The 72,089-nt window shown below is 40.1% G+C and overlaps 1 protein-coding gene, 1 long non-coding RNA gene and 4 pseudogenes across 4 annotated transcripts in view; 2 read left to right on the forward strand and 4 right to left on the reverse strand.

Annotated features, from left to right (window-relative positions):
• Positions 1-7,432: 7,432 nt before the first annotated feature.
• LOC145658582 (von Willebrand factor A domain-containing protein 7-like) lies at positions 7,433-15,350 on the forward strand. The gene is made up of 16 exons (XM_081716049.1): positions 7,433-7,701; positions 8,125-8,358; positions 8,643-8,739; positions 8,880-9,011; positions 9,391-9,586; positions 9,910-10,085; positions 10,479-10,591; positions 11,094-11,210; positions 11,340-11,546; positions 11,806-11,932; positions 12,109-12,261; positions 12,550-12,642; positions 12,984-13,261; positions 13,426-13,562; positions 13,746-13,905; positions 14,241-15,350. The coding sequence occupies exons 1-16, from the start codon at positions 7,477-7,479 to the stop codon at positions 14,820-14,822; spliced, it is 3,027 nt and encodes a 1,008-aa protein (XP_081572175.1). The 5' UTR covers positions 7,433-7,476; the 3' UTR covers positions 14,823-15,350.
• A 1,643-nt stretch (positions 15,351-16,993) lies between these two features.
• LOC145658572 (uncharacterized) lies at positions 16,994-18,466 on the reverse strand. The gene is made up of 2 exons (XR_014124180.1): positions 18,400-18,466; positions 16,994-18,115 (listed from the first exon to the last, which is right to left on the reverse strand). It is a non-coding gene; the product is annotated as an uncharacterized LOC145658572 (long non-coding RNA).
• Positions 18,467-24,963: 6,497 nt separating this feature from the next.
• Positions 24,964-53,520, forward strand: LOC113577434 (ATP-sensitive inward rectifier potassium channel 1 pseudogene; annotated as a pseudogene).
• Positions 53,521-56,598: 3,078 nt separating this feature from the next.
• Positions 56,599-58,967, reverse strand: LOC145658510 (ATP-sensitive inward rectifier potassium channel 1 pseudogene; annotated as a pseudogene). Its single transcript, XR_014124089.1, has 2 exons — positions 58,766-58,967; positions 56,599-58,085 (listed from the first exon to the last, which is right to left on the reverse strand). The product of XR_014124089.1 is annotated as an ATP-sensitive inward rectifier potassium channel 1 pseudogene (transcript).
• Positions 58,968-67,372: 8,405 nt separating this feature from the next.
• Positions 67,373-68,542, reverse strand: LOC145658483 (ATP-sensitive inward rectifier potassium channel 1 pseudogene; annotated as a pseudogene).
• A 2,958-nt stretch (positions 68,543-71,500) lies between these two features.
• LOC113577438 (ATP-sensitive inward rectifier potassium channel 1 pseudogene) overlaps positions 71,501-72,089 on the reverse strand; it is a 2,052-nt pseudogene continuing 1,463 nt past the window's right edge. The window contains exon 2 of the transcript XR_014124188.1: positions 71,501-72,089. This exon is cut by the window's right edge and continues 1,042 nt beyond it. The product of XR_014124188.1 is annotated as an ATP-sensitive inward rectifier potassium channel 1 pseudogene (transcript).

Here is a 72,089-nt window from a genome sequence, read left to right on the forward strand (position 1 = left end):
AACAATGTTACAGCAGCAAATGTTACAATTGGTTACCAACAACTGTGACTGGCACTGTTGGCCAGCAGCAGCTATAGGTCACAAGAGAAGGCATGTCTGAAGCAGAGAGAGAGGTGGAGGTGGAGGGTGGAGGTAAGAGATGGAGGGCAGAAGGGGCACCCTAAGAGAGATCAGAGTAAAACAAAACTAGGCACCATTGGATGGCAATTTGTAGGATGCCTTCAGAGACAAAGAAGAGGAAAGGAAGGGACAAGGCTCAAATGGAAGCTGAGGAAGTAAAACTGCTGTGTGGAGTTCAGGAAGGAGATAAGACCGGCAGTGAGTGGTAGAGAAGAATTGCTGATTGACTGAGCTACTGCAGAATGGTGAAGGGGAAAGTATTTGATGTGTCATATGGACAGAGGGATTAAAACAGAGAGACTTGGTGGTGGAATGATGAAGTACAGGAAAGCATACAGAGGAAGAGGCTGGAAAAGAAGAAGTGGGATAACCAGAGAGATGAGGAAAGTATAAAGGAATACAGGGAGACTGTAAGGTGCAAAGGGACATGGTGAAGGGTAAGGAAAACGTGCATGAAGAGTTTTATGAGAGCTTGGACACCAAAAAAAGTACCGATTGGCTAGGCAGAGGGACAGAGCTGAAAAGCATGTGCAGCAGGTTAGGTGATGAATCTACACAGTTAGCCAAGGTAGGAAGCTGTTTGTCAGTAGTATGGAGATTGTGAGTGAGAAATTTCTCAAAAAAGTCTCTAAGTCTCTAATTTGCATGGTTAAACTGCTTATATGGATAAGAACTGATCACATCTTATGAAACCAAAATCAACAACTCTCACATCCAAATCAGAAGCATGACAAAACATTTCTCAAAATAAGACATCAGTAATTCTCAGTAAGTCATCAGTAAATTCTCAAAATACATCATCAGTGAATTTGTTCTTATTAATTTATTTATTCATTTTAAATTTTTGTTACTTTTATTACAATTTTGTTACTTGACAATAAACATGACAATCATCATGTTTATTTCAAAATGATTTGCTTTGGCAAAATTGTACATGGTATAGTCATGCCAATAAAGCTACCTTGAATTGATCAGAATTTAAATTGTATGAAGCTTACAGTAAAATAATAGTGATGCCAACATAACTACCACACTAAAGTTCTACTCTCAATACTTGATTTGATGCCATGACGAAACAATAAATCCCACTAAAATGCATTCCCGAGGTTTGATTTGGCGTGCTGAGGTAAATTAAAGCACCTGTTAGCTTTTAAAATTCACATAGATCTTTTTTTTAATGCAAATATCAAAATATCTTGCAGTATTTTGACAACATTAACAACAAATAAGTGAACAGCGATTTTCAGATGTAGCTGGGTCTTGTGCTGGATTTTGGCCCTCTATGTCCCTAGATGCACCCTGCGCTATAAAAAATAAATCTACGGAATCTAAATGCATATATATGTTTTTTAACACCTATACCATTTCCAATACCAAGTAAATACCATGCTCCTGCTCCTGCTCCCATCTCAGACACTGACCCTGCTCCTGGACCTGTCTCATACTTATGTTTGTTCTTCCAAGGTCTTGTTTCCTGCTATACTCCTGTTGGTACCCCAGGCCGACTGCATACTGCCTCGATGCCTGGGATCCCCCGAACACGTATTGAGAGCCACATGTTGGGGGGTGGTAGGCGGGGGATGTTCTGTCATGGTTTCCTCCTTCAGCATTGCAGTTCCCATGGAGCTAAATGTCATGAGGTTTTGTTTTAGTTCTGTTTCTGCCTCCACCAGACCCTTTTGTTATCTGTATCCCCATATGTGTGTATATATTTCTAGTTTGTCTGTCTATAGTTGTTTGTAACCATCTCTGAGATTTGCCTTGTTGTTTGTAAATCTCTTGTTAAATCTATGCTTGGTGTTCATATCTCTTGTTATATTTTCGTTTCACTTTGGTTTTGTTTGTCTCCCAGCTACCCATCTGTATAATGAGTTTGGATTTGCATCTAATTAATGCCACTCAGCTCACCAACTGTGTCCTGCCTCTCCTCACTCCATGTTACAGCTATATGCAAACATACTTTAGGGAACTCTCTGAATTTGAATATCTTGAATAATTTGTTATGTTCTCTTTATGATAGCTTGCGGTCTGCTTTGCTTATACTCATATCTTTTGAACGCTATCATTTTAGACAATAAAGTAGAACAGTTTGAACAAACTAAAAAGTTTTTACTTTTTTTTACTCAGTACTTGATCATTTTAACCAAATGTTTTATTTTTATTGTTTTTACATACACCCTTTACTCCAGCTTGAGTCCTTGTATCCCTGAAGAATGACAATAATTGCCATGAATAATAATATTCGGTTGAATGTCGTTTTAAGACACTCTACCCAAACAAATGCAGACAGGCTGTTATAGGTTAATTCTACCCCTGGGCATAATCTGGTGATGGCTCACTCTTACTAAATAATGTTAAATATTAAATATGCACTGTATGTGCTTGTATTAAACTTAAGTGAGCCTAGTACTGTAATTGAAGAATAATAGTTGTCATGCCCTGGGTGCAACCCAGTAAGAGGGTTTCCAATCACCTAATTTTTTTATTCACTGCCATCACCTGTCCCTTATCCTCTTCAATCATTACCATCCCCACACTATTTTATCCTCTTCAATCATTACCATCGCCACACTATTTTATCCTCTTCAATCATTACCATCGCCACACTATTTTATCCTCTTCAATCATTACCATCGCCACACTATTTTATCCTCTTCAGTCATTACCATCGCCGCACTATTTTATCCTCTTCAGTCATTACCATCGCCACACTATTTTATCCTCTTCAGTCATTACCATCGCCACACTATTTTATCCTCTTCAGTCATTACCATCCCCACACTATTTTATCCTCTTCAATCATTACCATCCCCACACTATTTTATCCTCTTCAATCATTACCATCCCCACACTATTTTATCCTCTTCAGTCATTACCATCCCCACACTATTTTATCCTCTTCAGTCATTACCATCGCCACACTATTTTATCCTCTTCAGTCATTACCATCCCCACACTATTTTATCCTCTTCAGTCATTACCATCGCCACACTATTTTATCCTCTTCAGTCATTACCATCCCCACACTATTTTATCCTCTTCAGTCATTACCATCGCCACACTATTTTATCCTCTTCAGTCATTACCATCGCCACACTATTTTATCCTCTTCAGTCATTACCATCGCCACACTATTTTATCCTCACAGGTGCTGAGCTCCAGTTCTTTGCATTTAGTTTGTTACAGCCTAATGGTTCAAAACCTGCCTATGGCCTTCAGAACGTTCCACTATACAAACCGGCTCTGACTCCAAGCAAGTTATACTTAAAACTGTACATATTCAAATACACAGAAGTTATTTATTGGCTTTTAATTTTTTTTTTTGTATATTGATGATATATCTTAAATTGTCTTTAAATTGAGTCTAATCTTAAACTCAGCAGTCTTTCAAAATGTTCTGATTTTTTTTTCTAGACTTCAGAGCAGTATGAGTGAACTGAGCTGACAGGCACCTTGCAACACAACCACCATCTTTGGAGGACTTCAACTACCATGCTCAGATTTGGAAGAACTGAGATCAGTAAATATTTAATATCACCTAAACATCTAAAATACATTTGTAGTAAAATTGCAAGATTGTAGAAATGATTCAGTGCTTCAGATTTAAAGTTTGAAAGCATAATTTTAAAACGAATCGGAAGTTAATTCCACAAATATTGAGTTGATGGTAAAATTAAGTTGAAATTGTAATTTTACTTATTTAACTTACTCGGGTATGTTGTAAGGGGCTTAAATATGTTGACTTTAATAAAATGCACAAAAGTAAACTTGGAAAGAGCCATGGAAACAGTTGCCTAATCTTAAAAAAAAGAATTCTAACCATTGTGTGCAGATTTTTGCACAGCCTTTTCCTTTCTATGCTTTTATAAGCATTTCCTTATTTTCTAAATAAAGATGTTCTTCCTTGTGTGTCTCTCTCCTGTGTATTTCATTGTGAATTTGCTAGACCCAAAAAGTAAAAGCAGTTAATCATGTCTTTTCTCCTCACTAAACTAATATAAAATTTTAAAGCCATGTTTTTCATTTTACTGAACTTCTTGAATGAATTGCAGAATGTTTTAGATATCAAGACCAGTGAACTACTTATGCAGGATGTGGTTTGTCTATATCCAAATCTCTTCACTGACTGTTTTTATAGTTCTAGAGAAAGTGGAGTTCTGTTGCTAAATGAGCGTTTGCATGAGCTATCCTGCAGATCTGATCACCCTCTGTCTGAGTCCCAGTCTCATTCTAGTGCCTGCTTTCTTCTCCAGTCTTACCGGCCTTATTGTGTCTGTTCTATTCAGCCCCATTCACTCAAAGCTTGCAGTGAAAACCCCATACATCGACTCTCATTCTCTGCACTCTACTCACTCAACTCAGTGCGACCCCCACCCTTAAGCATGCGCACACACATTCACAATTACTTTTCATAAAGCCTAAAAAAAAAAAGCACAAAACCCCAGCAATGGTAGATAAAGCCAGTAGCCAAACAGTTATTCAGCAGAATAGGCTGAATAAGGGTTAATGTATGTTTAACCCCTTCGTAAATCTCCCCTTTTTTAATCAAGCTTTTTGTATCATACAGCAGCAAGTCCAACTTCTCATGTCAGCACAAAAGCCACTAGAGAACTGTGTGTGTCTCTCTTTCCAGGGAAGGAACACTGATCCTTAATGTATTCATCCTATTGTACAGAGCAAAGGCACCATGCTATAATGGGGTGAGAGACTGAGAGAGTTTTTTTGGGGGGGGGGAGTTGTGTGTGTGAACCCCAGTCTTCCAACCAGATGCAACCTACTGCTCCCTACAACCATCTCGGTGCCTTCACTTTCACAACCGTGGCCCTATCTGCTGCCGTCTCTAAATCAAAAAGGTTGAATCGGGCTGTTTCAGGCACATCAAAGCAGTGTTGAATCTGCCGAGACAGTCAGCACGCCTTCTATGTATGGGTATGAGGCAAAAAGACAGAGGGCTTTGTACTCATGCTGGAGAGTTTCCTGAGAGTCTTGTGATTGAACAAAGCTGGTCACTGATTGGAGCAGGGAGGGTGGAGAGAGGTATAGCGCTGAAGTCTGAAATACAGGTAAGAGAAAATAATGAATTCTAACATGTTTATTGACGTGCAAATGGGATTGCAAGTGACTGTTTTGTTAATGTATGTGTGTGTGTACCTTCACTTAAGGAATTCTTTCCTGTGAATCTGCTGCAGTGAATCTGCTGTGTATTTACTGTTTGTGCCTGATTCGATTAATTAATTCAGTCAAACCAAACCACATCCATACAAATACATTTCACATATAACATTCAGTTGTTAGACACACTTAAATCAAATCAATTACTGTTTATTTTTACTAAATGAGCCTTTAGATGCATTAATTAATATTCTAAATGAAACACATTCATGAATGAGGTGTGTGTGAAAAGTGTGTTCCTATATACCTTTGCTCCTCTTTTAACATTCAGTGACCTGTAGTCACCCAAAGCTGAGCAGAGGACCCCAGGATTCCCAAACCTACAAGGATATGCAAAGCCTTCAGTTAGCAAAACATCACAAAAGTCATTTTGACTAAAAAGCCCAAAACAAACAAACCGTATTAGATACATTTTACATCTATTATTGGAATGCAAAACAGTGCACAAATGATGTTACTTCAATAATGTTGCACCATTGTTTCTAAAACAGAACAGTGAATATTATAAACATCCATGTCCTATATAGAATTTTTTAAAAAGAAACCAGTGAATTTATGACTCATTTTCATTGTCTTGTAGCCAGCTACAAAACTTTAAATGCATCTTTCTGTTTTGTCATTTATGTTGTCTTTCTTTTTGTTGTCCAAAGTAAATCAAAGCTCAATTTGTAAATTTTATTGTGTGCATATTTTAATGATGTCTTACCCTGATTTAGTCTCCTAATTATTTCAGAGGTGCTGTATACAAATTCTTGCACATACCAGTACAGTTGTTTGCAGCTGCACTGTTTCTATGTTCTGTAGTGCAGAGATTTTGCAAATTGACATTTTTGTACAAAACAAGTCCTTAGCCAGTCACCAATATTTGCAAGCAGAGGTTTATTTACATTTATGCATTTGGCAGATTCCTCTACCAAGAGAGCTAAAGAGGTAGATGAATCTAGTGTTAGGAGTCTTGCCCAAGGACTTTAATTGGTATAGCATGGATCCCCAGTCCCCCGGGGGAAGCAGGTCTGTTACCCACTACACTACACCAACCTTCTTTATATCATTCACAAGTGCACACACTGTGAATTGCATTGACACGGAGCTCTGGTGCAACTGAGCTGGCAGAGTGGTGTAAGATAAAAGTCAAACGTCCAGGGGATCCTCCTTGCTCCGTCTCCCCTCTTGCACAGACCCTGACATGCCACATCCTGTGAAGCTGAACTGGTACACAGCACGTATGCCCAAACCACAGGTTAGCACTTCAACCACAACTGCAGGTAGATTGAGACAAGCAAAACATTAGAAAAACAAAAGATCATTTACTAAATTTCAGCAGGTGATTTGGGTCACAATAATATATTTGTGTACTAGGCCACTTTTAGCACAAGATAAACAAATTAACTTTTAAAAACTAAGTTAATTAAGTTTACAGTAATAATGAATAATAATGAAGATACAGCATTGTTTCATAGGTATCAGGTGTGGTATTCCTCTTTGTGGTTAAAGTGAGAGTAACAAATGGTTTATGGAGCTATTTCCAGGGAAGGTAGTGATGTCAGATTTTTAAATTTAGTGTAAATTCACTGAATGTCAGTGGGTTCCCAACGACCTTTCTTTCTTATGACACCCTATATACACATATGTCAGTTCAGATCAATCATTTTTTCCATAATTTACTGTGTTAAGGCTGCCATATATTTTTTGTACCACTTTGATGTGTAACTTTGATGTGTAACTTCATAAATAATACACACATTATATTTACAGTACATAGATCTATTTTAAAGAGTATCAAGACAAGGCAGGATGCATGTGCAGATATGAGTGACGTTTATTATGGGCAAATCCATAATAATCTTTAAAATGGTCCATGGTCAAGTAGCTGAGGGAGAAAAACTAAAACCTGAATATGGACCTAAAGCAAGAAATAGTAGGAATCGATTACCACTGTAATTATAGCAATGCCTGGCAGAGAAAGGCGGAGATATGCAAAAAAAGGGGAGAGGGCGGAGCCTAAATGGAAAGCAAAATCAAAAACAGATGCACATGACGCTTGGCGCTATGGGAACAATGATGCCAGATAATTGTAGGCAGTGTTATGATCACTAGGAACATCACTCAGAGGTGTATGCATATCTCACCTCTCTTTTTGTTGCATATTTGAAGAGCTGGCTGGACACTCCTGAGTGTGGAATCATGGGAGGCGGTTGTGTAAGGTGGGGCACATCGCTCTGCCTGTGCTTGCTATTGGCCCACTGCACGTCTGTCTGCTATGCCTTCCTGCCTGACTTCTGGTCTCGAGTGCTGACACTGTCCTGGAACTCCTATACACACCAGTACATGACCGAGCAGGCTCTGCTTAATGTAACCATGGAGACACTGAGGATGGTGCCTGGACAGGACTTTGGCAGTCCGGCACAGGTAGGTGGAGATGGATATTGTAAATTAAATGTGCTCCCTTGTGTCAATTAAAGACAACTATGATTGCTTATGGTTTAGCTTTGGGGAGGGATAATAAAATTTAATCTCATGAATTCTGAAAATTTTCACTATTTTTGCTTTATAGACTGTGAAGGTAAATCTTTTTTTCAGGTCATATTTCACAACCTAATTTTGCTGATGTTGTAACCACAGCTGCAGATATGACAATTCCATTCAGTTCCTCTTTTAGAATTTAGCAGCATTTCAGCTGCTCTCTTCTCACTTTGCTTTGTGTTTGACATATGGAGACATGCTTTTGAGTTCATTCGTAGATCTGCATAGATAACCTCTAACACGAAGCTTGGAGAGGAGTACACCTGCACTCCATTGGCTGCCCAACCCACAAGTGTGGTCTGCTCTCAGGCAGGCCTGGGCCGGGGGTTCTGGCGGTCTGTGGCTGACGTGGTCAGAGCCAACGCCGACGTGGACTTCGGGAGCACTACGCGTGCTGACCCAGCGTACCACTTTGACTCGGAGAGAGTGGACGAATCCACGCAGGTGCTGCGCGAATTCTGGAAGCAGACGCTTCTCCTGGCCCAGGAGAAAGAGCACCAGCAGGCCAGACGCAGCCTGGGACGACTCTTACACACCTTACAGGTGTGGCTTCTTAAAGGGATGTAGCACAATGAATAGAGACTAGGAGGGTGCAGGTAGTGACATGCTGATTATGCTTCCTGAGAGGAAATTGTAACACTGATGGCATGGGTGGCAGAGTGCCAAAGAGGGTAAGGTTTGCAGAATCATAGGAAAGAAGTGATTTATTTACTTAATGTTCACCATGTCACAACAGATGGTCCTCTAACAGTAGGCATTAAAGCAACTCATGGCACCCCATAACCTACAATAAACTGTTGATTTTGTGTGTGTGTGTCTGTGTGCAGGACTTTTATAGCCACAGCAACTGGGTGGAAATGGGACAACGTTCTGAGTACCTTCACCTTCTCCACCCCACAGAACCTGCAGTACCTGTGGCCTCAGGTGATCAGTATGTAGATAACAAGACACTCGCAGTGTGACGTAGTACAGTGAAAACTCCTAACAGGGTCAGTTTAAATACCCATTCAGCAGGTGCTTGTGTACATGCAAGTTGCTATGAGTTCCTGACCTGCTGGTTTCAGAGGACACACCCACCTGTGCTGCGTGCCACCGATTCAGCTGTTATAACAATCTACTTGACAAGCTGGTGAGCGGTTCTCGTGAGCCACTGCTGACCACTGGCTATGTGAACACATACCCTGCCAAACCCACAGGTACCTCTCACTCACACCTGGCCAGCTTTAACACTGTGGACACACACACAGCTCCATTAAGCCACAGATCTATATAAAATCGAAAGATATTTACCCACTGCTGAACTAAGAGACATATAGCTAATATGTCACGCCATACCAGTGATTATGGATTCCAGTGCTAGAGGCTTCACTCATGGAGAGCAAAACTCAGTGGTGAATGATGCACTTAAACTGCAACTGAATTAGCTCATGTGTTAAAGATCATATTTAGTCATTTTTATTTGATCAGGGAAGTCACCCCCCCCCCCCACCCCCCGACCCCCAACAAACTTGTTTTAAACGCTTCTAGAAGAATCTATGTAGGTAGATACTCAGACAAGATGCCGGTGTGTCATAGGGAAGTGCAGCCATGGTGGTCTTCTGGACGGCAGCCGTCACCAGGGAGCGGAAGGTGGAATTAACAAGGACAGCACCTCCCCTCTCTTCTCCCCGCATCACTATCTCCACAAAGAGGCTTCGGAACTCGCTACCACGGCAACCCTCAGTGTGCTCCGAGACCTCCGTGACGAGGTTGGGCCCAAGAGCTTCCTCAGGTCAGAGGTCAACATAAATCAACAGCATGAAGACTTTACAGTGCTCGAGAAAGGGGGTTACCATTTTGACTTGACTATAGTTTGGAGCACACAATAACGGAGGTGAGGTTATGTGTCTGTTGACAGGGACGCCTTTGGTCATTCTAAACAGGAACGCTGTTGTATGAAGAAAAACGACAATTACGTTGAACTGAACTAAATCAAAATGAGTTTAATTAAATTTGACTGGATGTAACTGGATTCAATGGACCACAATTGAGTCGAGATGACTTGTCCTGAGCTACCCTCAGCTGCACAGTGTTGAGCTGTCTGTTCCACTCCAGGCTGTTCAGCGTCCAGGAGCTTCCGCCCTTGGTGATTGTTATGGACACTACGGGCAGCATGTTCGAGGAGATCACAGCTGCCCGCCTACGTGCCATGTCCATCATTCAGGCCAGAGCTAGGAGCCATGCACCCAGCCTGTCTGGCTCCTTCCTGCTGGTACCTTTCCATGATCCAGGTAAGAGCAGGATGGAAAAACAAGGACTCTGTTCTGGAATGTTCTGGAGCACACATCTGACTTTAGAATTAAAACTGTTTATGTTTCACAAGCTTTCCCAAACTCTTTCTGACACACTTTTTTATAATTTATTATTAGTATTGTATAATGTATTATCACTTGATATGAAAAGTGGTGGGACATAACAGCTCCCACAGAGTTCTAAAGCAAGTCACTAAAAGGTCATTAGCATCCAAACAACAAAATGACAGTCAGGACATATTGGTCATATAGCATTTGTCTGTGCGTGTGTGTTGTGTGTGTATGTGTATGAGTATGATTTTTCAGCAGTATGCCCAATGTGTGTGTGTGTGTGTGTGTGATGCTAAATGTGTCCTAAATACATTATTTTAGGTGTAGGTCCAGTGCAGAGGACTGATGACCCTGAAGAATTCCAGCAGTTCTTGGAAGAATTAATGGCTCTGGGTGGAGGGGATGAACCAGAGATGTGCCTCTCTGCCATTCAGGTAGCCATAGAAACAGAGAACAAAAATATACAGGATATAAACTATATGTAAACAGAATGTAAAAGAACAACAAAATAATTCTCTCCAGGATGGTAAGGTTTATGAATTGTATTTTTTATTTATTTATTTTTGTAATGATTATTTTCTGAAGCACCCTTGTAAACTGTAGATATTTAAATGAAACGCATGCTTTTAGGTAAACATAAACATCATATGTTTGTTTTTCCCTATATGCATGTGTGGTGTGTGTGGTGTGTGAAATGGTCTGTATAATAAATCTCAGTTAGCTGTATTTAGTCAAGAGGTCCCTGTCTGTTTGTCCTTTTGCATACCAACTATAATCCTATTCAGATATGTTTAATAATACTAACTTTACAGTCTGGCAGCTCATTCAGTGTGTTTGTGCATCTTCCAAATTCTAAAATTGTTTGCTTGAGCTGCATAGCAAAAGGGTATGTGTGTGTGTGGGGGGGATGTTTGTGTGTTTGTGTGCCCATTTCAGCTGGCTCTCATCCATAGCCCACCGCAGTCTGAGATTTTTGTGTTCACTGATGCTTCCCCCAAAGACAGACATCTGTACAACACAGTAAAAGCGCTCATCTTAGAAAAACAGAGCAAGGTAACACACACACACACACACACACACACACACACACACACACACACACACACACAGTTACACTATGAGATTCAAACTCACGGAGCACAAAAATACTTTACAAGTACTCAGCTTCCTCTCCTTCATCAGGTGACCTTCCTGTTGACTGAAGACCTCAGTAATAAAGCAAGTGGGAGGGGTATCCTAAAGAGGAAGAGGAGAGAGATCCTGTCTCCTGATAGGTTCTCTCTCTACTCCTCCCTGGCCTCAGTGTCTGGCGGTATGACCATTTTCACCACAAACAAAGACATCCACAAAGCCTCAGCCATTGTGGAAGACAGCACTACTTCTCACAAGGTACAACTGGACACACCAACATGGACTTTGGGGAAAAAAAAAAAAAAAGCTACAGCAAAATCATTTTCTAAAACCTCAACTGAAAATCATTATATTACTACAGATCTGCAGTCAGTAAGTTCTGCTTCATGGGGCTGCCTTATGATAGATGTGCGTTCCTATGGTCAGGGTGAACAGCCCAGATGTGTTCCTATGGTCAGGGGAACAGCACAAATGTGTGTTCTGGGGACTCATGGTTTTAACTGCCTCTCTTCTTCAGGTGACTCTGTTTCACGCAGAAAGTGAGACAGATTCTGCCTACACATTCACTGTTGACCAAGCGGTGAAAACTGTCACACTCCATGTTGCTGGAAGCATCATGCAGTGTGGCCTCATCAGCCCTACAGGTAAATTAGATAGATAGATAGATAGATAGATAGATAGATAGATAGATAGATAGATAGATAGATAGATAGATAGATAGATAGATAGATAGATAGATAGATAGATAGATAGATAGATAGATAGATAGATAGATAGAGACAAATTAATTGCTTGATTAATTGATTGATTTCTCATAAAGGTGTTCATCAGGCTCTTCTCAGTACAGCTGGGCCTCTGGCCGAGCTGGAGCAGTCAGGGGGTCTGTACAGAATCTGTCTGCTCCCGCCTATAGAGCCTGGCCAATGGCAGCTCACTGTTACGGCTCATGGATCAGTCACATTCAGTGTCTTAGGTAAGAGGCTCAGCCCATTGTTCTGTAAACAAAGATCATAGCATTGCTGAGTCACCCTAAAACATTGGATTTTCCTGCTATAGACCCCTAATCTACATTTATATGACAGACCTCTATACTTTTGGAAACCTGCAGACTCGGTCTTTGTTGTCTACTTGTTTTTAACTTGATTGTGCTTTGGAACATATTGAAATGACAAAAAAAGCTCTGAAAGACCTGACATTACAAAAATACCTAACATTACATGCATTCAGGTTAGTGTTGGGACTGTCTGTGTTCCGTCCCTAGGTGAAAGTACGTTGGAATTCCTTTATTACTTTGCACTCGAAGTGAGTGACACTCACCCAGGACTGAGGAGAGTGGAAGGCAGCCCTATTGCAGGTGGGGCCAAACCTGGGGATTTTTCTAGAAACATACACCTGTCCAACTAATGTGGCATTCACCTGTAGAGTGAGATAGAATAATCCTATAGCTCTAGATGAGTTCTTGAATTCGCAAAAAAACCAACCCTATTTTATTCTGTTTTTATATTTGATATAATCATTTAGATTTTTTAATATTTAGTTTTCAAATAATTGACAGATTTTTGAGATGCCTGGTTGGGGGGTCTCTGGGAAATTGAGTCAGTTTTTTTTGTTTAATTATAAAAGAAACATTTCCTACAATTAAAAAATTCAAAATTTATTTCCCTTGAACATTAGTATCTATTTGCTCTCCAATAGGTGTACCAACATTTTTAGTAGTGGCTGTAATTGGCCTGTCCAGCACTGATGATGCCACATTTAGTCATGTGACCTTGCTGGGGACCAGTGGTCAGAGCTTGCAGAAGGTTTTGCTGAATTCATCGAGTTCCACTTGGTCCGGAGAAGAACTGGTGGGCAGAATAGACTCAGTTCCCAGATTGCCCTTCAGTGTCTGTCTGTCTGGCAAGGATGGGAAGGGAAATAAACTTGAGAGGGTTTCCGCGGAGACAGTCCAGCCCACGCATGTACAGATACTGGTATGACTTCAGAGGAACAAAACAAACGACACACAGTGCAGCATCATAATCAATGTCATATGAAATCAATATGAGTCGGTATGAATCCAGAACCTCCCTCTCTCTCTCTCTCTCTCTCTCTCTCTCTCTCTCTCTCTCTCTCTATCTATCTCTCTCTCTGTCAGATACATTCAGCTCCTCCTCTTCGGGCAGGTCGCCGCACCACCGTCGTCTTTGAGGTGTTTAACCATGGTCCTGCCCGCCACTTCACACTGACTGCAGAAGATGACCGCCGTTACCTCTCCCATAGCAAACGGCACAGGTGAGGCCAAAGCGGCCTGCTAGTGAAGTGAAACCAAGCGCAAGACTAAAAACTTGAAATTTGATATGTTTGCATTAAACCCTGAGTGATCAATTTAATGATTGAAATGTGACTCAGTAATATTCATTAAATCACAGTTTGAATGAAGACTACTCTCTGATGCAACAGTACTCTTCATGGCAGGTTATCTGTAGGTGAGAGAGGCTCTGTGACAGGGGAGGTGGAGGTTAACCCTCCCCGCTCCGCCACGGCAGGCCAGACAGTCACACTGACCTTCACGGTCCAGGCACAGGACTCATCTGACTCAAACTACGCTGTGGTCCCTCTGACTGTTCTGCCAGAGGTGAGAACTCGACACACACATGAAAAATAACACTATGCTGGTAACAAATGACTTTACTTGTTGGTAACACATTTCAGTATGGCATGCATCGTGCCAAACACATATAAGCAATTATAAATGATAAGAGCAGTTTTATATGGCATTTAAGTCCTTTTAATACAGTACATGTAACTGGGCTATACTACTATACCTATATTATTGTGAAAGACACAAATACTGAAAGATTGCATTTAACAAATGTACCAACATAAGCTTCGCTAGATTCAACATATATTGGAAGTCACACTTTTGCACATATGTCACACTTTTCCACTTTTCCTTTTTTATTTCTCCAGGAGCAGGATATGTTTCCTCCGGTGTGTACTGTAATGCATGTGGAGCTGGCCTGCTCTTCTCACTGCTCTCTGGGCAGCTGGAGTGTCTCCCTGGCAGTGAGGGACAGGGGTCACTCTGGCCTGGGCTCCATACAGCTGGCTGTAGGACAGGGCACCCTCACGCTGCTTCACGAGGAGACCACAGGGAGAATCAAGAGCCCTCTTGTGCAGCTCCATGAGGAGACCACTCAAGGGCATGAAGAGGTCACAAACCACCAACACAACAAATCACGAACAAGACTTGAGCATGGAGCTCACAGGCTGGAAATGGCCAGATTATTGCAAGGTGACCCTCCACTGAACATCACTGATTGGTCTGGGGGGAAACCCGTGATGCTGCACTATACTGCAGGCTGCTGTGTGCCTCGTGCAGAAGTGGTAGTGGGGGACCTAACAGGCAATATGAGGACCTGCCATCTTACAGCCAGACACCAGAGGGCGCTAAGAGAGAAAAGTAATGCACCAAATGGGACTACGCACACATTTCTAACTCTTGTATTGTGGATTCTGGCGGAATTAGAAACAATGTATTATGTTACCTAATGCCAAAATGCTTTAGAGAAGGGCTCTAAAGTCAGTAATAAGGAAATAAATAAAATGATTAAAAAATGTACTTAAATGGTGTTTAAATATTCACTGGCAAATATGATCACAGTGTTGTCTATAATACAGTACTTAATCCCATCAAGGGCATGGCATAATGAAAATATAATGTTCATGGCAATCGAGGATGTACCAAATGATCAAGGTCATTGTAGGTGTGAACTTTGTGGTGAAACTGCAATACATATGCTTCAACATGATTTCCTTCAAGTGTGGTCTTCAAATAGCTTAAATCATTGGTTCATTGGAGAGCTTCAGCAAGAACCAAAATGCAGGTCTTTAGCAATTTTGGAGTATAAATGTAAATTCCTTTAATTGTTCTACTCACTTATTATACTATTATGCATGATGTAGTCACCACAAACAGTAAATTATGTTACTATATTCTAGCATTGTAGGACTTTAATATGTCACTTAAGATGTTCTCTTCTTCATTCTTAAAACATTAAAAGTTTATAATGTACAAATCTTGCTACATACAAGATATTTCTTTAAATTATTATATAATATAATGTTTTTATATATATATATATTATATAATATAATTATTATATAATATAATTTTATAATGTTTTAGCCATTTTAAGTGAAGATTTGAATGTTTTGTGATTTTGACCTCGTTATCATCTGATTGTTCAGTAGGGAGTTCTGTTCCCCTATTTCTTCTCAAGAAGCAGAGAGTACAAGAGTTCTTCAGCGCATGTATTCTGTTGTAAATCTCAAGGGTAGGACAAGGGGGCCACTTCAAACATTCGGTCTAAACATTACTAGTAGATATGATTATTTTTTGTTGAATCAGTTCTTTCTGAAATCAATCTTGCAAAGGTCTTGTTCTTTCTGACATATGAACATGATGTGAATTGCTTATAACTGCTACAGAAAGTGGAAGACCATGTTAATTAAGTCCTCAGTTACTCAATTTTACTGAAGGAAAAACTAAAAGATGAATTGACACTTATAAAAAAGACCAACTAATTTCTAACATTTTTTGATTATTCTCAGAATAGTCAAAAACTGGAAAGACATGTAGTCAACATCTTTGTGATGGAGTTGAGTTAGACCTCAGTTAGGGTTCCAGGCAAAATTATAGTTTGCATATTAAATGCCTTCATATCCCAGATTTATTTGTCCATATATACAGTCAACACACAAAAAATTAAGACAATCTAACATTGTTTACTGGTGGCACAATATGCCTAAAGTATTTTAAAAAAGCGCTAAAAATTAATTGTGTCTAAATGTGTTTAGGACCAACAGTGTATACTAAATACTAATTCAGATATGGCATATTATAGACATTGTTTTTCAACAATGATTGACTTCTTGGACACAGCAAACTGCTGGCAGTGATGTGCAATGACCTGAAGTAGGTGCTGTTTTTGATCCTCTGGCTTCATGATAAAAGAACAGAATTTTTGTACGAGTGACACGCCGTGTTTAGCAGCATCATTGATGACCATTGATGATGTAATGTTGACTACTGTCCCAGCTACTAGGATCCGGCTGCAAGAAGTGTGTTTCAGTCAGTATGGAAACAAAAAAACTTCTTGGTGTTTAGTGATTCAAAATGTAATAATGTCAACTGAGATACAATACTTTCATCAAGTGGTTTGACTCGAGGTGCAGGACTATCTTTGCCAGGATTGGACAAAGCTACTGCCATCTGAACACTCTCAGTGGCAGAAATTTCAGAATCAATGAAAGCTAGAAAGTGTTTTGCTGGTGACAATATAATTTGATTAGGCTTTCCTTTTGCGGTCTGTTGCGGCTGCAACAGATCGTTGCTGCTTTCAGGATTGGATCCATCTATGTGATTCGAAGTTTGTGAGAAGTGTTTGAAAGGGTTGAGAGTAGGACCATTTGAACAGACCATTAAACAATTGAAGACATTTGCTACATGTTCATGTATGTGATGTCTGCATGCTAAACTGATAAGTGGCTTCTCTAGTTTCTGTTGTAGTATGATGCATGCTCCAGCTTTACCGCCAGTGTTGCTGGCTATGGTGTCAAAATACATAAACTGAATTCTATCATTGAGGTGCCAGTCATCAATGAGCTGAAAACCAGCAGTTGCCTGTTGTAACAGTGATTGATAAGGAGGCAGATGCATGTGTGGAGAAGAGCGAGATTTATTCAGGGCAAATCCAGAATCAGAGTCGGTATAACGGTTCAGGATCAAATGACCAATGCGAAGAGTACAGGGTTACATGATTAACAAACATAAACACACGAAGGCACAGAGTACAAACTTAACAAACACAATGATTCAAATATACATGCATGCTCAGATTCAATAAACAACTACAATGAACAACAAAAACTAAGGGAACAAGGCAAGGCTTAAATACAATCAACTAAACAAGGGAAAGGTGTTGAATATCAAACGAGGGAGAAAAGGAAACTATGGAACAGAACAAAAAAAATGCAAGACAAGAAAAACATGGAACATGGAAGCTGGGAGGGACTGATCATGACACCTGTGTGTCATCAGTTCAACTTGGGACCTTCGAAACGGCAAGTAAATTCATGACACCACTGCTGAAACTATCACAGCAAACCGGTCAATATTCTAATTACCGGTAGGTAATATTTTGCTATCCAAATGTACTGTCAATGGACCTGGTGGGCTGTCAATATCGAATGATTCCTTTATCTTGTGAGTTGCTGTTTTTCAATGTTGCCTTCTTGACTGTCGTACTGACTCTTTGTTCATGGCAAGTTGGTATGGATCATGGTCCAGTGCCTTGCGAACAGACACTAAGACCAAGGACGCATTACGGTCACTGACCCTTGTCCAATCCAGGGATGATGCGACCTCAGAGGTGGCAATGTTGACTGGTATCTTTGCTTCAGGCTTCTTTGGAGCACGACTTTCATAGACAAGAGCTTTCTGAACTGTGATTGATCTCTATCATAGAGTGCAACCAGTAAATTTTAAGACATTTGCTTTTTTTTTTTTTTTTTTTTTACTTTTCACTGGTGTCAAATGGAAAACATTTGGGGGATGAGAGCATTTTAATTTTTCCCATTCATCTCGTTCGCACCCTAACCTCAATCCACCCTAGAGTTCAAGATTCTCTGCATGGCAGTCTCATCTAGTCTCAGACACACTGTCTTCTCAGGCCTTCTCCCTCTCCACCACAACATGACCAGGAGCCAGAGCAGCACAGTCACCACACACATGGATGCAGCAAGGCAGCCCATCCTCCTCCAGACAAATCGCCCTGTGTGCTCTACAACATATGGAAATAAAGATTCTGAAGTCTTCCACAAATGTACCTTCTTCTTTCCAAAGACTTATGAGACTTTTGAACAGTAATATGTCTAAGGAGTGCAACAGGTGAATATATGTCTGTTATGCCTGTGTGAATTTTGCAAGTTTTTTATAGAAATGTTAAAAGCTAAATTTTTACTCACATAAGCTAAGGAAGTATAAGTGAGTAAAATGTATACATTCAGTGCTATTTTATGCACTATGTGCACAATGGCCTACAAGAAAACAAAATGCTTTTCGTACCCCAGGTCACAGTGATCTTTTCAGTCACACTGCTGTCCAGCACCACACAACTGTAGGATGACTAAGGTTCCTCTGGTAACTGTAGGCTACTCCTCAGCTGATATGAGCCATCCTCATTGGAGAGCAACTCTCCATTGCTCACTCCATCCACCAATGGGAGGCTGTCTGGCCCATGCCAAAGCACGTGCACGTCCTTTGAATAGAACCCAGTCACATGACAGCAGAGCATTTCTCTGGGGATAAAGTGGACTCTGTGTTTGAAGACGTGAACCTGAGGGACTGGGGAGAAAGAAACAGTGCATTATTGAACATTTACCTGAAAATCCTCAATATTTCAAACTCTTTTCTAACTATTGCACATACCCTCTTGAAATATCTAGCTTAAGTTCATTCACTAAAAATATTGTGCATAGTAGATTTAAATTGGGGGTTTGGCCAGTGATTGTTGTGTTGTATAGCATCTCTTGGTTACTCTTCTCATAGGCAGTAACTACCCAGGGTGTGAATAACTTGAAATTCTGCCTTGGCAAGTCAGGTCCCCATCAGCCAGGCCTGCCTGGTACTGCTGGCTGGGGAGGCTGACCCACCCACCCATTAAACTGATGTTTGATGTGTTCCAGGACATGAGCAGAAAGAATGATGGCCAAGTGGAGCACTACTGGAAGCTTCAGGCAGCTGCCTGTGTACCCTCACAGGCACCCTGACAGTGCCCAGGATGCTTCAGTGGCTGAGGATGTCTGTGACCTCACATTGCCCGTGTGTTGTTTGCAGGTTGGAGGACTCCCTCCATGGGCTTTTCACTATTTGTCCTGCTGTTTGGCAGAACACGTGGCCTATTGGATAAGTACAAGGAAGCCTGGGACCAGAATCCATTTTCTCCTCCACCATCTGACATGTTGTGCACATGTAACAGCCATGGTCACTGGTGTACTGAAGCCTCTTTCAAATATTTTTGGACAACTTTTGCTAGGAAGATCATCTCTCGCAATTGAGAGCCCCTCCACATTGTTGAACTACTGAGGGATTTAGGAATCATTCATGGAGACCAGTGACTGCCTGTTACAGCATAAAATGATTCAGGCATTCAGACTACAAGTGGTGATGTAGCGAGACAGACCCAGACCCTCTGAGCTAGTATGGTGAACATGAAGGAAGTAGCTTACCTCTCCTGATTCAACAAAATAATGGTCATTCTTTCTACTTGTGAATGATATCACTGAACTTTCAATAAAACAGAAGCCATGTTGTGTTCTCTAGAGCTGGTTTTACTGTTAGGTAAATCAGCGAAAGCAGACACAACAGCCCAGCAAAACTCACCTGCAAAGGTGAAGTGAAGTGACCAGATAAGACCACATACAGAGATGAGTTTCATGTGTCCAGTGTATCCCAGGCTGTGAGCATTCTTTCATATTTAACATAATGGATCGGAGGGCAGATGTTTGTGGCTGGCCTGTTCTTAAGTACTCTGTGAATTTTGGTTTTGAAACGTTTCCTGCCTAACTGGCCCTGGCATACATCATTCAATTACAGGTTTTTTTTGTTTGTTTGTTTTTTTTTAAATCTCAGCTGAGTTAAAGTAAATACTTAAGCAAAATGTATCTAAATATCAAACTGTATAAAATACAATAGCGGAGTACTCTATTCCCCAATGAACAAGATTACATAAAAAGGACAAAAATGGCTACATATATATTTACCTTTAACACACACACACGTATGCATGCACACACACACACACACACGTATGCATGCACACACACACACACACACGTATGAATGCACAGACACACACACACATGCATGCACACACACACACACACACACACACACACACGTATGAATGCACACACACACACACACGTATGAATGCACACACACACACACATGCATGCACACACACACACACACGTATGCACACACACACACACACACACGTATGCATGCACACACACACACACACACGTATGCATGCACACACACACACACGTATGCATGCACACACACACACACACGTATGCATGCACACACACACACACGTATGCATGCACACACACACACACACGTATGCATGCACACACACACACACACACACGTATGAATGCACACACACACACACACACATGCATGCACACACACACACACACGTATGCATGCACACACACACACACACGTATGCATGCACACACACACACACACGTATGAATGCACACACACACACATGCATGCACACACACACACACGTATGCATGCACACACACACACGTATGCATGCACACACACACACACGTATGCATGCACACACACACACACACACGTATGAATGCACACACACACACACACATGCATGCACACACACACACACACACATATGCATGCACACACACACACACACGTATGCATGCACACACACACACACACGTATGCATGCACACACACACACACACACACGTATGAATGCACACACACACACATGCATGCACACACACACACACACGTATGCATGCACACACACACACACACGTATGCATGCACACACACACACACACACGTATGCATGCACACACACACGTATGAATGCACACACACACACACACACATGCATGCACACACACACACACACGTATGCATGCACACACACACACACGTATGCATGCACACACACACACACGTATGCATGCACACACACACACACACGTATGCATGCACACACACACACACACATGCATGCACACACACACACACGTATGCATGCACACACACACACACACACGTATGCATGCACACACACACACACGTATGCATGCACACACACACACACACACGTATGAATGCACAGACACACACACACATGCATGCAGGCACACACATATACACACAAACTGTTTGGCATTCAGATTTTGATGAACTTGATGAGGAAAATATTTCTAAAAGGTACTATCTTCATTCTTGCATTTCAGGTATGCATACATGAACAAGCATGTACACACAAATAATTATATATATATATTAAAAATTTTAAATTGTTGTAAAGCACACAAAGATACATTACAGACAGATGTTGCAAGCAAAGTGCTTCTGAATTAGCAATAGGATGAGGCAGTTTATATAACTGTTACGTTTATCCAACAACCTTATGACACCCTATATACACATATGTCAGTTCAGATCAATACTTTACAATGTTAAGGCTGCCATATATTTTTTGTACCACTTTGATGCATAACTTCATAAATAAATAATACATACATTGTATTTACAGTACATAAATTTATTGTAAAGAGTATCAAGACAAGGCAGGATGCATGTGCAGATATGAGTGACGTTTATTATGGGCAAATCCATAATAATCCTTAAAATGGCCCATGGTCAAGTAGCTGAGGGAGAAAAACTAAAACCTGAATATGGACCTAAAGCAAGAAATAGTAGGAATCGATTACCACTGTAATTACAGCAATGCCTGGCAGAGAAAGGCGGAGATATGCAAAAAAAGGGGAGAGGGCGGAGCCTAAATGGAAAGCAAAATCAAAAACAGATGCACATGGCGCTTGGCGCTATGGGAACAATGATGCCAGATAATTGTAGGCAGTGTTATGATCACTAGGAACATCACTCAGAGGTGTATACATATCTCACCTCTCTTTTTGTTGCATATTTGAAGAGCTGGCTAAGTGTGGAATCATGGGAGGCGGTTGTGTAAGGCGGGGCACATCGCTCTGCCTGTGCTTGCGATTGGCCCACTGCACATCTGTCTGCTTCTGCACTCCATTGGCTGCCCAACCCACAAGTGTGGTCTGCAGGCCTGGGCCGGGGGTTCTGGTGGTCTGTGGCCGACGTGGACTTCGGGAGCACCACGCGTGCTGACCCAGCGTACCACTTTGACTCGGAGAGAGTGGACGAATCCACGCAGGTGCTGCGCGAATTCTGGAAGCAGATGCTTCTCCTGGCCCAGGAGAAAGAGCACCAGCAGGCCAAACGACTCTTACACACCTTACAGGTGTGGCTTCTTAAAGGGATGTAGCACAATGAATAGAGACTAGGAGGGTGCAGGTAGTGACATGCTGATTATGCTTCCTGAGAGGAAATTGTAACACTGATGGCATGGGTGGCAGAGTGCCAAAGAGGGTAAGGTTTGCAGAATCATAGGAAAGAAGTGTTTTATTTACTTAATGTTCACCATGTCACAACAGATGGTCCTCTAACAGTAGGCATTAAAGCAACTCATGGCACCCCATAACCTACAATAAACTGTTGATTTTGTGTGTGTGTGTGTGTGTGTGTGTGTGTGTTTGTACGTGACACATAAACTTTGAACGAAGTCATACATGGTATAACTGGCAGTGAAATGCTTTTTGTAACTGCTCTGTCTGTGGCTGAGGAGAGATATGGTGAAATGAAATGTGGTTTAATGAATACATAAATATGTTATGATGAATGAAGAGGGGATGTATACTAGGCATATATACAATGTACAATTTACAGTTTTTACAATTTACAATTTTTTTTATGATTTTATTGTGGACATCATACACAGAGTAGTCCCATCAGTTGCCCTGATTCAGGGCCCGAATGACCTGTGTGAAGAAGCTCCTCTTCAGTCTCTCTGTGTTGGTCCTCAGGGAGTGAAAGAGGTCCCTGACCTCAAGCGAGAAGAGCCTATTGTTGGAATGGGTGGAATCCTTCACAATCCTCCGGGCCTTGGTCTGGCACCGCTTGTAGTAGATGGTCTGCAGGTCAGGAAGTTCCATGAGTGATGCACTCTGCTAAACGCACCACGCTCTGGAGTGCTTGTCTGTTCTGCTTGGTGCAGTTCCCAAACCAGACTGTGATGCTTCTGTGAGGATGCTCTCAATAGTGCAGGTGTAGAAGTTCCACAGCACCTTGGAGGGCAGTCTGAAGTCTCTTAGGCATCTGAGGTGGTAAGGACGCTGACGAGCCTTTTTTGCCAGGAGTTGGTGTGGCGGGACCAGGACAGGTGATGTGAACTCCAAGGTACCCATTTATTCTCTCCACCGTGGTTCCATTAATCCTAACAGGTTGGTAGTGCCACTCCTGCTTCTTGCTGCAGTCCACAATCAGCTCCTTTGTCTTGCTGTCTTGCTTTAGGACGAGATTATTTTCCTGGCATCAGTTCTCTAGGTGTTTAATCTCCTCCAGGTAGGCCCTTTCTTTGTTGTCCAAGATCAGGCCCATGACGGTGGCATTGTCAGCAAACTTGACAATGGTGGTAGAGCTGGAAGTGGCCACACAGTTGTAGTTGTACAGTAAGTAGATCCCTGCTCTAGGAGCAGGGGGCTTAGGACACAACCCTAGGGAGCTCCAGTGCTGAGGGTGAGGGTAGATGAGACACAGTTGCCTACCTGTACTGATTGTGATCTGCCTGTTGGAGATCCAGTCACACAAGGCATGGATGCACTCCTAGATCCTCCAACTTGGTAGTAAGTCAGGAGGGGATGATAGTGTTAAATGCTGAACTGTAGTCGACAAACAGCATTTTAACATAATTACCCCTCCCTTTGTCCAGGTGGGTCAGTGTGATGTGGAGCAGATGTGCAATTGCGTCATCAGTGGCGCAGTTGTGGCGGTATGCAAACTGCAGTGGGTCGATGGAGGCTGGCAGTGAAGGGGTGATAATCTCTGACCATCTTTTTAAAGCACTTCATCACGACCGATGTGCAACAGAGCGGTAGTCGTTGACAGGAAGGTCGAGGTTTCTTTGGGACAGGACGCTGGTGGACCGTTTGAAGCAGGATGGGACGATACCATGCGTCAGGGAGAGGTTAAAGATGTCAGTGAATACCGGGGCAAGCTGGTCTCCGCAGGCTTTGAGGACTCTCCCGCAGATGCCGTCTGGTACCGCCGCCTTCCTGGTATTCACTCTTTTGAACACTCTTTTCACGTCCCTCTACGTGATGATGAGAGGGCGCTGTCCTTTGGTGGGCTCTGCGCATGCGTTGTTGGCTGCGCCAATAGCACCATTTGCTATTGTTAGCGCTAGTGCTGTTGTTAGCGCTAGCGCTGTTAGCATTAGCACTGCTAGATGCAGCCTCGAAGCGAGCGAAGAGACTCATCTGCACTCATCAGTTCGGGGGGTGGGCTCCTGTAGTCCGTGATCGTCCATAGTCCCTGCCACGGGGATCTAGAGCCACTCTGCTGGAACTGTGACTCTTGTTTCCTCCTGCAGCGCCGCTTCGCCTCTCTCACCGCCCTGAGCCTTCCGTATGCCGCAGACTTGTACTCGTCCATGTTCCCACTGATGATCCCCGCGTTGTAGGCATCAGTGCGAGAGTTCAGAGCCTCGCGAATTTTGTCCACCCATGGCGTCTGGTTGGGAAACATCTTGATGGTGGCTCTTGGGATCGTATCATCCACCAGTTTCCCAATGAACCCCACTACTGCGTCCGTTAACTCGCTGACATCATGCCGGAACATGTCCCAGTTCACGTCATCCAGAGCGGCCACCGATTGGTCTGTCCAGCGCCCGACCTCCCTTTGAACCCGACTTCCCCGTTTCAGCCTCTGTTTATATTTTGGTATGAAGGAGATGGCGGCGTGGTGCGACTTACCAAACGGTGGATGAGCTAGTGCTTTGTAGCTGTCCTTGTATGGGGTGTAGCAGTGATCTAGTGCCCTCTTTCCCCTGGTGGGGTAGGTTATGTGCTGGTAAAAGTTGGGCACTGCACGCTTGAGGTTAGCGCTGTTAAAATCCCCAACCACGATAAGTGCAGCATCCCGGTGCTGCAGTATTAGTATGGAGCAGCGAATCACGTGCAAACGCACCTTAGTCCGGGTGATCTGCAGTTAGTGTGATCAGATTTGATATTGGTCTTCGCGTTCTCGAGGTGGGTGAAATAGCAAAGTTGGTGAGTAAAACGTTTCTGGTAGGCGTTTTTAAGCGATTAGTTATTTTTAGTAATCGCTGAACTTAAATACGGGTTGCCTGTTGGTAAGCCAAAAGTAGTTTTTCTCTGTTGTAGGCTTCGGACCACTAAGTGAATCCATGTCAGTAATCTGATATGCTGGGAAGACGGTTAAAGTGATTGAATATATTTTTGATGTATGCAGTTGTTTTTATAACTGAATTTGTAGTAGTTAATGAATATGCTTTACTTTAGACTACTGCTTATTCCGAGTGGAAGGAGCTGTTTAATGCGGTTGTTGAAAATAACTGTATATATGTATGTATAATGTTTGTACTTCAATTCTTGTAGTTATTAGTTGTTATATGTTGGATATGGTTATTTCACAGTGGTGTGAACTACGGGTAGCAGGTGGGAGTCCAGAATTTGCGGGGTGTATCGTAACAGACCAAAGGTCAATGATCCATTCTTTATGCAAAGGTTTTTGTTTGGGCTCTAAATGCAACGAATAATTAATCTCATTCTAAGCATCTTAGAATGAGATTAGAAGAAAAGCAGCTTTAGTCTCTGTTTCCATGTTTAGTTTTTCTCTTTGTTAGGTTAGCTATTGTTTATTTTCTTTGGTTTTATTTATTATTGTATGTCATGTTTTTTGGTTTGTATTTAGTCAGTACTCCTGTTTAATGTATGAGTTGTTTTTAATAGAACCGGTGCAGTGTATGTTGTGTACTCTATTTTAAAAGTGAAATTGTTAATCACTATAGATTGTGTTGGTTTAATATCTACTGTGGGATATTGGATGTGACGACTAGTATTGTGTAAAAAATAATTTTAAAGATTTAAGCACTTGAGTATATTGTGTGAATTTGTACTTACTTGGCAACCTTTTAATTACACTTTTAATTTATACATCTTTTGTTTCGCTTCTTACTTGCCAAGGTTAGTTCAGTGAACTGGATTAATATTCTGAGGTGTTTTCATATGGTTGCCACGTGTGTTATCCTTTAGTGGGTAAGAGCAATAACAAGGTTCCCTCGTTTGCCATAGAAATGATACCCTCATGCGGTTTTAGTACTCACGGCACATGCGGGGTTAAACAATAACGACTGCCTGAATGCCCCGGGCAGGCAAAACGCTACGTCAGTTCATCATCACGAAAAATCACTTGCCCGGTTGGACCAGTTCGTTTTGGGGTGGGGGACGCAATCTGTTAACTACGTAACTGATGCAAAACTCGGTACACTTGAATATTTAACCCCTCGTACTGCAAAATTAATAAATGAAAAAGCCATTCGCGCGCACAGTCAACGAACCAACGATAGGTGTTGACAAACAACGTCAGCGCGAGGTGTGCAGGAAATGACGAAACGCGCTTCCACAGCTCCGCTCCCTCATGTGAAAAATGTCCCAAGACCGATAATGGTGACTTTTTTGGGTCGAACTACAAATTTTTAGAAGTCGCTCGATAAATCTGTCACAAAGCTTATAGCATTGTAAAAAAAGCCGTTATATCGCGTCTGGACCACTGGATATATACATAAAACAGATGAACAAAGCAGCCCGTTCCAAGTTGACCAAATTAGTTACAACAGCATATCACGGGGTTCAAAAAGAGAATTTATGAAAACTTAACTTACAACAAAAAAAGAGAAGTTAACAATAAAGTTCAGTAGGTTATTTATCCAGCTTGTATTTGATCCATTGGGTAAACTTAAATTCTCCTTAGCTTCTAAATGCATTCATAAATATATTATTGGAAAAGCCTGTCAAGACTGAATGCACCAATAACGTTATGTAGCGCACGGCTTGAGATGCAGTGGTGGTCCAGGTTTTGGCCTCTATCAAAAATAATATATCTTTAGCTTTGGATGACTGAGGAAGGGACTGTACAGAGGAAATAACAATGGTTACTGGCATAGAAAACTTGAGGGGGGAAAAACCTAGGTGCAAATACTTCCAGTGATTTAGGTCAAACAAGTGGGGCTTCATTGTTTCCCAGTTAAACCTATTTGTACTCAAGGATGCAACAGTAGGGCGACTAGCATTCATCACTCTTGTGACCACAGTTACAAGTAGATGGTATTCTTAATTATTAGTTAAAAATAATTTTAAATAATACATTTTTTATTATTAATAATATTATTTATTTATTGTAATTAGTAGTTTAACATATACAGAATAATATGCCTTAAAATCAAGAACTTAAAGAATAAACGAATAAGCCATGAGTTCAAGCTATTGTTTTTGACCATCAGTTTGTGGGAAATGTCAAGAATGAAGGCTGCTGTGTCCCTCACATGGTGCTGCTAAGTAGCACAGAGCAGGAAACATGAGGTGTTGCTACCTTACAACCTGCCAGCAGAGGGCGCAAAGATCTTGTGAAAAGACAATCTCTCGTTTCCATACTGAAGCTCTAAAGCGATGTTGATTGATTATAACCTCAGTCCACAACACATACACAAAAAATGAATGAGCTATCATTTAAATGCATAGTATCAACAATAAAAAATAATTTACTTTAAATTGCAATTCCTTATTATCTAACTATACAAGGCAAATCTTGTATCTATTTTACATAAACAGCACTGTCTTTAAAATGAGTGAAAATTAGATTCTTCCAATACAGTTTAGTTTATGGAATTGGCCAACAGATTAATCGGTACCTGTGCAAAAGGGAATGTGCTTATTCACTTCTGACTTGTTCCTACAGTAGGAACAGTACTCTGAAGTGTTACCAAAAAAACCCAAAAAAACCCAAAAACCACAACTTACGAAAGCCACCACAGCGGATTCGGCACTGCTTTTTGTTTTGTTTAACATTCAGAAGTTTGCTTGACACAACTATCGAGGACATCATTGTTAATTCTAATGCCCTCTATTAACCAGTAGGTTGCCTCTGTTGTATGCATCTCTTAGAGTAATATATGGTTATTTCATGTAATTGTTGTTCAGTGTGTCTTTGTCTGTTTGGAATTTGTCAAATTATTTTGTAAGTTTTTCTAAGGGAATAGAAAAACGTCTAAGTTTCTCTAAGATGAGCCGTGTGTTTATTAGCAATGGCATTAGAGTATTGCTTGTTACTGTATGGTATTGTATCGTAAAGAGTGTTGTTTACTATAATAATAGGTATTATACTAATTTGGTAACGTTCATTCATTTGTTTTATAAGCCGCTTTTCCAATATACGGTCGCGGTGGCCGGATTCTATATCGGCGCACAGGGCACTAGGTAAGAACCAACTCGTGCCAATCCACTGCAGGGCAGACAAAGTCTTACAGTGTGCTAGACTACTGCTTAGTTTTAGGATTAATTTGGTTTATTTTAGCAATCTGGTTTTACAGTGTTTTTAATAGCCGGGGTCATCACCTGTAGTCCCGGTGAACCAATGCCCTAAACATGCCCCGCTCCAATACATCTGATTCAGTGAATCGTGGGTGGGTGTTGTGACAACAGCTGATGTGAAAAGCTTTATACAACACAGCTTTACAAAAATCATGTATAGAGAGAATCTGGGAACAGGCCCCCAGCAAACAAGCCAAAGGCAACAGTGACGGCAAAACTCCCTGAGAGCATGAGGAAGAAACCTCAAGAAAAACCAAGTCTCGGAAGGGCCTCAGGCTGACATCAGAAGGCAAACTAACAGCACAAAATGAATGATGTTGCTCTTTAAGTTCTAAGAATAGTGAGTTAAGATATAGCTGGTGAAATGTACAGCAATGGATAAAGAATCTAAGTGAGTGTAATTATTGGGCCTAGTATTCAGATTAATTCGTGAGAACCAATGAGTAATTTTAGTCAGAGTCCAAACAGGAAACATTTAAACCCAGATTATCAGAAGGGCAGAAATACGGGGTGATGGCCTGCTCACTAAAGTGTCCATGACAAGAATCCAAAGTCTCTTCAGAAGAGTCAGTGGCATAGGGTCATCTGCAGATCAGGCACAGCTGGAAGTCTACACTGATATGGGGGGCAGATGCACAGCAGCTATGCTTCTGAGTTGAGCTTGCAGCAGTATCGAAACAGACAGGAGAGGCATTTATATGATCATTTTTAAACATAGTTTGGTGATGAACTTTTAGGTCTTCGTTGTGTCGGTAATGCCAAGGATGATGTATTATCTTTAAATAGTTACCTAAGTCTTAGGAGAAATGTGATGGGGTTTATGTAAAAATATATTAAAGAGGAAAATAGATACTTCAGTTAAAAATAACTTGGAAACACAATGGCACATATTACTCTGAGATAGGAGCCCTTTTGTATCTATTTTAAGTGTTTTAAACTAATCCTAAGCCATTATCCCAGTCGAATTCTTGGACCTAGTGTTTTGTCCCCTCAGCTGAATGTTTTGGTAAGGCAGCACCATGTGCCACAGAGTGAGGTACAGCTGCATGACCACCACTCCTGGAATGGAGTGTGCCTACTCGTCCTCTCCCCGCGTTTCAGTCTCTGACTGTCGGCTGGATCTTCAGTCTTTCACATACCAGATCCAGCCTTAGCTCTACGTTGCGTGCATGAACACAGGAAGGCAGACTATTTTTTAATTTACTTTTTTGTGTGCGAGATCATTTCAGTGTATCTATACATGGCCTACTTCATTTGGCACTAAATGGAATTTAATCTATTATTCGTTCTTTTCCTCCTCGTTCCTTCGCTACTCTTGCAGCTCTCTCCCTGTTGCGAGGTCACAGCATCTTGCGTCCACCCGCTCACACGTTCAGCCCAGGTGGGCACGCATGCTGGGCTGCCTCCTGGCTCTCTCCTTCATCCTGCTGGTTGCTGGGAGATGTGGACAGCAAGAACGAGCTTCACACAGGTGAGCATGGACATAACTTGGTCAATACAGAGTAAAGGTTCTCTATGTGAGAAAGGTGGATGACCAGCCCAGTCTACCACACAGTGGATTGCAGGAAAACGAATTACTCATTACTCATAAACTAAATATGAGTCTCCTAACATACCAAGTCTAGTGACTCAACCTCAATCCTAATTATCATTTTATTTGTTAGTGAAGACAAGATTTTGTCCTCTGACAGCTGTCATTTCCTTTTGATTCCAGTGTGCTCAAGTACTGAGCACAACAAACCTTGTTTTCCTATCACCTGTGGACTCCATTGTACTGATAACCCCCCCCCCCCCCACACACACACACTGCTGGCTTGTTTGGTTGCCCTTTATCTTTAATATAAAGCTTAATAAAGGTTATTGCACCAAGATGAACCCATTCTGAGCAGTATCTGAAATGGCCAATTAATGGTAGTATATCCAAATCTGAATAATTTGTCTAGCTGCATGGTTTCCATTCCAGTTTGCAGACACAGTTGATGTGCAGTTTTATGCTTTCTTGATTCAATCAGCTGACTGAACTCATAGAAAGATTGATAATTAGCTGATGAGTTGAACTGGATCCAGCAGAGCAGTAAAGCTAAAACGCACTGTGGAGGAGTTCCATATAAGCACCTTTTGGTGAATTTAACAATCACACCTAACAAAAATGTCAAATAATAAAAAAAAGTGTTAAATATCACAGCTGGCCCTGTAGGTGGGGAAAAGTGTTCTCTGTCAATTGTAAAACATAATTAAAACTGAAAGTTGAGCAGAAATCAGTCTCAGTCTTTCGCAGGTAATTTGCTTATTTCCAGTGTAATCTTTGTAATATGCGTGGGGCTCATCTGGTGCATCTTTCCCAGCTAACACACCTCATTGTTTGCCATTTGCCATTGACACTCAACAGATGATTGCCTGTCACGCTGGTCTAGTCACAACAACACTTCCGTTTATTTTTTAAATTTCTGTAAGGCTTTGTTTGGTTATCTACGCCTATAAATAGATGACAAACAAACATGACTGTGGGTGTGAAGCATCATCTCAAGAAGCATCTGACTGCTACGGCCTGCCCCAGCAAATGAATGAGATGAGTCATCAAATTCCATGTGTCTTATATGGGCGTATGTAATATTCTGAAGGTTTAAGACCCTCTGTGAACAGTTTTGTGGGGTTTATGTTGTTGTTTTAACCTTTCTTAAAACAGATAAAATCTTTAAATCTTGAATTATTAAAATAACAGGAAAAATAAGAAGAGGGGAATTGGATCATGTTTTCTCTTTATTTAAACATAATTTCTCCAAAACAGACAGGCACACTTGTCATTAGATGGGGGGGGGGGGGGTGTCCTGACCAAGCACATATTGAACTCAAACAGAATATACCTCTCTTTCTATTACTCTGCAGCATGGACATAATTGTTCATTACTATTATTTATTTGTTTGTCCTGCACTAAATGCTTTAAGACTGAACAAACTGTATGGCATAAAGTACATTACCTATTGTCTATGTGTGATTCCTCATTGAGATGTTCCATTACACCTTCTTACTGAAGTGAGTCTGTGAGATTATAGATGTGATGAATGCCAGAATATCTAATATTATTTAGAAACTGTTATTACATTTCCATGGTGGTTAAATAAAGAATGTGTACACTGGAACTATTTCATATGGGTCGCTGTGGGTATTTGGGATTCTCAGCTTTATAGAACTGAGCAGAAATCAATGTCTCAGTCTCCTCTGTACTTTTTTCCCCCTCAGTAGCACCTTCCAGTATTATCTTTTAATATAGAGAAGTGTGGGGCTCATCTGGTGCATCTTACCCAGCTAACGTACCTCACACAGGAAGTGTGTGCCATTGACACTCTGCAGATTATGTTGGCCTACGCCACGCTGGTCCCGTCAACGCCTCTCTTCCATTTTTACGTTATTTTCATCTCTATAAGGCTTTGCTTGGTGACCGACACCTACAACTAGACTACACAAACATGACTGGGTGAGAAGCATCTTGTCAGAAAATGTGTGAACAAGGAGTGAAATTCCATGTGTTTTATGTGTATATGTGGTTTTGATGTGATAATGTTACAAAACACTGGTGAGAGTTGCTGAGCTTAAGCAGTTACTTAAGGTGGTGTCAGGAACACTGATGGTGTTGTAGACAAGCAGATGTTGGGTTGTTGAGAGGAATTGTAAGTGATGTATTGCCTTGATGTCTGACATTCAGCTGGATCATAGAAGACGAAACTGTCATTCCCAGAGCTCCTTTTCGTTCTCCGCACTGAGCAGGGATTTGCAGTGTGCACACTAAGCAGTGTGTCATAACCCATCTGTAAAACATCTGCATCTGGATGTGTCCAACTGAGAGACATTTTGAATTTTAATGAATCAAAACTGCGGTACATGTTACGCCCTCTGCTAGACCCTCCTGTGTGCTCTTCCAATCAGCATTGCTGGCATAATAACCACCAACCAAGTCCCCTCATCACATACATGTGGAACTTTACCTGCATTCTCCTGCACAAAGTCTCTTGTGTGTATGCTAAGCCACCAAGCCACATGTTGTTCATTTCTGTTGGGGGAAAAGATGATTTTGTCCTCTCAAATAAGGGGTACTGGGTGCAAAAGAGAGCCAAAGAACTCCAAAGTATGAGAAACATCCCCAAGCCATTATGCTTTCACCTCCATGCTTTACAGTCTTTACAGTGTACTGTGGCTTGAATTCAGTGTTTATGGGTCATCTCACAAACTGTCTGTGGCCTTTAGACCCAATAAGAACAATCTTGCTCTCATCTGTCCATAGAGTGTTGCACCACTTCTCTTTAGGCCAGTCAATGTGTTCTTTGGCAAACTGTAACCTTTTCAACATGCGTCTTTTTTCCAGCAAAGGTACTTTATGAGGGTTTCTTGCAAATAGTTTGGCTTCACATAGGCATCTTCTGATTGTTGCAGTACTCACAGGTAACTGAAGATCATCTTTGATTTCCCTGGAGCTGATCATTGGATGCTTCTTAGCTATTCTTGTTATTCTATGATCTACGTGGATGGTAGTATTTCTTTTCCTACCACGTGTTTTGGATTTTGTTTGCCATTTTAAAGCATTTAAGATTACTTTATCTGAGCAGCCAATTATCTTCTGCATTTCTTTATGTTTCCCCTCTCCAATCAACTTCTCAAATCAGAGTTCTGAGAGCCCCAATTCAAATTATGGATTAAAAACTATAATTAAAGCCCACTAGAGCCCTAAATCTTTAATGCAACCTAATTTCCATGCGAAGCCTTCCTCAGGGGCTGACCAATTGTGACACATCATTGAAGATCTGATTGTTTCGTACATCATCATCATCATCATCATCATCATTTGTTGTGCAGGAGCCACTTTACAGCTCTTGAGATTCTACTTCTTTGCCATTTATCTTTCATATAAAGTTTACCAAGATTAACCCATTTTGAGCAGTAGCTGAAATGGCCAATTGATGACAGTACAAATCAATCTGAATTATTTTCCAGCTGCAAGGTTTCCATTCCAAGTCTGTAGACACAGTTGATATGCAGTTTTATGCTTTCTTGACTCAATCAGCTGACTGAACTCGAACTCGTACAAAACGTGATAATTAGCTGATGAGTTGAACTAGGTCTTGTAGAGCAGTAAAGCTAAAAAGTACTGTGGAGGAGTTCCACAACACTGGGGCGCCACAGAGGGATTCAAGATTAAGAAGTAAAAGAGGGGAAAATTCTACCCTTTTGAGCCGTTTCTAAGCACCTTTGTTAATTTGGTGAATTTAACAATCACGATTAACAAAAAATGTCAAAAAGTGTTAAATATTACAGCTGGCCCTATATGTGGGGGAGTTGTAAAACAATTGACAGAGGTAAAACCAAATTAAAACTGAAAGATGAGCAGAAATCAGTCTTAGTTTTTCATGGGTAATTTCTTTGTTTCCAGTGTAATCTTTGTAATATGGGTGGGGCTCATCTGGTGCGTCTTTCCCAGCTACGATCGGAAGTGTTTGCCGTTGACACTCCACAGATGATGGCCCATGTCACGCTGGTCTTGTCATGACAACACTTCACTTCTCTTCTGTTTGTTATTTTTGTTATTTCTGTAATTGTTTGATGGTCGACGCCTATAACTAGACGACACAAACCAACATGACTGTGGGTGTGAAGCATCATCTCAGTAAGCAGCTGACTGCTACGGCCTGCCCCAGCAAATGAGTGAGATGAGTCATTAAAGTGTTAAATATTACAGGTGGCCCTGTAGGTGGGGAAAAGTGTTCTGTTTCAATTGTAAAACATAATTAAAACTGAAAGTTGAACAGAAATCAGTCTCAGTCTTTCGCAGGTAATTTGCTTATTTCCAGTGTAATCTTTGTAATATGCGTGGGACTCATCTGGTGCATCTTTCCCAGCTAACACACCTCACGCAGGAAGTGTTTGCCATTGACACTCAACAGATGATTGCCTGTCACGCTGGTCTTGTCACAACAACACTTCCGTTTATTTTTTTAAAATTCTTTAAGGCTTTGTTTGGTTATATACGCCTATAAATAGACAACAAACAAACATGACTGTGGGTGTGAAGCATCATCTCAATAAGCAGCTGACTGCTACGGCCTGCCCCAGCAAATGAATGAGATGAATAATCAAATTCCATGTGTCTTATATGGGCATATGTAATATTCTGAAGGTTTAAGACCCTCTGTGTGTAGGGAACAGTTTTGTGGGGTTTATGTTGTTGTTTTAACCTTACTTAAAACAGATAAAATCTTTAAATCTTGAATTATTAAAATAACAGGAAAAATAGGAAGAGGGGAATTGGAGAAAACATCTCTTTATTTAAACATCATTTCTCCAAAACAGACAGGCACACTTGTCATTAGATGGGGGGGGGGGGGGGTGTCCTGACCAAGCACATATTGAACTCAAACAGAATATACCTCTCTTTCTATTACTCTGTAGCATGGACATAATTGTTCATTACTATTATTTATTTGTTTGTCCTGCACTAAATGCTTTAAGACTGAACAAACTGTATGGCATAAAGCACATTACTTATTGTCTATGTGTGATTCCTCATTGAGATGTTCCATTACACCTTCTTACTGAAGTGAGTCTGTGAGATTATAGATGTGATGAATGCCAGAATATCTAATATTATTTAGAAACTGTTACTATATAACACTATATGTTACCAACCTTTAAAGCTGACATTCTGCATTTTAAAATAACTGTCATTTCCTTTTGATTCCAGTGTGCTGAAGTACTGATGTAACAAACCTTGATTTCCTATCAACTGTGGACTCCACTGTACTTATCAGCCCCCCCTCCACCCACATGCCTGCTTTAACTGTTTGAGACTGAGAGCCCCAATTCAAATTATGGATTAAAAACTATAATTAAAGCCCACCAGAGCCCTAAATCTTTAATGCAACCTAATTTCCATGCGAAGCCTTCTTCAGGGGCTGACCAATTGTGACACATCATTGAAAATCTGATTGTGTCGTACCTCATCATGATCATCATCATCATTTGTTGCGCAGGAGCCACTTCACAGCTCTTGAGATTCTACTTCTTTGCCATTTATCTTTCATATAAAGTTTACCAAGATTAACCCATTTTGAGCAGTAGCTGAAATGGCCAATTGATGACAGTATAAACCAATCTGAATTATTTTCCAGCTGCAAGGTTTCCATTCCAAGTCTGTAGACACAGTTGATGTGCAGTTTTATGCTTTCTTGACTCAATCAGCTGACTGAACTCGAACTCGTACAAAACGTGATAATTAGCTGATCAGTTGAACTGGGTCTAGTAGAGCAGTAAAGCTAAAAAGTACTGTGGAGGAGTTCCACAACACTGGGGTGCCACAGAGGGATTCAAGATTAAGGAGTAAAAGAGGGGAAAATTCTACCCTTTTGAGCCGTTTCTAAGCACCTTTGTTAATTTGGTGAATTTAACAATCACGATTAACAAAAATGTCAAAAAGTGTTAAATATTACAGCTGGCCCTATATGTGGGGGAGTTGTAAAACAATTGACAGAGGTAAAACCAAATTAAAACTGAAAGATGAGCAGAAATCAGTCTTAGTTTTTCATGGGTAATTTCTTTGTTTCCAGTATAATCTTTGTAATATGGGTGGGGCTCATCTGGTGCGTCTTTCCCAGCTACGATCGGAAGTGTTTGCCGTTGACACTCCACAGATGATGGCCCATGTCACGCTGGTCTTGTCATGACAACACTTCACTTCTCTTCTGTTTGTTGATTCTGTTGGTTGTCCATTAATCGGCAACACCTAGTTATGAATTTTTTCCCATGTTGTTGTATTATCTTTTCTGCCAAAATCAGTAATTAAATACATTAGTGACTGCTATTAATTTGCACATAACTGTAGTTACTTTTTGTCTATATATGATTCCTCATTGAGATGTTAAATGTTAAAACTGTTATTACATTTCCATGGTGGTTAAATAAAGAATGTGTACACTGGAACTATTTCATATGGGTCGCTGTGGGTATTTGGGATTCTCAGCTTTATAGAACTGAGCAGAAATCAATGTCTCAGTCTCCTCTGTACTTTTTTCCCCCTCAGTAGCACCTTCCAGTATTATCTTTTAATATAGAGAAGTGTGGGGCTCATCTGGTGCATCTTACCCAGCTAACGTACCTCACACAGGAAGTGTGTGCCATTGACACTCTGCAGATTATGTTGGCCTACGCCACGCTGGTCCCGTCAACGCCTCTCTTCCATTTTTACGTTATTTTCATCTCTATAAGGCTTTGCTTGGTGACCGACACCTACAACTAGACTACACAAACATGACTGGGTGAGAAGCATCTTGTCAGAAAATGTGTGAACAAGGAGTGAAATTCCATGTGTTTTATGTGTATATGTGGTTTTGATGTGATAATGTTACAAAACACTGGTGAGAGTTGCTGAGCTTAAGCAGTTACTTAAGGTGGTGTCAGGAACACTGATGGTGTTGTAGACAAGCAGATGTTGGGTTGTTGAGAGGAATTGTAAGTGATGTATTGCCTTGATGTCTGACATTCAGCTGGATCATAGAAGACGAAACTGTCATTCCCAGAGCTCCTTTTCGTTCTCCGCACTGAGCAGGGATTTGCAGTGTGCACACTAAGCAGTGTGTCATAACCCATCTGTAAAACATCTGCATCTGGATGTGTCCAACTGAGAGACATTTTGAATTTTAATGAATCAAAACTGCGGTACATGTTACGCCCTCTGCTAGACCCTCCTGTGTGCTCTTCCAATCAGCATTGCTGGCATAATAACCACCAACCAAGTCCCCTCATCACATACATGTGGAACTTTACCTGCATTCTCCTGCACAAAGTCTCTTGTGTGTATGCTAAGCCACCAAGCCACATGTTGTTCATTTCTGTTGGGGGAAAAGATGATTTTGTCCTCTCAAATAAGGGGTACTGAGTGCAAAAGAGAGCCAAAGAACTCCAAAGTATGAGAAACATCCCCAAGCCATTATGCTTTCACCTCCATGCTTTACAGTCTTTACAGTGTACTGTGGCTTGAATTCAGTGTTTATGGGTCATCTCACAAACTGTCTGTGGCCTTTAGACCCAATAAGAACAATCTTGCTCTTATCTGTCCATAGAGTGTTGCACCACTTCTCTTTAGGCCAGTCAATGTGTTCTTTGGCAAACTGTAACCTTTTCAACACGCGTCTTTTTTCCAGCAAAGGTACTTTATGAGGGTTTCTTGCAAATAGTTTGGCTTCACATAGGCATCTTCTGATTGTTGCAGTACTCACAGGTAACTGAAGATCATCTTTGATTTCCCTGGAGCTGATCATTGGATGCTTCTTAGCTATTCTTGTTATTCTATGATCTACGTGGATGGTAGTATTTCTTTTCCTACCACGTGTTTTGGATTTTGTTTGCCATTTTAAAGCATTTAAGATTACTTTATCTGAGCAGCCAATTATCTTCTGCACTTCTTTATGTTTCCCCTCTCCAATCAACTTCTCAAATCAGAGTTCTGAGAGCCCCAATTCAAATTATGGATTAAAAACTATAATTAAAGCCCACTAGAGCCCTAAATCTTTAATGCAACCTAATTTCCATGCGAAGCCTTCCTCAGGGGCTGACCAATTGTGACACATCATTGAAGATCTGATTGTTTCGTACATCATCATCATCATCATCATCATCATCTGTTGTGCAGGAGCCACTTTACAGCTCTTGAGATTCTACTTCTTTGCCATTTATCTTTCATATAAAGTTTACCAAGATTAACCCATTTTGAGCAGTAGCTGAAATGGCCAATTGATGACAGTACAAATCAATCTGAATTATTTTCCAGCTGCAAGGTTTCCATTCCAAGTCTGTAGACACAGTTGATATGCAGTTTTATGCTTTCTTGACTCAATCAGCTGACTGAACTCGAACTCGTACAAAAAGTGATAATTAGCTGATGAGTTGAACTGGGTCTTGTAGAGCAGTAAAGCTAAAAAGTACTGTGGAGGAGTTCCACAACACTGGGGCGCCACAGAGGGATTCAAGATTAAGAAGTAAAAGAGGGGAAAATTCTACCCTTTTGAGCCGTTTCTAAGCACCTTTGTTAATTTGGTGAATTTAACAATCACGATTAACAAAAATGTCAAAAAGTGTTAAATATTACAGCTGGCCCTATATGTGGGGGAGTTGTAAAACAATTGACAGAGGTAAAACCAAATTAAAACTGAAAGATGAGCAGAAATCAGTCTTAGTTTTTCATGGGTAATTTCTTTGTTTCCAGTGTAATCTTTGTAATATGGGTGGGGCTCATCTGGTGCGTCTTTCCCAGCTAACGATCGGAAGTGTTTGCCGTTGACACTCCACAGATGATGGCCCATGTCACGCTGGTCTTGTCATGACAACACTTCACTTCTCTTCTGTTTGTTATTTTTGTTATTTCTGTAATGGTCGACGCCTATAACTAGACGACACAAACCAACATGACTGTGGGTGTGAAGCATCATCTCAGTAAGCAGCTGACTGCTACGGCCTGCCCCAGCAAATGAATGAGATGAGTCATCAGATTCCATGTGTCTTATATGGGCATATGTAATATTCTAAAGGTTTAAGATACCCTGTGTATAGGGAACAGTTTTGTGGGGCTTTTGTTGTTTTAACCTTACTTAAAACAAATAAATTCTTAACCTTGAATTATTAAAATAATGGGAAAACTAGGAACAGGGAAAACAGATCATGTTTTAATCTTTATTTAACATAATTTCTCCAAAACAGAAAAGCACACTCATCATTCATTGCCAGTTTTTTTTTTTTTTTTGGGGGGGGGGGGGGGGGGGTGTAGTGTCCTGAGTAGGCACATATTGAACTCAAACAGAATATACCTCCCTTTCAATAACTCTGTAGCATGAACAAATTACTTAATTGTTCATTTCTATTAATTGTTTGTCCTGCACAAAATGTTTTAAGATTGTGCTTTATGCCATACAGTTTGTTCATAATTATGTGCAAAATAATAGCAGTGTGTTTAAAACAACAGAAAGCTCAATCCTCATAATGGCATTTATTTCCATATACACAAACGCACTGGGAGCACTGCACATTCAATTCCAAATGAAAACATGAAAGAAATAGCAATTTTTAAACTGAAAATGATGAAAAAAGAATAATGGGATGTTCAAAAAAATAGCAGTGTCTTCATTTTCATTTACAAACTCAAATATTTACAGTATAAACTGAAAGTTGTTTACAGATTTAGCTTTTCTGTTGATCACTGAACTAATATTTAGTTGTATAACCTTTATTTCTGTTAACTGCTTTACATCTGTGTAGCATGGAGTCAACTAATATCTGACACCTGCGAACAGATATTCCAGCCCAAGCTGACTGAACTACATTCCACAGTTCTTCTTGCATTCTTGGGTTTTGCATCAAAAACAGCATTTTTGATGTCGCTCCACAAATTCTCAATTGGATTGAGGTCTGGGGTTTGGGCTGGCTACTTCATAACATCAGTCTTGATGATCTGGAACCAGGATGTTGCCTGCTTGCTGTTGTGTATGGGCTCGTTGTCCTGCTAAAAAAAATACATATTTCAAGGGCATTTCTTCTTGAGCATAAGGCAACATGATCTCTTCCAGTATTTTTGATATATTCAAACTGGTCCATGGTGCCTGCTGTGTGAAAAATGGGTCCAACTCCAAAGTATGAGAAACATCCCCAAGCCATTATGCTTTCACCTCCATGTTTTAGTCTTTACAGTGTCAATGCTAGATCACCAAGCCACATACAGTTCATAACTTATAACTTAACTACTTATTCTTGTTTTTGTCGCTTCCCAGCCTTTTGCTCTGGTTGCCTGCCCTTTTGTGATTGGACCTCACTGTGTTTTTACCTTTTGCATAAACCTTTGGACCCTGTGACTATTCTGCACACTATCAGGTTTTGTGGTGAATATTAATAAACCTGTGGTTTTATTTGCACTGAAACAAGGAGGTCTTTTTCACTAAAATGTGACAGGACAAAAATTAAGGCTTTAATATTTTTTGCTCATTTCCAGATCATGGATGAGAGTCTTGAGTGTAACAGAGAGGTGTCATGAATTTGAGCTTTAATTTTGCTCTTTTCCTTTACATTTTGGTCTTGCTTTTGTTATAAATGATGGTGTAGCATTCTTTCTCCTTAACCAGAATTTCATTGCACGTAAACGTGGTGTGAGAGAATAGGGTGGAGTAAATACAGTGAAACAGAATAGTGGAGTGTGGTATTACATGCTAGTTATTAGAAGCTTGTATTCTTTTGCCACTGGCAACTGTGACACTGAATCAGGAGAGAGGCATAAGTGGTGATCTCAAAAAAATGTATTTTGCAAAATGCAAGAAACAAAGTAGGTCTCCAAGAAACGTAGTGTGGTGGAATTTTGAATAAACAGCAAGTCAGATGTGATTAAAAGAATAATTTAATAAAGAAAATAAGACATACAAAACACAGCTGTGTGAGAGCTAATGCTCTAAAGCGAAAGCTCTAAAGGGGTAGACTGACTCTGTTCCTTATATCTAAACTTCACTTCCCCCAGGGAGGGTGCGCGGTCATCCTATTTACCCATTTCCTGCTCCTTATCGCGCTAAACACTTTTGCACATACCAGGATGCTCTGTTCCACCAGGACAGACACAGTTTGCTAGTTCCTCTTTATCAGCATTAGTCTCACGACACATGCAAGATCACGAAGCAGCTGATTCAGCAGTCGTTTTGTTCACACAATATACAAAGACAGAATGTGCAGACTAAACTATTCATATAGGATTACATAGAGAAAAGATTAACATGATTATATATGAATCACATGATAATACATGATCGAATAATATTTTCCATCACAGTAGGCAGCAGGTTTCGCTAGGTCTCTGGATGGTGGCCAGGGACCCTCAATGTGAATCACTGAACTCAGTTGTTTCTAGGGATTAAAAAGAGGGACAGGAGTAGGTGATTCAATAATGGGGCAAGTGAATAAGTGTTGTGATTGGTGGGTGTGGTCTGTGAGGGCTTGCTGGGTAACGCGGGGGTCATGACTGCAATGACTTTACTTATGACTGATTTTGGGCTTACCTGGAATATATTTTAAGTTGGTAGCAGGATCTTAAAAGTGACAAAATATTGTATGCTTTTTACAGTAGGCAATTGGTAAATTCTGGTTCAAGTAAACTAGATGCTTCTGTCTGTGCTGCTATTTGTTTCAACCACTGAGGCTGGCTCTTGAGCTGTAGTAAAAGGTTCATTTGGCTCTACCCTCCCTAACACCACCATCTCTCAAGTTGATTATCTTTGATCCTTGTGCTTCAAAGTTTACCAACAAATTCTTCCCACTGTAGGCTATATTCCACTGTGGATGAACTGTAGGCTATATTCCACTGTGGAGGAACTGTAGGTTATTTTCCAATGTGGATAACAAAGGTTTTTGATGGATGGAATGTCTAAAAACAATTTCCTAATATTTTCGTTAACTTCTTGTGGTTATTGGCACTACCCTTCCCAGATGCTACTAAATCATTCTGTGTGCTCTGGAAATCCCTTTATTTCATGTGGGTCTGTTGTCTTGTAACACTGTTTTAGAACTGACCACCCCTAAATATCATGCAAAAATATGGCAGCATGATTTTAACATGGAGGGGGGGAATCACATGAAATGTCCTGGTAGAGATATATATATATATAAATGTATTTTTCCTTGCCTCAAGATAATTACTTTTGTAATATGATGGAGGGTGGGGGTGTGGGATGGGGGTATGTATGGCACATCTTACACAGCTGAGTTCAGTGAAACATTTTTCACTGATACTGAAAAATAATGTCTGAAAATGCTATTGTATTTATTTAAGTGGTGTTTTTTGTTGTTGGTTTATGTCCAACACCTATAAGCAGTGATGACACAACAAAAAACAAAGAGGGTTTTGGTGAGACTTTGATGCTGGTTGCTATGGTCAAATCAAATTTATTTATACAGCGCTTTTTACAAGATGTTGTCACAAAGCATCTTTACAAATGTCCAAGTCCAAGTCCCCACTGAGCAAGCCAAGGGTGACTGTGGCAAGGAAAAACTCCCTAGAGCATTAGGAAGAAACCTTGAGAGAAACCAAGACTTAAAGTGGGGGCCCATTCTCCTCTGGTCGACAGTTACCACAATAGTAACAAGTTTAAGAGAAAAATAAATAAATAATAACAAAATGAAAAAATAAGCAATTAATGTCTAGTCCGGTATTCTAGAAGTCCTAATCTAATCTCACTGCTATGCGCATGTCTGAAACCCATCCTGCACTAGAACACCCATCAAGGGCAACAGCGAAGCAGTTGGTGGGGGAGAGATGTGGTGGTCTACAGCAGGGGACATCAGGGGGTAATGCGAGTTGCCAAGGTAGCTGAGATGTGTTGAGGCTCAGTAACATCAGGACATCAGGGGTAGGTGTCAGCAGAAAGAGAGAAAAGATTATTAGACATGTCTATGTATGAGGGTGTGTAAATTAGGGAACTATAATGTGCAAAGACTCCGGCAGATCTAACTATGGCCGCATAGCTAAATGGAAAGAGCCAGAAGGAACCACATGCATGAGGGCACTCTGGAACATCAGCACTCTTCCGATCTCAGTAAACAAACGTGAGTGTCAAAGAGAGGTGCAGTGACAGCATCTCTTCTACTAATGGCACAAACGTCTTTACATAGGCAAAAAAAATCACAATTTCTCACGGACTTTAAGCATCTTTTTGAAATAATTGTGCCAATGGCATTTTGATTAAGTTTTGTTTACTAAAGCCTACAAGAAGACAAATGTGGAGACGCTCTCTGTATAAAGCTGATTCATGCATGAGATTGCATGAGATGCATGTACTTTTGTCTTGATATTAAATGTCTTTTTTTTTTTTGTGTGTGTGTACAAACTCAAGCACTGACTGTTTATTGACTGTGATAAATGTTTTATCAACTACAAACCACTGTGGAATATCTCCATGTCCTCCATATTATAACACACACTCCTGCTAATTTACTTCATAGAGGTTAATTTATTCCATTGCATTTACATTAACAGAGACACACTCTAGCACCGTAAACACTGCAAGTCAGTGTATGCACAGCTTTCAGGAGCGCTGGTGTCATGGTGACCGTGTCACATACTTGAGTAGATTTGTAAGCAATGTGTTGCTTTGATATCTATCTAAACTGGATCAATAAGGCAAAGTTGACCTTTTAATCTCTGAACTGGCTCTCAGGCTATGCAGGTCACTTGGGTCTGCCCATAAACACTCCTATCCCCACCTCACAGTACTACAGGGGATTATCCTACACCAAATCCGTGTCACAAAGTTTACCAACAAATTCTTCCAGTAGAACTGTAGGCTATATTCCATTGTGACTGAATAGTAATGCCCTTAAAATACAGTAATTGTTGTATATTAGTTTTTGCTGGATGGAGCCTCTGACTAGAAAATCTGCAATTTTTTTTCAGATAGTGCTGACATTTAAGATATCTTTCCTGGTGGCTGCTAAACCATATTATGAGTAAATCTACTTTTATGTCGGTCTTTTTTTCTTGCTGCTGTGTTTTAGCACTGACTAAATATCATGCAAAAGATTGATGACATGAGTTTCATTGTCTTTCTTTGCTAGATAGTGCTAACTAGACATTGATTTAAAAAAAAAAAAAAGAACAAACTTAAATAAAATAATTATAATTACTTGTTTTTGATAATTACTTAGTCAAATTAAATGTTAAGGCAGAGGTGTCAGTTTTTAATTAAATTGTATATTATGCATTGACCTATTTGTGTATATTTTAATTATGAATTTATTTTTAAATTACTTTTTGCTATGCATTTTTATTTTGAATTTATGTAGTATATAAAAATTAAAGCAGCACATTATTTCTAAATAAACATTTTTTTTTTCAAAGTTCAAATGAAGCCATTGATTAACTACTTGATGTTCTTAAAATTTGGAGTCAGTGCAGACACTGTTTTTAAAAGTTAAAAAAAAAGTTCACTCTCTCTACTTTTGAATTCTGTATTTGAATTACTTTTGTGTGTGGAACGTGCTGTGTCCCTTGTCCTCCTTGCCTCCTCATGGCAAGGACTGTGAAAATTAAAATGATAACAACAGCAATATAATATTAATTGTACCAGTTCAGAATAAATTGGATTAGTTCCCCCTTCACTACTACTACTACTACTAATAATAATAATTTATATGAAATTGTAATTTCCCATTTTTTGCTAAATAAATAAATGCTACCTGTTTTCGAATATGCACTTGTGTGATAATACTGATATTAGAGTTTTAATAGATAAACTACCTTTTCAAATATTTTATGTAAAAATAATGGAATGAATAGGTATATTTTCTTTCATAACTGAACAGAGGTGAACCCGTTTCACCTCTGGAGCTAACTCTACTGCTCATTTATTATATTACTTTTGTAATATGATGGAGGAGTGGGGGTGTGGGATGGGGTTATGTATGGTACATCTTACAGAGCTGAGTTCAGTGAAATATTTTCCACCGACATGGTACAAGTCATGGTGGCTGATAATGTCACAGCAACAAATCTCTTCTGTTTTTGTTATTGCATTTAAGTATTTTATTTGTCTTGTGTCCAACACCTACAAGCACTGATTGCACAACAAACAACCAAACAGAATTGTTGGTTGATGAGGAAATGAGGGAGGCAGCTTCTCAGTGAGGATTTGATGGTGATTGCTATGGTCACCCTTTTCTATAAAAATCTATAATCTATAAAATCTTGTACTTCAAACCTTTTTTGTGTGTGAGGGAGACTTGACCATGAACAGAAAAAAAAGATAACTTGGCATCCACATTTGTCCAAACACATACAAGAATGTGAAAAGTGTAAAGTCCTGTATAAACATTTATATTAATAAAACTTTGCCATTTATTTTGATATTTTGTGAAAATGTCATAACTCCAGATCATGATGGCATCATTCAAGGCAGTATCTGTTGAACACCTTGATACCTTGTTCTTGTTTCTGTGTTCTTATGTTTATGCATGTTATGTTCTGTATTATTTTGGACATCCACAAAATAGGGGCAATAATTACATACTATCACCAAATATTTGTTTGATGATTTGAAATTCCAAGAAACATACATCATCTACTGTCCAGTATAAACAATGCCAATGGCAAATGGGGAAAAAAAACAGCATTTCAAGCCCAAATTAGTAAAAATCAAACTTCTTCCAGTCAGCACTCAAAACGTCCACCTTGGGGCCAGGGTTATACTTGATTTTTCAGTGTGACCTCAGTAACAAGAACTACCGGGTCAGATCTGCGTCGGGATTTATTTTTCCTCTGCTGTATTATGAAAAATACTGGGTGCAAATGTCATGTTGCCCTCGGGCCCAGCTTCCCACAATGCCCCAGGAAACCACCAGAGATCAGCATCTCTGGAGTACTGATCAGTTTCATCTGTTTCTAGTTAGCCTATGTCTATAAGCCTGTTCAGGCCACTTGCTCTTTTTGAGGTATTGCTCATTATCTGTATGCATACTGAGTGTCATCTGTGGACTGCCATCTCTGTGTACTCGACCCTGCCTGTTTTAGGATTCCATGTGGCTGGTTTTGCCTCTGTATTACTTTAAATGTTTTCTGCCTGCCTGCTTTTGAAAATCTCCTGTCCTTGTTTTCTTTTTGGAACCTCCTGTGTAGTTTTGGCCGCTCACTACTGGATTTGACTTTTGCCCGACTACTGTTTACATTTTTGATATGCCCTTTCATCAGTAAACTGATATAGCTAAACTTTATCCGAGAACGTCTGAGTTTTTCTGTCTCATTACAGAATACCTCGCCCAACATGCAGACAGCAGATTCTGACACACTACAAAGGGGCTTTTGTTAGAGCAACTCCAGCAGTTGTTAGAAGAACATTCTCTCAAGTCATTGGCTCAGCAGCAGCAGGAACAAACGCAGGTTGGTCAAATGGTTGTAGGCATCAAAGAACTCACCACTCATATACATTCTGTTGGATTAGTTGCTCCCTTCGCCAACCCCCAAAACACCATCCCCACTCCCGAGAATGGTGTTTCCGGTTAGTAAGCCAGATAAATATCACAGAGATCCAGAGAAGTATCGGGATTTATTCCCCTCAGTGCTCACATTTTAGCAATGCCTCAGCTAGTGACGATTGCGCTAAGATAGTATTTGTTGTCTAACACCTTACTAATGAGGCTTTGGCATGCGAGCTGGCAGTGTGGTCATGCATTCAAACAATTCCCTATGCATTTCTGCAGTTCCCTGCAGAACACAGTGCTGTATTTGACCACATGCATTAAGGCAAAGCCTGCAATTGTCCAGGCAGTGGCTGGAATGAGCCAGCTCTGCTCGTTGCATTTAGGAATGGCCTCTAAGGTGACATACTAGCCAAGCTGGCCTGCAAGGAAAAAAGATTTAACCTTGGTCCATTGATCAATCTTGTTTGACTGGATCATTTACTTTGTGAACGCAAACCTAAGAAGACTGGTAGAAGCTACCTGAATCTAAATACATCACGCCAGTGGAAACCAGACAACTACCTGGAACTTAACCGATGGGAGGAGCCCATGCAATGTGCTTCCTCATGCCTTACCCTGGCAGAGAGAGAGCAAAAGATGCGCAATGGTCTCAGTCTATACTTTGGAGGTGCGGGCCATCTACTGTGGGAGTGCCGGCTACGTAGCTGTGGTACTGCAGCGACCTCTGGAAAGCGCGTGGAGCAGGCCAATGTGGTGAGTGTTCCTACTAAGGGGTTGGTTTCAAAGTCATTTCAACTACCCATAACATTTGACTACCAACATGGTTTTTTTTGTCTTTTCAGCCTTAACCAACTCAGAACCAGAGGGGAACTTCTTCCACGCCAACATCATTGAGGAATTCAAGATCCCTGTAGAGCCACTGGAAGTTCCTCTCCATCACCAGCCTTGACGAAGGTCCCGTGGGCTTTCAGGTTCGTACCCACCCTGTCAAGCTTGCTGCCAGTGCAGTGTGTGGGGGGCTACTGAACTTACCCACATCGACCATACGATAGTTCCAATGAGCTCCTGGATAATGCCTCATACCCTAACGCACATGCATATCCTTTATCCCAAGAGGAGGAATGAGCTGTGGTGACATGCATACAAGAGTCCCTAGACCACTGTTTCATCCGTCCTTCCACCCCTTTCATAGCATCTGGATTTTTTTGTATTAAAAAAGCAAGACGGAGGCCTCCATCCTTGCAGAGATTACCATGCTGTTACCCAAGTGTCTAAAGAGTATGTTTACCATTTCCCACTCAGTGGCCCTGGAACAGTTAAGAAATGCAAAAATATGCACTAAACTGGACTTAAGAAGTGTGTACTACTTATCAGAATTAAAGCAGAAGGCGAGTGGAAAAGAGACTTCATGACCACTGGAGGCATTATGAGTACTTGGCAATGCCTTTTGGCCTCAGCATAGTACCTTCTGTCTTTCAAGACTTTATTAATGACGTTCTGAGAGATATGATTGGTTGCTTTGTCATCGCATACATCGATGACATTCTTGTGTTTTCACCCGGATCCTGAGTCCCATGCTAATCACATCTATCAAGTGCTCCGGCGTTTGCTTGAGAATAGACTTTATAGAAATGTGGAGAAGTGAGAGTATAACCTTCGGTCCATCTCATTCTAGGGGTATGTATTCAGTGAAAGTGGGGTAGCTATGGATGATCATAAAGTGGACATGGTGCTTAACTTACCTACCCCAAGCACAATAAAGGAGTTGCAGAGGTTCTGCCAGTTTATTCGAAATTTTAGTAGCCTGGCCACACCCCCTTACTGTCATCTCTAGCTGCAGAGGAGTTTAGTGTGCTTCTGAAGGCTCTCATGACTGCCCATTCTTACACACCCATATCCAGCAGAACCCGTCGCAGTCAAGGTGAACGCTGCCGAAATTGAAGTATGAGCAGTTTTGTCGCAATGGTCCAGCATTTGCCCCAAACTACATCCTTTTGCATTCTACTCGTCTAAGTTCACTCCTGCTTAATATAATTACGGTATTTTGGATCATAAACTGCTAGCTATCAAACTGGCATTGGAGGAGTAGCAACACTCGAGGGGGTGAATCATCCATTTGTTGTACTCACCAACCACAAAAATCTGGAATTCCTGCACACTGCCAAGCGTCTAAACCCCTAGGTTATCTGTCTGTATCTAGACTTGATTTCAAAATAAGGTTTCATCCTGGATCATGTAATTCCAAATCAGAGGTCCTGTCCCAAGTGTTTCAAGATAGTTCAGAAAATGCTGAGTCCGAAGAAATTCTGCCTCCCCAGGAGACTGCTGCAACTATAAGATGGGAATGTGTTCTACTACTGGCATGACCCCATTCGAATGCATTCTAGGTTACTAGCCACTGCTGTCTCCATAGACTGCTAGCTCCTCCGAGGTTCCGGTTGTTGAGAGGATGTGCAATGAGCAGTTATGGGAGGAGACACATCAGCGCATCGAAGCAGCTTTTGAAATGCCATAAGGAGTTTGGCGGACTGTTGCTGGGCACCGACTCCGTCATACAAACTAGGGGACAGAGTATGGCTTTCAACCAAGGATTTCAAGTTTGTAGGAGGATGCCAGAACTCAACCTGAAGTATATTGGCCTTTTTGGAATCCTTAAGAAAGTCAATGACGTTAAATACCAGCTGGAGCTGCCACCACATTACCAAGTCTCACGAACGTTTCACATGTCTGTTCTTAAGCCTGTGGTTTCAGGTCCCCTAGATGTCATTAGATATGTATGCTGTGAGCAGGCTACGGGGCTCCTGGTGACATGGGGGTGTCCTGCAATGCCTAGTCCACTGAGAGGGCTACGGTCCGGAGAAATGGTGCTGGCCTGTGACAACTTGAACCCGGGTCTGAAGGCAAACTTCCATAGCCAACATCCAGAAAAGCCTGCTACACATCTGAAGGGCCATCCTCAAGGTCTATTGACCTGGCTACTTGTCTGGGCTGTTCTGGGCCCCATCTGTTATGGCCTCTGGGCGTGGGAATGGTGCTTGTCACGGTTGCTCATGTTTCGGACTCCGGGGGGGGAGTCTACTCTCATGCTGCCCTGCTGCTCAGGACTCGATTTCCCACAATGCCCCAGGTAACCACCAGAGATCAGCATCTCTAGAGTACTGATCAGTTTCATCTGTTTCTAGTTAGCCTATGTCTATAAGTCTGTTCAGGTTACTTGCTCTTTGCAAGGTATTGCATATTGTCTGTATGCATACTGAGTGTCATCTGTGGACTGCCATCTCTGTGTACTCGACCCTGCCTGTTTTTTGGATTCCATGTGGCTGGTTTTGCCTCTGTATTACTTTAAATGTTTTCTGCCTCCCTGGTTTTGAACTTCTCCTGTCCCTGTTTTCTCTTTTGGAACCTCCTGTATAGTTTTGGCTGCTCAGTACTGGATTTGACTTTTGCCCGACTACTGTTTACGTTTTTGATCTGCCTTTTCATCAGTAAACTGATAGCTAAACTTTTTCCGTGAGCGTCTGAGTTTTTCTGTCACGTTACAGCAAAAGAAGGTCTTCTTTTGTTATTGTGTATCTGAATGCACAATAGGCTGGAGGTAATTGAGGTGAACATGGCGAGGCATGTACTTTAGACACATATTGTGCTATTTAGAACTAGGATTAGAAAACCACTGGGAAACACATCAAAGCATGTGATACATGAATGGATCTGCTTGCATCAACCATAACTGATATTTGATAGCAATGTGAGAGGCGCTATTCCAAGACATGGGGCTTTAGAGGGGACCTCTGTGCAGTTATTAAGGTCTGACCTGCCATCTTACACAACAACAGATGAGAGATCCTAGCATGATGTAGCAAGTTGCATTGAAAAGTGTAAGCCTGGTACAGGACATCCATACAGATCTGGGTCAGATTATAGACTTTTGAAAGTTACAAGCCAGGCATCGATTTCATGCATCATCGCATTATTGCAGGACAAAAACCACATTCAATAGTATCAAATATCAAGTCACAAACATGACATAGAGATGTAATCGACTCCTATTGTAACATTGTAATACATGCTAATATTAAGTTACATAAATCTTGAGAGTGACATGAAAAAGATTTCCCTTACTCATGCCCAGTGGAAAACCAATCTTATTCTCAAATTCTGCTCTAGTTATGTAAGCAAACAGTAAGTTGCATCAGAGATCCTGATATTCCAGATATATATATGCAGACTATATATTTGCAAAACTAACAGTCTATCTCTCTATCCTGCCCTATAAAACTTTGCTTTAGCATCTTTACTGTTGTGACCAAAACCTTTTCAATTTACTACATCATGTCTCCTCCTGCAAACTTCTATCTTTGGTTGTGAGACAGTAAATAAACATGAGGATTCGCCTGTTCTTTGTGTATGGGTAAACCTTAAGGCTTGTTACTATAAAGGGGCCATACATAAGCCCAGAGCTGAAATGGGGAGTCAGAGACACTTTCAAAAAGCGGAAGAGAATAAGACTGAGAAATTGGGACGAGGTGAAAGAGAGGCAGATTATACTGGCACGCTCCTCGACGTGTTTGCCAGACTTCTGGCTGCCATAGAAAACACTACAGCAGGTATGTCCACATCGATCATATAGTTACTCCCAAAGATCTGTGATAAATTATTTGAGTCTGTAAAGTTAATGTGATTAGTAGTTATGTTTTGCCTTTCTGTTATATTTCCTGAGATTTTATCCAACCATTACATTTGGCTTTCACATTTTCTCACCATTGCTTTTATTTCTGGCTATTTTACACATATGGCTAAAATATTATTTTTGTGACATTATAGCGAAAAAATGTTATTGCTTTCTCATCTACAGTGGTCCTAAACAAACTCTGCTGGTTGAGTGTAAATACATGTGTGCAAGAGAGAGCGGTACAGAAGCAAAATGCAACACTCCAAAACAAAACCTAAAGGAACTTCAAATAAGATATTTATTTGTGAAGGAAATTATATACATTTTAAGAATAATAGCCATTTTAATACACAGGCCTTCCATTAAGAGAACCACATGTAATTGGATAGTTGTTTAATTTCTTGGCCAGCTGTGTGTTGGAGATCCATTATTTCATGTGTAAATCAAAAAAGATCTACAGGTCATTTGAAATGTAACATGTGCATTTGGATTATGTTGCTGTTGTCTCAACATAAAAAAATATTAAGTGACAATAACAATAAATCAGGCCATCAGGAGGCATTAAAATCTTCAGCTAGTAATTGATTGCATGGGTTAACAAGCAAATTAACTAAAGTTTTATTTTTATTTATTTTATTTATTTGCCCAATTAAATTTGGTCAGCTAAGGTGGTTGGGCTATGTTTAAAAAGATAAGTGATTCCTATAAGGTTGACAAATGTTAACCTCAAATTAAAGCAGGATTCTACACATTAAAATAATCACTGTTCAATGCAATTGTCAATTTAACAATGTCACTCTTCAATTACTTCTGGAGTTCAATACATACTGATATAACATGTATAAAATTCATTTAGTGCAGCAATGTTTGTATTCTCTCCCCAGATTGAGGCTTTTGCACCTTGAGAATGGCTCGCTCTTTAAGCCAGTTGCTTAGCGGCTACCTGGCTGGGCGACGAATGCGACGAAGACGTCTAGTGACCAAAAATGGCCACTGTAACACTGAGTATGGCAAAATGAGATACAGCGCCTGGTTTGCCTTCATGCAAGACACATGGAGCACCTTTGTGGAACTTCGCTGGTACTCCTTCACATTACTCTATGTGTCCTCTTTCATTTTCAGTTGGTTTATCTTCACACTTATCTGGTACTGGGTAGCCCGTGATAATGGTGACTTGTGGTATCAGAACCCTCCAAGTAACCACAGTTACTGTATACTTAATATGTATGACTTAACCACTTCATACCTCTACTCATTGGAGACACAGCTGACTATTGGCTATGGCTTTCGAGTAATTACCCCAACTTGTCCTAGTGCCATCGTTGTCCTTATTGTCCAAGTTCTTGTTGGTGCAGTCATTGTCTGCTTCTGGTGTGGTGTGCTTATTACCAAAATGTCCTCACCCAAGAAAATAGGCAAAGCAGTCACTTTCACTGAGATGGCTGTAATCTGCTCTAAACAGGATGCACTCTGTTTGCAAATAAGAGTGGCCAACCTTCGCAAAAGTTTGCTGGTTGGCAGTCAAATTTATGGGAAACTAATAAGGACAACAATCACACCTGAAGGAAAAACAATCATTATGGAGCAGATCAATATTGACTTTCAGGTGGACGTTGGGAAGGACAGCCTGTTCTTTGTTTGCCCCTTGACTCTGTACCATGTGCTTGACAAGACAAGTCCATTCTTCCAGATGGCTGTGGACACACTGCCACAGCAGGACTTTGAGCTGGTGGTGTTTCTGGATGGCAAAGCTGATTCCACCAGCTTCCCCTGCCAGGTCAGGACTTCTTACATACCTCAAGAGATCATGTGGGGCTACAGGTTCCTACCCATCATCTCCCGCAGCAAAAAGGGCAAATATTGCGTGAACTTCTCCAACTTCTCCAAAGTCGAGACAGTTGCAACTGCGCACTGTGCCTATTGCTATCATGACGTGAATGCCCACCAACACCAGTCTGCTCACGGAATTGAAAACAAGGGTTTTGAGGTGATTGACGTTAGTGATTAGATGAGTTATGCCAAAAACTGAACTGAACATATTTATTATCTTTGGATTTGCTCTGTCTGGAAATAGCTCTCAAATGTGGAGCACAGTGACAGGACACAGATGATAATAAAATTAGCTTTTAGTAGTGACTAAGAAAGTGAACACAGGGCATAATAATGATGAAACACGTACACACACACACACACACACACACACAAAAAAAAACCTCTGATGAAGGAATTCCAAATGTAACTTGCTCTGAAATATTAAAGATGTGTGCTAATAATAATTTGTGGTTCACTGTTTACATTCTATTGTGGCTATTTTTAAAGGAAATGTGTAAATACATTTGTAAGTATTAAATAACTTATAATAAAGAAATGTTTGTTGTGTTTATTTAAATATATTTAATCTGAACTATACACAAGGCATGTAGAAAGGGTGTGCACACTGTTCCTAATACTCCCAATGTTATTTCAAAATTAATCCAGATTTAATCCATCTATTGGAGTTATCGGGTAAAACATGTAATTCAATTTCAGCACCACATCATGGTCAGCAAGGTAGCTGATAGCTAGTATATAACTTCAGCACCTGACGTGGACAGCACCCACATAGCTTTGAGACCCCACTATGTGAAAGCAACACTAGGCCTGAAATGACATTGTACTGCTTACTGTTGTGTGTTAGAAACTATAAAACTATGTGAAATGAGATGTATACGTAACAGTCACCTGTGGTTGTACCACAGCATGAGCGTAGGGTAGAGAAGGTAAGGCAAATGCTTAGCTATAATGATGGCGCCATTGAGGGCATCTGCTTGTTTTTTTGCACATTCTTTCCTTTTGTATCATAGCTCTTATCGGCTATGATAGAAATACTCTTATTTCTATTGCACTGCAATCTACTCACTCCTTGCTGTTTTTAACAACGGATACATGCTAGCTGGGTGAAATCCTGCTGAGGATCAAAGGAAGTAACTCAAAGTGGCGACTCCCAGGGGAAACAAGCTGGCATCTGGAACAGGCTGAGGGCTTGGGCACACTGTGCTCCCCTGCCTAGTATCCTGCCAGCCAATGTCCAGTCTCTAGAGAACAAGCTGAATGGGCTCAGGTCCAAGGTTAAGTTTCAGAGAGACATTCGGCACTGCAACCTCGCCTGCTTTACCAAGACATGGCTGAACCCAGTGGTACTGGACCAAACCATCCAAGCAGCTGGGTTCTTCTTGGTCTATCAGCACAAGAACGTTTTACTTAAAAGCTATCCCACTGGAGCCCAATGGAGCTGACACACCCTTGGTGAGGCAATGAAGGCAGTGCAGAGAAAGGAAGAGCAGGAGAAGAAAGATAGGCTGCATGCTAGGCTACAAGCAAATACACTCAGAGCAGCTGTCCCGAGTCTTTTCACCAACAAGATGGATGAGCTCAAGATGGATGACAAGAACAGCTGTTATTGCTGTTCCTGGTGCTGACATGGAGTTAATAGTGCACTCCATCTATAGAACGGACAGAATGGTGCACTTGGGGAAGGCCAAAGGTGGAAGTCTGTCATCTACATGCAGTCTATCTGATATGCTAAACCAATTCTTTGCATGGTTTGAAGTCCAAAACAAGAAGACTTCTTACACCACACCTCTTGGTTGGGAGCAGACACTGGTCTTAAATCATCAGGTGAGGACCACGCTGCAGACAGTGTTTGCCAACAAAGCAGCGGGTGCAAACAGTTTCTGGACGGACACTAAAGATCTGTGCAAATCAAATATGAGGTGTAATAGTAAAATATTCACCCTCTTACTATAAGCTGCAGTATCAACAAGCTTTAAGACCACCACAATCATCCTGAGCCCCAAAGGCCTCAATGACAACTAACCAGGTGCACTAACATCGATCATGAAATGCTTTCCCACACCTAAGCCATCATTCCTTCAGATATGGACCAGCAGCAATTTGCCTACAAATAAAAGGACAGAGACAGAGGACCTTTCTAACACACTCGACATGGCACTGACAACCCAATATGTATGTTAGGATATTATTTGTGGATTTTAGCTCTGCTTTCAACACCATTATTCCTCATAAACTGTTCAGCAAACTGGGGATCTTAGGTTTGAGCAGCCTCATTTTCTTCTGGGTCAGAGACTTCCTATCTGACAGACCAGAGAGTCAAGATTGTAAACTACACCTCCTCCACTCTTATCCTGAACATTGGAACCTCGCAGGTGTTGTGTACTGAGCCCCAGGCTCTTTACCCTGTTTACACTTAACTGCACACCTATTCACTCTTCAAACATTATAACATTTGCAGACACCACAATAGTAGACCTCTGTCAGAGGGCGATGAGAGTGCCTACATGAATGAGGAATGTCTAGGTGAATGGTGCAACTTCAACAACTTAATACTTAACACCTACAAGACAAAAGTAATTCAGGAGAATAAGAAAGCCAGACCAACTCCCCCTCCACTTTTCTGGGGAAGCAATAGAATGAGTGGAGAATGAAGTATGTGTCCACATATACAGACACTTATCATGGCCTCCTAATACCTGGTCTCCATGGTCTACCTAATAATGCCTGATAAAGAGGGCACAACAAAGTCTGTACTTCTTAAGGAAGCTGAAAAGGGCTCAGCTACCACAAAAGTTCCCCCCACCCATCTGTAACCATGTACTCTTAATGCTATACTCTGCACCTTTTGAACATTCAATGAACAATCACTTTACACATGCAGGGCATATGTAATATTATTCAGACTGTCTAGAACACCTCTGGAACAGAATAACTGCATCACCCTTTTAAAGCCAATGTTATTTAACTAGTCATACTATATTGTTGCACTTTTGATGCTCATACTGCCTCCTGTAAATAGAGTGTACCTTATTTATAGTGTGATCTAATCTCAAACTGCTAATTGTAATTCACACTGCAATCTCAAACCATTGACCACCCTGCTGTTTGTCAAACTAATTTACATTGTAAACATCATCCATGAAAGACTGTAACCACTTTCTTTCTGCTTATTCTTGCCACCCGTAGAAATTTCATTATATAAATTTATAATAAAAATAAGGACTCTCTTACACTTCATATCTTATATAAATAAAATATTTATATCAAACATCTCCTGATTTACTTTGAAGTAGTGGAACAATATACTGTGTTCTCCTGCAGTGAAAACTGATTTCTGTGAAGACAGGTGTGTTAGTCATGTCCACTGTTTCACTTGCTAGTCACTGGAAGTGGTACACCTTGCCTTAACTTAAAGGCAAAGATGCAGTGGTTGAAAACAGGTGAGCTATGAATTATAGCTTGCTCTTGGGGTTTGGGAAACACTAAGATTTTAAAAGTTTGTGCATTACAGTCTTCATAAAAACAAACTGAGAACAAGTTTTTGGCAAAATCACTTTTATTTGCATATCATAACTAATATGTGGTAACATGAAAATATATGATCTCCATAATTAGTTCCTATCAGTTACCCATTTCAACAAGAAAAAAACTTCCATAAATAGAAAAACATATAAGCCTGCCATATAAGATTATGTAAATGCATCTGAACATTAACTGGCAGAATTCCTTGTTTCACTAAAGAAAGAACAAGGAAGTTTCATTCTTAGTGCTTTTAAGGAAACATGTTTCCATACATACATAATTTTTAAAGAATGTAATTTTAAGATTTTCTTTTATAGAGTGTTTCTGTGTTTATTGATGGTTGGAAACTCTGGTGACCAATGTTGTCCTGGTTAGTAGTGTTACAGGCTTCAAAGTCCAGATTGTCAGTGCCACCTCTGGGGTCATAATGGTGAGCTCTCTCATTACTGAAGCAGAAGATACAGTGTGGAGTCGGTGTGGGTACCAGTCTGGCGAGCATAGAGAAATCCACGCAGTATGTGCCTTCTTTGCTACGGGAAATAATGGGGAAAAATTCATAACCCCACATGATCTCTCTAGGGATATAGGAAGTCCTGGCCTGGCAGGAGAAGTTAGTGGTCTCATCTGTGCCATCCAGAAACACCACCAGCTCAAACTGCTGCTGGTGCAGAGTGTCTGCTGCCATCTCAAAAAATGGACTTGTCCTGTCAATCACATGATACAGGGTCAAAGGACAGACGAAGAACAGGTTGTCCTTCCCAGCATCCACCATGAAATCGACAGTGATCTGGTCCATGATGATGGTCTCGCCGTCAGGTGTGACTGTTGTTCTAAACATCTTACCATAAATCTGGCTCCCAACCAGTATAGTTTTACGTAGGTTGGCCACTCGTATCTGCAAACACAGGGCACCATTTCTAGGGCTGATGACAGCCTTTTCACTGAAGTTGATTGTCTTTGCTCTTTTCTTAGGTGAGGCCATTTTGGCGATAACCACGCCACACCAATAGCATTTTACGAGTGTACCAATGAGAGTCTGGATATTGAGAACGACGAGTGCACCCGGGCAATATGGGGTAATGACCCTTGCAGTGTAGCCAATGGTCATCTGCGTTGTTATGGAGTAGAGGAAAGCAGTGGTCAAGCCATAGACATTCATTACACAAGGGTTGTGGTCAGGTGAAGGATTCTGCCACCACAAGTCTCCATTACTGCGAGCAATCCAGTACCAGATAAGTGCAAAAAGGAAGAAGCTGAGAAGGAAGGCAGCTCCGAACAAGATGAACACTATAGTCCAACGGAGCTCCAGGGTGGTTGTCCATATGTCTAGCAAATAGGCCAAGCGACTGCTGTACTTCACATTGCCATATTCAATGTTGCAGTGACCATCTTTTGTCACCAGACGGTTCCGGTTAATCTGGCGCTTGTCCAAGTAATCTCTGAACAGCTGTGGCAGTGTGCGTGTCATTTTCAAGATGTATTCAATCTAGGGATAAAACATATCAGCATTTTGAAAGATGTACTGAGTAAACCTTAATTGTGTAAAGTTAAATATATTTACTTGAAATAATGTTTAAAGTGAAAATGAACATAGAACAACAGGGCTGAACCTCAGTTTCAAATTTTATTTTCCACTAAAATGAATTTTAAAAAAACATTAGTATTTGGAATAATTCAGCAAAAGCAGTTTTCTAAAATGAGAAAAATAAAATCTTCCAATACATATGAATTTTATAGATGACTTTGATGTTGCATTGCCTGTGTCCTGGCTTTAAAAGGGTCTAGAACATTGTATATATGCATAAATCTTTTTCCGCCTGCTATATGAGATCACGTTTTTGTTTTTATTTCACTGGCTGTTTTCCTTTTTTTATTTGGAGAATACATTAATCCATGACTGTAGCACATTCACATCACTATTTTCTGTAGTTTTTTTTCCTTGCCCTGTATATCTTCCTCTACATTTTGCCTCAGCATATAAGGAAGTAAAACTAAATGAATTTAAGAAAGAGCAAATGGGCTGGCCTGTGTACCACTCTGGAAAAAAGGCAAGGTAGGATAAATGGATAATGTGAATTCATTTAGAGCTAAACTCAACCTCAAAAGCGAATCAGACTGGAGTGTTCAGTCTACAAAGTGATGTCGAGTATTCAGATTGGCACTTACCTGCTATTGATGCTTTCCTGTCTTCAAACTAGAAGGTCAACCATAGACTATATTACTAATAGTTTATAAGGATTACTAAGAAGGAATTGTGCAGTTTATTAACCATTATATCATAATTTTGACTTCCTTTTAATACTGATTCCTTTTCCTATTCCCCACACTCATTCAAATCGGTCTCTGACACTTTGGGTCTCAGCTCTTGAGTCTTCTATGGTTCCCTCCTATGTGTAAGGCTGGACTTAAGGCATATAACAATATTTATCTGTACACAAAATCAGTTGGGTTTTTTCACTACAAGTTTACACAACAAGTTTACAGGAGAAGCTAGTTAGTTCAGAACAGGGTAAATATCACACAAAACAGTCTGTTTTCTCTGCCAGGATCTTATTCTCAGAAGTCACCCAGGAACACCTCGTTCTTTTTCAGATCAGGTCACGTAAGCAAAACAATAACTTGCATCAACGAACACTATTCTCTGCCACCCTGTGCAGTTTGTATTAAATCACTCCATTTTAATACAATTCTCTTCCTCCATGCATTTCTGTGTGGTTATACATATTATGGAATGTCATGTATGTGTATAGCCAGTGCCTTGTTTATACTTTTGCTGGTTAAGAAACGAATAATAGAAAGTCTCCATAAAGCGATCAAGTTTTAGCTTCTGGAGTCTTTGTTTATGAGAGTGGTTAAGGTACTTGGCTAGTAATCAGAAGGTTGCTGGTTCAAGCCCCACCGCCATCAATTTACCACTGCTGGGCCCCTGAGCAAGGCCTTTAGCCCTCAATTGCTCAAGTTGCAATTGTAATCAGCTTTGGATAAAAGTGTCAGCTAAATGCCATAAAATGTCAAATAAATGTTGGTAAGTCCTATATGTTGAGAACACTCATGGAATGTTCTTGGGTCTGGTGTTCCACTCTTTTTGCCAGGGCAACTTCCCATTCATGCAGTGACTACTAGTCTTCTGCTACATATCTTCTATCTGAGCCTCTCCCAAATTCCAAGTGAGTGAAAGCAGTCACCAGAGTCAATAAGGTTTCGGTCTATATTTCCAGGCACTGCCCAAAAGGTGGTGTTGCTAGCCCTGTGAGCAGCACCTGTTCAACAGGCTTATGTTTTTGCAGAGTAATCTCCTTCATGCTTTCATTCTACAAGATGGAAGAAGTTATTGACATCAATAGTAGACACTGGAGCTACAATAGGCTAATACAAGATAAGCTATAACAATCCAGTGGGACAGATTTTTTTTTTCTACTAGTAATGCATTCTTCATCACTGGAACATGCAAATACATCTAAAATTGCACACAGCAAGTCTTTTAAGGGGAGAAAACTAGGCTACCTAGCCATCTCACAGGGCCAACAAGAACTTCTACCAAATAAAAAATTGCCTTAAAAAGCAGGCCCACAGTTCACACTCTGCACCTGTACTAAGCTGGTATTTTCCATTTGTTTGTACAATGACACAGGCCTTCAAAATAGACTGGCATTTGTACTCACAAAAAAAACAACAACACTGGTTTGGTCTAGCCTTGGGCCAATAAACGACATGATTGTATGTCGTAATAATTTAAAGCAGTGACGATATTAGGTAAATTATCCTTCTATTTCTTTTTATCACGTACTAATGACATTTACCACTGATTTGTGTCAATGCCTTTGACTTTATACAAACATTCTATTTTATGGTGTATGAAAATTTTAGACATATAACAGAAAAGATGGCATTTAAGTATACCACATGATCATAGATTCTCCAACTAACTATAAATTTACGTTTTTAAACCACCACTTGAAAATATTATATGTAGATATATAATGTAGAGTTTCAGTCTGCCAAAGAATGCTGGGTACATGGACATGAAACAAACTCTGCTACATGTGACCTACTCCCCAGTAGACCGTAAAAATGGATGAGCTTGTACAGAAGATGGGTGTCACTGTGCCAGTTTGGCAATATTTTGGTTTTCAACGAGACAAACTCAGAGAACATTTAGATGTCAAGAGTGTTACATGCTGTCTATGTGATGGCACACATCATTTTTGCCACAGTGGAAGCTTATTTCCAGACAGCCACACTGCAACCAATATAGCTAAGGGTCTTTGCTCTGTATTCAATGAATGGAAGCTGGCAATGATGATCCGCTAGCATGGTAGCGTATGATCGATAATGGCAGCTGCGCAAATACATGTGTGTGCGCGCGCAACAAGTACCCTGTCCAGTGTGTTTTAAGCACAGCTGGAAAATGCTAACTCCTCACACTCTCATCTTAAATCTGACAAGGTTAGCATGCTTGTCTTCCTTGCAAAGAATGTGCACTGGCATATGGTAGTGACCAAAGTTAATTTTGCTACTGAATGTACAACTTGTACACTACTATTTGTTAATTTTTGGCATATTTTGTCAATCCAACAGAATGTTTTTATTTATTGCTGTGTTAGTTTATTGCTTACTGTTTAAAATGTAACATTAGCCAGTGCCCATCTGTTTTAGATTCAAGCTATTTAATTGTATGCCTTTGATTTAGATTGTTCATTTATTAAGGATGCTGTACAAGTTTTTTCCAAGTTCGTAATTTGAAGTTCATAATTTATTCCTATAAATAAAAATAAAATCTTTGCATAATACTCTGCCCGATGACTGTATTTGCTGTAGACATTGGTGCAAAAATGCTTGTCGGTAACTGGTGAAAAGTTAAATGAAAAACAATATTTGTGTATAAACCAATCTGGATTGTTAAAGACCTTAAACTACAACTATTAGGGTAATATACATGCATCATAAACAGGTATTATTATTGCTTCATAATATTCAAACTTTTTTTTTCTTCCAGAATTAAGATTCCCTGTTAATTATTTATTGCTCAACTGAGATGCAGCAAATGTTTTACTGCTGCGCATGTAAATTAAACACGTGACTGAAACAGATGAAAAGCCCTGTAATGCTTATGTGAGGTACTTAGTAAATGAAATTTTAACTTGATAAAATCTTTTAATTGGGATAAATCTGGAGACGATAATTGTTTGCCTAAATTTACATTATAGCCCAAGCCTAGTTTGGTCTGAGGCTTGGGATCAGGACAAATCAGTGCCAATACAGATAAAATCTCAAGGGCACCAGTGAACTCTTTTGGAAACTGGACATCCATCAGCACATAGCCTCTGTATGGAAAGATGGAATAGCTAAAGTCCAAAATTGCTAAATCTGTCATTTGTTGCACAGGAAACTGAGACAGCTGCTGCTTACAAGGGTGACCATATATCTGCCATTTCACTATAGATGTGAGACCTAGTCGCTCAAGTACTGGAGCAATGCTCATAGTGCTCATAGCATGGCTCCATGCAGAACAAGAATGCTGCTTACTTGCTAGGTCACTTTTATTTGAGTTCCTGCTGTCTTTAGCCTAATTTTTTTTTCAGCCACCTGCTCTTTCAGAAATTAGTTTTGTTTTTATGCTCCTTTATTGTAATGAATCTTGAGCACTAAGTTAATGTACACAAAGGTTTATTTTACAGTGAAACCCCTCACTACTTTTCTGCTCTGATCTAAGCACGTCTAGAAAATTAGGGGGTCTGTTTCTTCTTTTTTTTGAGGTGCAACTGTAGTAACATTAAGTCAGCCCCCCCTGTACCTCTGAACAGTTGCTCTACTCTCACTCTGTCCATATCTTAGGTCATGATGCCTCCTTTCTGGACCGTGTAGGCTAAAAATGGTTCCCATCTCTGACCAAATGGTTCCATCTCTGACAGGTTTTCCCCTGATTTTTGCGGCATCAAAGAAGAGGACCACAAATCTTCACCAGATTCTACATATCCACAAGCATGATTTATGGAATCCAGATACTCTTCTAGTTTTACTTCAGGGTTAGTGAAACTTAAAGCCCTTACTATTTCAAGAACAGGACCCTTTAGGCCAGTGTCCTGACTGCTTCTCTGTGCACCGGAAAACTGCTCTAAGCCGGTAGTAACTATAGCTCAGATTCATAAATTCTCCCATAACATGGAGAAAAGACTCCATTGTGTTGCCTTAAGTGCTAAGAAGATGACAGAGTTTGTAAGTCCTCCATTGCTTTTCCCACTGATAAGAGGTTTCCCAGCTTTTCATAAAACCCATCTGAAATGGCATAATGAATTTCCAGGGTGAGGAACCATCATGTGTTCTTACCTGAGGTGAGACAGTGGATTTAACACTTTTGTGCACTCACACAGAAGCATGGGACTATTAGTCTCAACATCAAAGGTCCTCCCTTTTACTCTTACACCCCCCAAACAACTTTTTGAACATCTTTAACTTTGTCTACAGCAGAAACTTCATTAACCCCAACTACTAACATGACAGTGGAAAATAAGTCTTCACCTTTATACCAATTCTCAAGCTCTGAAGTCTAGAATATGGCTTCTGCTCCATTTTAGAATTATATGCCATGTCTCTTTTAATGCATTATCTGACCTTAATTGCTATTAAAGGGTTAACTGGAAAAGAATTACACAGCTAAACTGCTGTATTTAGCTAAGTTTTAATATCCCAGCAGTACCTCCATTTCGTCTAGGGCCCCATCCCTCCAAGGTGAATACTTAAACATATGCTTATAAAATAGGGATGGCACCTTAGATTCAGCAAATAAATGTCATTACTCACCTGGTATGTGTTTTTTCTTTAAAAATAATGAAATTACATTCCTAGATAGCCAATAGTACCTATACATCATCAAGTGGAGTGTAAAAGATAATTAAATACAGCAACACTACACATTTTAAAATGGATCAAACTGTGCTTTGTTTATTCTTTCTTCAGAGTTGTCTCTGAATTAATTAGTAAAAACAAAAACAAAAAGGGCTGAGTTGTTATTGGACAGCTCATAGACTATGTTCAGCTTTATAAGCAAATTTTAACACTTGTTAAGCAACTTTTAAATTATTCCCAAATAAAACAATTAGTTTTTAATGAAGCTATATTGCTCTTACCCCTTCTAAGTGTTCTACATAGCGTGTTTCCTATGCCGACAGCATAGGTGTGTTTAGACCCATTTAATATGTGCTGAAGCAACCCTAAACTGAGTCCCAGCAACCCTAAAAATGTCATTTTTGCTGTTTTTTTAAACACAAGTTTGTCTCTTATAAGCTGAAAAATGTTGAAACCATAGAAAGTACATGATTTAAACATATTTTAACAATGAAAATACAGCAGTACCCCCATGTGATCCACATTCACCCCATGCCCCCATGTGATCCACGTTCTTTCTCCAACCTTTCCTTTGCCCCGCTCTCCCCGAAGCCGTGTAGTGACTGCGCTGAGAGTATACACGTGTACACACCCACCCACACACCAGTTACAGTCTGTGGTGTGGGGGCTCCACTCCAGTTAGTAGCATAGACAAGGATTTCTTCACTTTTGCATTATTTTTTATACCTCATCGTCTTTTTAAGTTAGGTTTTCTCAGATTTGCTGGTGTCTTTCCAGTCACAGCGTTTCCCCTGCCCAAAAAGATAAAGTCTGGGAATGAGAGTCCACAATTTTGTTAAAATGGGTGTGGGGTGGTCTGGTTTCAAAGCTCTGATCCTGAAATCACCCATTGCCAGCATTAATCCCATGTTACTCAGTTTATGCCTTGATGCAGGCAAGTTTTCCCCCCCCCCCGCCCCCGCCCCCGCCCCCGCCCCCGCTAGTGAGCATTGTGGCCTTAAAACGTTAAAACAACTGGCTGTTTCACTCCGTAGAGCCAAAAAATTAAAATAAAAGGATAGTGCCAGTGGAAGCTGGTCAAAAATATTCTGGGTGGGGCTGAGACAATCAGTTTCAGCAACCATCCCAACACAACACAAACTACTAGTGCTCTGTGAAATAGCCAGTAATTATTTAATTGGCATTAACAATCAAGAGACTAAGAATAAATGCCATTAGCTGCAGCTCTAATGTGCTCAGATAGAAGGCTAAGACTTGCTAAGACTAGCACAAACCTAGGTTTCACTAGCCTAGCTAGTTCATTGGTACTATAAATAAAAAACTACCACAAAATACACAACCTGACCAGTTGTAGCTAGGCTAGCCATCTTAGAAAGCTACTCACCAATGTGTAGTTTCTCCACCAGTCTTCTCAAATGGTCTTCTGAAATGCCATGTCTTGAGTAACCGCGTTCATCATCATCAACAACATAAGCCCCTACTCCAACACTAACTGACTGCTATTAATTACACCATATGTATCTACTCCACCTCTGACTGACTGTTATCAAAACCGTTGTCTCTACTCCACCAGTGACTGACTCTGCTTGGGGCAATAAATAACGATAAATGCGCTTTAGGCATCAGATTCGAGGACGCTGATTGGCTAAATTTATGTTACCATGCGGATATTGTATCAGCACTGGTCAGTAATTGGCTACGCTGTGGCTGTGACTGGACGATCTTTCTGTCGCCCCAGAAGTGAGATTGAATGAACCAGGAAGTTAATTTCCCCAATATATTTAATATATTACTTATTATTATCCATTTTATCACACTCATACTTAAAACAAATAGTTATTGATTAATTTAAATATTCAAACAACAATTATTTTATTACAAATAACCCTCTATTGGCCAGCCGCCACTGCCTGGAATCTATAACCTAGCTAACTAGTGAAGTTAGCTCTCTTCCAAAGCGTTTCGAAAGTTATCTCACATACGATTAATAGTAGGCTCCTAGCTTACTTACGAGTTATTTAGCGTTAGTTAGCTCACAACGTCTGATAGAAAGATGTTTTTACTTGAGAAACCTTGGAATAGCCGACTTTTTACAGTACCAATTCTCTAATAATTACGGGCTTATTGGGAGACAAAAGATAGATGGTTGCACTGAACACGTTAAATAGTACATTCCAGTCTGACTTTAAAATAAACCAAAAATATTAAATGATTAATTATCTACTGAAGCAGGCGAACCCCATATTGTCAGACATCCAAACAACTTTAATGAATTCTGAAAGTGTGTCCAAGTCCAGTTTATCTGACGCTAACAAAACACGTTAGCTTCGTATATAGCCATTTGTTGAAAACCCAATCTAAACTGGTTTAAACTCACGTGTGCCATTGCACACGTTTCTCCAGATGTCTTATTACTAAATTTCATCAGGCTTGCTTGTGGTAAGCATCTGACCTAAGCCTCTTTAAGAAAAAAAAACCAAAAAACAAAAAAACCCAACAACCAAGAAATCCCAGTCATAGAGTCTCAGGGTTAAATATGCTTGTGCAGCCCTGTAACCTCCTCCCATCCTCCACTTTAGTCACAATCACAGTTCAAGTCTTATATTTAAACCTTAGTAATCTCTCCATGAACAAATGAAAAATAAGTACATAAAGGTTAACTCCAGTTAGCCAACACATACCTAACTTGTTATATTACTACTTACACATAAAAACAAATTATAAATTGAACTGTTAGAATCATTTTCTATAGTGTTTTATAGGAATATTGTAAAATGTTTACTTATCCACTTTAATAACAACACAGAAATATTGTTTTCAATTGTTTCCTATTGCTGAAGTTTCTCTCTGTTAAAGATTGTTTTTAAGACAGCAAAAGTGTTTGTTTTTTTAATAGATTTACTTGCAATTGCCTATGTTGCTTACATTGGAGAAGTCCATGTGATATTTGCTCTCTTTGCTTTGGGAGATGATCGAGAGGAACTGGCAGCCCCACATGATCTCCTTAAGGACACAGAAAGTCCTGACCTGAGCCTATTTATTCTCATGCAGAAGTAATCAGCCCTGGTCTACTCTGTTTATGATTAGTTAGCACAAAGCCACTGCTGTTCATATATTATTTGTGCATAGTAAAACAGCAATGGTCGTGTGATCCTGTGGTCAAAAAATGACCATTCATGGCAACAGAGCTGCAGTTCAACAAGGTGTTAATATTCTTTTGTTTTATAATAAAGTGGATTGTGAGTGTGTATTAAACAACATTTTTTATTTATAGAAAAAATCTTTCAGTTGGCCCTCCTGGTTTACTTTGAAGTAGTGGAACAAATTACTGCATTCTCCTGCATTGAAAACTGATTTCTGTGAAGATGGGTGTAGTAGTCAAGCCCAGTGTTTGACTTGATAGTCACTGGAAGTGCTACATCTTGCCTTAACCTAAAGGCAAAGATGTCGTGGTTAAAAACAGATGAGAAAGACCCAATATCTTTTTATATAATCTTAGCTTTCTGCTGAAGTGTGGGAGACACTATATTTTTAAAAGATTATACATTAAAGTATTCATAAAAACACCAATTAAAAACAGAATTTTGGCAAAATAATTTTATTTGCATATTACAATTAACATATGCTCGCATATATGAAAAAATATATGATCGTTTTTTTCTCCCATATTATTTCCTGAATGTTACACAATTGCAGCAGCACTACAACATTCCTGGCCTTTCTATTCATTGTCATGAGACAATGTGTTTTAAAAAGCTTCCATAAATATAGAAATATATAAGGCTGCCATATAAGATTATGTAAATGCATCTGAACATGAACTGGCAGAATTCCTTGTTTCACTGAAGAAAGAACAAGGAAGTTTCATTCTTAGTGCTTTTAAGGAAACATGTTTACTTACACACATAATTTTTAAAGATGTGTACTTTAAGGTTTTCTTTTATGGAGTGTTTGTATATTTACTGATTGTTGGAAACTCTGGTGACCAATGTTGTCCTGGTTAGTAGTGTTACAGGCTTCAAAGTCCAGATTGTCAGTGCCACCTCTGGGGTCATAATGGTGAGCTCTCGCATTACTGAAGCAGAAGATACAGTGTGGAGTCGGTGTGGGTACCAGTCTGGCGAGCATAGAGAAATCCACGCAGTATGTGCCTTCTTTGCTACGGGAGATAATGGGGAAGAATTCATAACCCCACATGATCTCTCTAGGGACATAGGAAGTCCTGGCCTGGCAGGAGAAGTTAGTGGTCTCATCTGTGCCATCCAGAAACACCACCAGCTCAAACTGCTGCTGGTGCAGAGTGTCTGCTGCCATCTCAAAAAATGGACTTGTCCTGTCAATCACATGATACAGGGTCAAAGGACAGACGAAGAACAGGTTGTCCTTCCCAGCATCCACCATGAAATCGACAGTGATCTGGTCCATGATGATGATCTCACCATCAGGTGTGACTGTTGTTCTAAACATCTTACCGTAAATCTGGCTCCCAACCAGAAGAGTTTTACGTAGGTTGGCCACTCGTATCTGCAAACACAGGGCACCATTTCTAGGGCTGATGACAGCCTTTTCACTGAAGTTGATGGTTTTTGCTCTTTTCTTAGGAGAGGACATTTTGGTGATAACTATTCCACACCAAAAACATTTTACTACTGTACCAATGAGAGTCTGGATATTGAGGAGGACAATTGCATGTGGGCAATATGTGGTGACAACCCTTGCAGAATAGCCAATAGTCATCTGTGTTGTTATAGAGTAAAGCAAAGCAGTGGTAAAACTGGTGACATTCTTTATGCAAGGTGTGTGGTCAGCTGAAGGGTTCTGCCACTTCAGATCTCCATTGCTGTGAGCAGTCCAGTACCAGAGAAATGCAAAAATGAACCAGCTGACAAGGAAGGCAGCTGTGAACAAGGTGAAAACTACAGTCCAGCGGAGCTCTAAGATGGTTGTCCATATATCCAGCAAATAGGCCAAGCGACTACTGTGCTTCACATTGCCATATTCAATGTTACAGTGGCCATCTTTGGTCACCAGACGGTTCCGGTTAATCTGGCGCTTGTCCAAGTAATCTCTGAGCAGCTGTGGCAGTGTGAGTGTCATTTTCAAGATATATTCAATCTAGAGATAAAATGCATCAACATATTGAAAGATGTGCTGAATAAAACTTAATTTTATTGGTTAATTATATTTACTTGACGGAATGTTTGACAGAATGTCTCTGCTCTTAAAGTGAACACGAACAGAGAAAAAAGGGCTTTTTCCATCAAAGTGAATTAAAAAAATATTTCAAAAGTCAAATAACTCAGAGAAAGCAGGTTTCAAGGATGAGAAAACAAAGGCAACCTTCTATACAAATACATTTTATAGATGAATTAACGAGGCTGCATTATCTGTGTCCTGGCATTGAAGGCTCTAGAAAGTTCTATATATGCAGAAATGCATTTCCCCCTACTAGCTTCTCTGCTCTTGAAGTTCAGGCAAGTTTTTTTCTCCCTTCTTTATTATTATTTTTTTTAAATTGCAAAATTCAAGTACATTTCCCTTTACATTTATGGCATTTAGCAGAAGCATGCTTATATAAATCGTCCAGCAAATCAACAGCGAAGAAATACTGTCACCCAACACATCACCATTGTATTTTAATGCCAAAAATTCAAAAAGAAAGGTGATGTCTAAAGGGCCACTACTTTAGTCCTTTTTTTTTTTGTCCTATACATCCCTTGCTCTGCTACTGCATTTAAAATTAAGTAAAACCAAATAAAACAGAGCAGGTGGCTTAGCCTGTATACTGATCAAGAAAAAAGGCAGGATGGGATAAAAGGAGAGTGTGGAGTGAACATTCTGTGATCTCATTTAGAGCTAAGCTCAGCTCTAATAGAAAGAAGCGGTAGAATGGAGTGTTCAATTTAAAGTACAAAGTGACGTCAAGTATTCAGGCACTTACCTGCTATAGTTCTCCTGTCTTCAAATCAGATGGTCTACAAGACTATATTATTGTTTGTAAGGATTGCTAAGCAGAAATTGCAGTTTATTAATCATTGCATAATAATCTTTTTCTTCCTTTTAATCTTGATTGCTTTTCTTATCCCCCACATTCATTTAGAAACTGTATCTCTGACACCTTGGCTTTCAGCACTTGATTACCTTCTATGGTTCTCTCTATAGTTCCCTCCTACAGGTAAGGCTGGACTTGTGTTGTATAATAATTTTTATCTGTACACAAAATCAATCCTTTTTTTCACTGCAGCAAAGGGGGATGGATTTACATAATATGTTTTCAGGACAAGCGAATGAGTTCAGAATAGGGTCAACAGCACACAAGCAGTCTATTATTTCAGCAAGGATGCACCAGCTTTTTTGTTGAAGTTACCCATGAAATGCCTCGTTCTTGTTTAAATCAGGTTATGTAACCAAACAATAAGTTCTATCAAGGAACACTATTATTTGCAATCTTGTGCAGTTTGTATTACATCATTCCAATTTATCATACTTTCTCTATACCGATGTCTTCCTCCAAGTATTCCTTGTGGATACTGTATAGTAATACATATTAATATGTAAGGTTATGTATATGTGTATTGCCAAACTCTTGTGTTTATACTTTGTTGAGTACGAAAATTATTTAAAACCGAGACCTTATATAAATTGTCAATACAGCTATCAAACCTTTTTGCAGAGGATTTTTAAAACAACATGATCAGCTAAAGTGATCTCTGCAAGAGATCCCAATGTACAGGCTTCAAATGATTAAGATTCATATTTCAGTTTCACAGTATTTAATAGAAATAATGAAAAAAGTATTTTTTATCAAACAAACCCAAAGCCACCCACAGTAGTGTCATAAGTAAAGCCCTCACACACAGTGACACCCACGAAACCAGCTTTACCTTAATTAATGGTAAGCCACTGTCTCTCAATGGGAGGGCATTGCAGCAACTTCTAAACCTTGTTTACATTAGCCTTGACCAGATGGAACCATTCAATGTCTTTGAAAGATGGGATATGGACACTGCTTTTTTGCACTGTCAGAGCTGTTGACAAATGGTTTATAATGTCATGTGCATTTAAAAGCTAAATTTAAAGGAATTTACATTTAGGATTTTACTGTCCTGGAAAATAATTTTGCCATAGTTCCTCAAATCCTTTGAACCTTACCGAAAACACTGAGCAGTATTGCTAAGTGGAAAATATAATCAGAATTTGGAGCTGTGAAATAGATTCCATATCACAATGCCCCAGGAGACCCTAAACCAGCTCTGCTCTATCTGGTTGATCATTTGATGCCCCGGCTCCACCTATCCACCACCCTGCTTTCTACATGTCTCATGTCTGAGAATTATTCAAAGCTCTATTTAGACTCTGTATTTGTCCTTTGCAAAGTGTTGCTAATATGTGTTCGTGAGCCCCGTTTCCATTGTGTGCTATTGTTGAAGCTCCTTTGTGTCTGTTCTGTACTGGAATAGTTAGTTACACTGTAAGCTGAGAGCATAGCTTGCTGTATAGGTTGTTTTTCTATGGAGACTATACATAGTATCCTACATATAACTTTGTCTTATGATAATAGATAACATTCTCTTGATGCTGTAGGAAATTGCGATGGGTATAAATGTTTATTCAGTCTTTATTATTGTTTCACATATACTGCATATTCTTTTAACCTGGTCACATTACTAATCGTAAATTAAGTCATGCACATTTAAAATTTTTCTCATGATGTTCAAGAATATATGCATGTATTATGAAACCACAACCATAGTTTGATCCTTAATTAATAGTATTGCAAGTCGTTAAATACAATTCCTGCTAGGAAAATCAAATAAAAAATAATTCTTATCATTCATGCACAATTAGAAAATATTTATGCGTACAGTGACCAATCAGTGAACAAAAATATTTAATTCTAAGCCTGTTTTAAAGCCCTGTGTTTCCTTAGCAGAAATTTTCAGTAACAGTTAAAAGTTAGTTTACCTTTCCATTGGGGCTGTTTTATTCTCTATATTCCCCCAAAAAACTATAGTAAAGTGCCAGTATAGGTGTATGACTCCCTTATGGGACAAAAACATTTTACTGTTTTATTGTGAATAATATATTATTCATTTATAATACATGCTAATATATGAATCTTCAAATACAGCCTACATCATAAATGATAGTTATTTGTTACAGCAATCAATTCTTGTTTTATATAGACTAACACTGGAAAATACAGCAGACATATCCAAGGCCCAACCCCTAAAATGTCAGTTGAACAGTCCCCTGTGATTGTAATACAGATGAAGTCCATGCAACACAGAGAAAATCACAAGAATATTACTGCTAAAAAGGGTGTGACTGTAGATTTCCAAACAATATTAGATCAAGCCTAATGATGATGTAGGATAATACATTAAATTATTCTGATTCTTTACAGCAAGCATATATCTGTAGGAGTTAATTAATTACATTTAATTTTCACTTTTAAACCTTCATATACTTTTTCAGCAAAGGCAGAGATGAAGTTACACTGACAAAAAATTAAACAAGGTATCAGTACATATTCAAGCTACTACTAGAAAACATTTTCCATCCCTATAGATCACTGATTTCTGCCATCTCAAAACCCTCATTGACAGTGCCACCTCTAGAGTTTTTACGGTGGGCTTTGTTG

This window comes from Electrophorus electricus, chromosome 6, assembly GCF_041902795.1.
Source record: "Electrophorus electricus isolate QZ-2024a chromosome 6, ASM4190279v1, whole genome shotgun sequence".
NCBI lineage: Eukaryota > Metazoa > Chordata > Actinopteri > Gymnotiformes > Gymnotidae > Electrophorus > Electrophorus electricus.

Coding starts and splice junctions, on each gene's coding strand:
- LOC145658582 (XM_081716049.1), top strand. CDS start 7,477: ATGGGAGGCGGTTGTGTAAGGTGGGGCACATCGCTCTGCCTGTGCTTG. Junction 13,563..13,745: donor TCCCATAGCAAACGGCACAG/GTGAGGCCAAAG, acceptor TCTTCATGGCAG/GTTATCTGTAGGTGAGAGAG. Junction 13,906..14,240: donor CTCTGACTGTTCTGCCAGAG/GTGAGAACTCGA, acceptor TTATTTCTCCAG/GAGCAGGATATGTTTCCTCC.